Genomic DNA, 71460 nt, shown 5'->3' on the forward strand with positions numbered 1-71460 from the left:
TCTACTTGTTCAGGCTCTAGATTAAAGCATACCTAGAGTGCTTCTCCAGTAATGTTTTAATTAGGATGGGGATTGTGCCTTCAAAGCGGTTTGTCCTTTTAGTATGTTTTCATTCTCATCATAGGAAACCCACATGGAGCACATGGTCTGTATTCCCCTCAGAAGAGACTAAATCAGAAGATGTGCTTCGATCTCTAATGGGTGTTTAGTTCATTACACAGGTCTAGGGGCACTCAGAAGGAAAAGAACCCAAGCTCTGGGCACTAATTGTCTTGCTTTGCCAGTGAAATGTGCTGTTTGATATAAACATAGCATCAAAGCTTTAAAGTACAGAACTCTATGTACCCATTGTGATTTTCACTCTCCACCCCAAATCCTTTAATTTTTGATGTATCTGAGCGACTCTCAAGTTCAGGAGTTCTCACTGGGTCAGTAAAGACACATTTACAGAGTACCATTCACCAAGCACTTGCATCCTTTGCCAAAGTTTGGTGGTGATATTGTCCTTCACAATGCATTCCTGAAACAGAGGAAAGTATTCCTCATGCAAAGATTCTCCTTCTTAAGCAATAAAAATATATATAAGGAATATTTCACCTGGGATTTTAAATCCTTCCTTTCACCTCAGCCCTGAAATGTGTAGCTGACATAAAAGCTTTCAGTCTTTGCAGAAGATTATTTGAGAAGTTTAAAAGCCAACTCAAGTCAGACAGTCTTAGTTGTGTGCAACCAATTTTCTCCATAGGAAACACTCCAAGAAACTCTGACAGGGAGAAATGGTTGTACCACCTGAACCCAGCTACCAGAAACCCTGTGGTAGCAGCATGTGTGGAAGATACCCAGAGATTTCTATTACCTTCACTTCAGACCTGACTAAAAGAATTTTCTTCCATGGCCAGAAATGTTTCCCTAGGCGGATAGCGCTACACAGCTATTTTGATGTTTTCATGAACATGATGAACTTGAGTTTCCCTCAACTTCTTCTCCCTCCCCTCCCTTTCCTATTCTTGAGCCTTGAAAAATACTGTCTCTAACCCATTCATTTTTCTTTGCTTGTCATGTAAAATTATATTAGTGTTTAACATTGGATTATTTCTTGCTCCAAGATACTTTATGTTCCTCCCTTTCTTTACATGGGCATGAGAAGTGAAATAATGTTTAAAATCTCTGTATTTGTTGCCAAACAGGCCAGTTACTCTAAAAGTGTTTTTGGAGCTGACTCTTCAGCTAAGCATTCCAAGCAGATGTTAGAATTCTTTTTTTTTTTTTTTAATCAGTAAGTGAAAAGCTGCAGCTGTAATGCTGTGGAAACAATATATACTCATTAATATTAAAGACAATAATATTGCCAACAATAAGTGTTGGCAACACTTTCCATTTTAGCTGGAAATGTTAAAAAATGGAATTTAGCTTTAAATGGAAAAAAACCCAAGCTGGGTTTTTTCCTCCCACATTCCCACATAGTAAACTGTAAATCTGGATAACATAACACAGCTGATGTGAACTTTGCAAATTCTGTATAACACATTTTACCTAGCCTGAAGTTGTCCTAGGTGATCCTAAAATTTGACCTCACCTTTCAGAGGGTCAGCACAGATAATGAGTGCTTGATGCAGGTCTTGCATCTGGTGGCTCAGACTGCCTTGGATACACTGGTGTCATAGCAGGGCACAAAAGATGGATGCTCCATGAAATTACCTAGGAGCAAGTTTCCCACTTAACATGGACTCTGTGAATGTCCATTTCAAATGCCTATGTGGATAGCTAAAATTGCCAGCTAAAATATGCAGGCTTCCTTCCTTTCCTGAAAACAGTCGTGTTCATGTATTGATTCTTTTGAGACATATTCTGGAACTGAAGGTTCAAGGCAGAATGGGAGGAAAGGAATATATGAGCCACTGACAGACTTCTAAAACATTTACTGTGGCTTGAGAGTATTATCCTGTGTTGGAAAATGCTGTCCTAAGGCTCTTCTGCCATTAAACAGTCAAGGGTTAATAACCAAAATAAACAGAAAGCCAGACAGCAATGCTAATTATTACCTTATTGGGTGCCAGAACCCAAATAAAGTTGGTGGATGCATCTCACAGAACTTCACTACATGAATGTTCATTGGTTTTACATCCCAAAACCACAGCCCACTGCCTCATGCACCTACCTGGTGGGACATGGCAGTGATGAGAGGCAGCAGCTGTGAATGTGGAAGTGTGCCAAGAGCACCAAAACAGGAGAAAGAGTCTGTTGGGGAAAGTCCTTGCCTGAGTCCTCTCCAAATGCCTCTGTACCAATCTCGTGAGACACAAGCTACGCCAGAGCTTCCTGGAAATGTTTCTGAAGAAGTATTGTTTGAGATGTGCAAGAGCACCAAGGCATTTCATTGACCTCCTGCTATTGCTGTTCTTACTGAAGAGCATTGCTGGGCACCCTGTTTGATTTGTGAGTAACCCCAGGTCTCCCTGAGGCTGTCTGGAATGCCAGCTGCTGGTCTCTCACAAATGAGAATATCTCATGTTCATATCCCCTGGGAAATCTCTGGGATAGCAAGGTGTGGTGGGAGCTGAGCAGAGCTGAGAGATCAGCAATTTGTTGCTGAGCAGCAAAGCAATTGGAAGATGCTGGTGGATAAAGCATGAAGTGAAAAGGATTAGAAGATGAGTGCAAGTGAAAAGTGCAGAGCAGCTAAAGCCCTGGGAAGAAAACAAGCCAGAAAGTTTCTTGGCAGGGGGAGAATGGCCAAAAGTAACTTTAGGCACTGTGAACAAAGAGATGTTCTGCTTGCTGTGTGTAGGGACAAAGCTCTTGGTATTGCAGACATGCCCACCCACTGTAGTGCTTGTCCTGGAGGAAGTTGCCTCCAGGAGCCAAATGTTGGTGAACAGACATTTTAGCCCGTTCCTCTCCTGCTCCTGGGGCTTCAGGATGGAGCTTGTGTCAGGGGAGCCCAGGGTGCCTCTGTCTTGAGCACCATTTTGGGGTCTGTGTTCAGAGCTGCTGCCTGCTGGGGACAGGGAAACACCCAGAGCAGGGAGGGGAGCAGAGGATGAGGAGGCTCTACACGGCAGAGGCTGTCCTGAGCTTCATGTGCTGGACCGCAGCAGAGCAGCAGGCTCAGGGTGAGGGGAGCACAGGAACAGGTGAGCTGGGAGAAGATTTGAAAAAGTGAGGCCAAGGTCTTGTTTTATGCATCGGGGATGCTTTAAGTGACTGATGCACAGAAACGCTTTGCTATTCAAAATGAAATTTACAGGCACTACCAGGAATAGCAATTGTTTTGCTAAAGGAAGCAGCTTCCTGCTTTTGGAACAAGGACTAAGACATGCTTTTTGGTTTTTTCCCATATTTCTCCCTTCTGCCAGCCTAAGACCTTTTATTGTACCTGTTTATTTCCAAGATGAGTCTGTGGGATCCCTCTGTTTAGACATAAGCAGTAAACCAAAACCTCCCGCTGTCTCAACACTGCTTCTCTAAGGTTTTGGGTGGGTTATGGGTGAAATATATCAAATTTGTATGCTCATGGAGCACCAGAATGTGCAGTTGTGAATAATTTATTTTATTGACATTTTATTTTTGCAGAATACATTCACATCTAGAGAGCCTAGATTAAAAGTGGAAAGCATAAAAATTCATTAAAGTGTATGTGTGATTACATGAGATTCAATCATTCTAATATACAGCTTAAATGTATTGACATGAAAGAAATTATTAAAAACTGGACATAATACATGAGAAGACTTAATGAGTGTCACAGAGATCCAGTGAGGAAAGCAGGGCATTCACTTTATTGATAAGAGATAAAGAGATTGGCCTTTTGGCTTGGTAGTTATTTACTTCATGCCAGTTTCCTACATTTGAAGTTCCTGCTCTCTGGGCTGCTAGAGAGCAGGGGGTGTGAGATTCAAGTGAATGCACAGGATGGGGAGATACACCAGCACCACTCCACTTCAGCCCTCTCCCTTCTTACTCATGGAGCAGCACTGAGTGCCATCAGGAATGAGACTTTCTCAGTCAGGGGAATCATAAGTGCATAATTAAACAGCAGCCAAAGAGACAGGAGAGTGATAGGGGCTGTTGGCCTGATATGGTTTTGCTGCTCACAGCTTCGCCTGCTGAAGGAACTCCTACTGCAGTAATAATGAAGAAGGTCTTGAGCAAAACTTTCTGCTCCTGAAACTCTTCCTTTCAAATCTGAGACTGCAAGTACTGCAATATTGGAAATTTATACCAGTGCTGTGTGGGGAAAAAACTCCATATTCTCCTTCCAAGGAGATTTCCCCTTCCTCTCTGGAGGTTTCTATTATCCCTTTGAAATGCTGTAGCTGGTAGTTGGTAGCTGGATTTCTGTCCAGGTCATATGAGTTAGGTGGAAAAATGGTTTTTGCAAAAAAGTGATGAGTCATCTCAAAAAAACAAGAAATATTTGCCTTAAAAGAAGTAGGCTTATAAAACTCCTCTGGATTTGGGAATAAGGCTCACCCTATATTCAGTGAAGGAGTCAATAGTAGGACTGAATCTGCTGCTGCTGCTGAGTACAGCACTGTTTGTGTTCTTGTCTTGTGCCACTGGGGTCCTGCATACAAGTCCTGTGTAACTGCTCTAAGGCATGAAAAAGCTATAGGGAAATAACTTGGAGGAGTGGATTTTTTCTGAGTTATGGTGTCCCAGAGAAAGCAACAACAGAGCAAAACTAATCTCTCCTTTTAACTCACACAGATTTTCAGAACTGAAAAGCTGTTGCAGAAGACCTCCCAGTAGATTTTCTTCATGATTTTACAATGGATCCTGGTTCAAGCTTCCTTCTTTCTTTCATATGAGAAATGTAGGTTCAATATTTTGTCCCAACTTGCTTTGGTCTTGCACATATGTTCTTTTTCTCATTTAAGATTATGTTTGGCTTGTGACGTTGCTGACTGCTGCCCATTCTGGAAAGGTGTTCAGCTGGAAGAGCCTAATTCCCCACGTGTTGATGGCCACCATGACAACAGCCAGGCCAATCAGATTTACACCCAGGCCAGCTTTCACCTGCAAAAGCAAAATGCATCAGAGCAACTTAATGAAAACAGTTAATATAAGGAAGAAAAAGAAAAAAAAAACCAGTTTGTAGAATTTATACTGACTCATATATAGTGTGATAATTTATGTATATAGATTTCTAGAGAAAAAAAAAAAGCATAAATGAGAGCATATGTGTCAAGGTGTATGTTGGAGTATCCAAGAATGAATAGGTTAGAGACTGATGCAGTTCATTGTGAATTCCTCAGTTTGTCACTTGGACTTCTGAAGATAATCAGAACGGGGAGTTAAACCACACATAACATGACTTGCTGTGAAGCTATGTGATAAATCTAATTTCTTATGCTCTCTTGTGTGTGTCTTAGTAGGTCAGTGCAAAAAGGATTGTATACTCCTAAAACTCTTTAGACCATTACATTCATTAAAAAAATACAAATAAGAAATGTGTGCATCCTACAGCAGATCTGTGTTCTTAACCTGACAGCTCTATTGTGTAAGAGCAGTTCAGCCATCGCGTATTAATATTAGCAGCAATGTGGTCATTATTATTATTATTATTATTATTATTGATATTGTTATTATTTATCAGCTGCTTGATGAGGTGTTGGAGTTGCTTGAAGCATGGGAGGATATAGCCAGTGCCAAGACTCACCATATCTTTGATCTGGCAGTGCCCATAACTGAAGACAATGGCATTTGGAGGGTTACCCACGGGCAGCATCACCGCAAATGAGATGCACATGGTGACAGGAATCAGGGTGTATAAAGGGTTGATAAGCAGGGTTTCTGACTGGAGGAACAGAGGGAGAGAGGTGTTTCACCTGATCAATAAAAGTCACAGCTGACAATGACGATGAAAGGACCTTCTCTGCTGTGAATCACACCTGCCCAATTTCTAAACTTAAGCGTGAAAGTATTTTTTGGTTGATTGGGTTTTTTTAGAGCAATGCCATAATTTTGAGCTGCTCCAGGGATCTCTCTTGAGACATTTCACACTGAGGGAGGGTAGAGTTTACTATTGTTAGGACACATTTGTTGTTTCTCCCACTTGTTCTCTGTGTCATTCTGTTTTGTGTCTTCTGGACCTTAACACTGACTGCTGCTTCAGTCTTCCTCCACGAGAAGTCACAACAGGTTAACACAAAGAACTTGCTTCTTCCAGTTGCTGAATATGCTGAGACCATTACGTGATGTGCTCCTGAATACTGGTTAAGAGAACCAGCTGTTCATGATCCAAATATGCATGGTGAGAAGGCAGAGATGATGGAATATTTTTTACAGTGGGCTAAAGAATGCATTTTCAGTGGTGATGAAATTTTCCATTTTCATTTGCATTGCTTTGGCCCAGTTTTATATGAGAGGGAAAGGGAAGGATAAACAAGGCTACAATCATATGGGGGAGGGAAGTGTCTCCAGGTTACTTTTGCAATCTGAAAAGAGTCTTAAAATGACAGTTGACACTACAAGTAGATTACTGCTCTAAATATTTTTCAGGAGAATCTCTTTCTGCATGGAGCAGAAGCAAATCTGAACTCCAAAGCCACAGAAATACAATTACATATTGTGATCTGACCACATCTTAATATTAGCCAGAACTGTTCACATAATATGTTCTGGGACAATCCCATAAAATATTTATAATAGGAAAAGATGACTAACAATCTCCATTCTTGGACAGAAAAGTTTCACATTACATTAAAAAAAAAAAAAAAAGGAAATTTTCTCTAACTGCTATTCCAATACGAAGTTAAATTACTCTCTCTTTCTTCTACCTTTATCAATAGCATCTGGATTTTTTCTGCTCCTTACAAACATCTCTGCTTTCCATGGTAGAAGACGGTATGCTTTACCAGATCAACCCCCTGAACACTTCTAAATCTGCAATAAAATTCAGCACTCCAGTCTTTTCTCACAAATAGGGAGTAGGTGACTACTAAGTAATGAACAACACATTTAAAATAACATTGACAAAAGCATCTCAAGCTTACTGTGAAATTCAACTAATTTGTTAATTCCGTAGTCACCTTTTTTTATACCTGGCTTATGAATTCCTCAGCGCACTTTGAGATGTATTATAAATTCCATGATGCTAAAATATGCTTTTTGCTGCCCAATTGTGTTTTTGTTCCTAGTTTCAAGACCACAGAACTGTAGCTTGGGAACTGAGGCTGGGTTTAATGTGAACAGAGTGCCAAGACCCTGACATCCTGAAAAATTCCCACAAGCCTGTGAGGAAACAACAGACTAAAAATGTCACTGTTTTAACTCACCATGCTGCATAAAATAGGCAGAAAGATGGTTATGGTTGCTGGATTACTAACAAATTCTGTTACCATGGACACCAAAATGCAAGCCAGCAGAGTTACAGCCCAGGAGGGAAGGCTGCTCAGGGAGAGCATTTGACGTCCAATCCATGTAGAGAGGCCAGAGGTCTGGGGAAAGGACAGAAGCACAAGAATTAATAAACATTTTGTATGTTTGTCAAACAGATTCTTCTTTCTGTGGCAGTTTACATCAGAGAATCCCACCAGCAAATAAACAAAGTTCAGGTCAATGCTTGCTGCATTTCCTTTTGCTCAGTAAACTAGATTTCACTGCAGTGTTTAATGAATAGCAGGAAAGACATATATTGAGTGCAGGGAGTGCTGCCTACTGCATTATGTACAAACTTTAAAGTATTCACATCATAAAACCAAATTGGGGAGCATGCAAAGGAATAAAAGAGCGGGTTGATAACATGTTTAGGAAGGAGGATTAAAAAATCTACACCAGTACCTTGCATCCAGCTGCTAAGGCATAACCTCCACCAACCAACACTACAATCTCCCAAGGCATGGTCTTCTGAAAGTCCTTCCAGGTAATGATGGGCTGCAGTGTGTTAATTTCTGTTGACTTTTCACCATCTCCTATATGAAATAAAGTGTGTGACCAGTATTTACTGCTTCACATTTTTCACAAGAATAGAAATGATTGAAGATGCATGGGACTACCTGAGAGAGAGGCAAAGAGGCAGTGCATAGCCTTTTTCTCTGCATAGCCTGGCCTCACAAAATGCAGCATATTAATTCCAAACATCATGATTTTCCCTTGGCTGCTCTGTTAATGCAAATAGTTGTAAACCCCTGTGGTCTCATGTTACAACTTCTTGAGGGACCGTGTGCTGTGTTGTATATGCATGTGCATATATCTATAGACCACAGAGATGGTGTTACAATGGATTATATTATCAAAGAAGGGCTATGAAGTAGGCCATGATGCTTGATAAATTGCTTTTAGGTCCCTAGGTTTTATCTGAGGACATTAGGGGTTTTTTTAGTGCCTGAGTATTTTCTTAAAAGAGGAGTTAGAGTGTCATCTTTTCCTAAAACCTGTACAATATATGACAACATAAAAATATATGTTTCTATACATTTATAATCTTTATATAAGACTGTGCAGGCAATTTTACCTTCATACAGCACTGCTGAAAGACTGGTGCAGCAAACTGATCAAACCTCTGAGTGCTACCCAAACACAAATATGAAATAATCTGATTATCAAGGAGACTGTGTGAGAAGCCTTGCACAAAATTGGAACATTGTCTGGCACTCTATGACCTCTTTTATGTTTATCTTAGGACACTACAGTGATTTCCACTGAATAGGTGATGATTAATTTTTTTGCTGGGGTTTATCTTGAGCTGATTTTGCATTATAGTTTTTTAATATGGAACTCCATCTAAACCTTTGCTAAAGCTTAGTCCTCAGTCCTGAAGTCTAATTACTCTGCTAGCACAGAAGAGGTGGCAGTCTCAGATTCAAGACCTGTTTGTCATCCTCTGGATGAGACAATTTGAATTACAGCAAAGGAAGAAGGTGTTTGATTTAGGATGGGCTGGTATCCTTGACTTACCAACATAAAAGTATCTTATTGGAATTTTTACAGGCAAAAATAACAAAAAATCTTTAGACATTGAAAAATGTACCAGTTCTCTTTCTTACTGCATTCTCCTCACCTTTTCTCCTTTTTCCAAAACGTGGCTTTTTTGCTGGAATCAGGAAAAGGAGAAACCCAAGAAATACAGAGACAGTGGCATCAGTCCGGTAACCTTTCCTAGGGAAAAAATAGCAACATTTTCATAAAAACACATTAACAGAAACATTTCCAAACCAGGTACATAGCTCCAAGCACATTTCTGCAGGTGCAGTTGTATTCCCACATCTGAAGTCATACTAACAGCCTACTAGAAAAATATGCCTGCATATCAAGGGTACAAATTGGATTTTTTCCTATTTATTAAACTGACTCTGGTAGGCAACTTCAATCACAGCTCAACAATTTTTAATATTCTGGTTGAAAAACAAATAATCCCTTTTGGTTTACAAATCTATTAACTTGGAGGTACAAAAAACCAGTGTGTTTACTGTAGTGTAAGAAACAGTAAACACATTCTGGGGAAAAGCCAAACCCAGGTGAGCCTTTAGAAATGAACTGTAGATTGATTTTAAATTAAATGTTTAAAACGCTTTCTGTAAAAGTGTTCTGAGGAGTACCAGACTCCAGTGATCATCAGAAAATCACAGTATTAGAAATTGGTTTTCTGTCAAAATTGGAATGAAAAATTAAAGTAATTTTATACAGTAGAAATATAGAGAATACTTACATTCAAATCACTTATTCTTTGATGTGCAAAGTGTGTTATAGAAAGCTTTAATATAATTTGTTTTAATATTACTTAAAATAAACGAAAAATTATTTGCTTTAGTCACCATTTCTCAGCAATATTTAATTGTATAGACATTTTCTTGATAAAACACTTTTTTTCAAAAACTTTAATTTTAACTATAGTTGCAATATATTCTAGTGAAAACTCCTTTATGAATGCACTAAAATGTTTTAACCTCAAAATCTGACCCTCCTATTCTTTTACATTTGAAATGGTTTCATTTACTTTCTCTAGTTAATTCACTTTGATTACTTAGAAAGAATGGAATTTTTCACTATACGAAAAAAATATAATTTAAGAAAAAAATCCTAATTTTTGAATAAAGACTCCATTTTTCACTGCTTCGTTAAATGTGTCCGATGATGTCTTAGGGGGAAAAAGTTATTGTAGAAAGTCATAAGAAGCAAAGTTGTATTCCTGTGCAGTAGTTATGGGGATTTTACTCACTTCTCAAAAAAAGATGACCACCCTGGTACAAAGCCAGGCTCACGAGTGAACCAAAGCAAGGTCATCAGGATGAAGAAGAATCCAGTCACCATCTCGGGGTAGCTAGAAATAAAAACCAGAGCAAGCAAGGAAGTAATTCCAAGGTCTGTCTGAAAACTCAAGAGCAACTTCCAGAAGAAGTAAGAAAGTGGCCTCAAATAAGGATAAAAAACCTATGAAAAATAGCAAGGGAGATTAGTTTGAATTAAAGAATTCTAGATTTGGCTCCCAGCTGGGAACCATTTAAACCCTGTAAGAAATAGGCTAAAAATATCCATCTGTATTTGCAATGCTATCATTTGTGGGCAAGACCTGAAGGAAAATATTTCTAAATGCTTGTTTTGTATTTGCATTATTATCTGATTAAATGTGTTAACAAGGTGAAGTTCATATTAGCATTCCACTGTAAACACATTCTCCTGCATTTTTTAGAGGGATAGAAAGCCTAAGAGCAAATGACAATGTAAATTAGCACAGATGGTGCACACAAGGTGACTTGAGGATACTTGAGGTGGCTTGAGGATTTTTAGTTTAGCATAGATTTAAATTAGGAGTGATTTCATATTTAGCCACAGCCTGAAAACAGTTTAGTTTCAGAGTTTCTCGTGTTCAGGAAGTTGATCTGTCAATATTTCAGTTAAACGGCACAAAAATGTTTTGTGAAGAAGGAATTCTGTGCCATATCAGCCCTTTTGAAAATGAAAATGTTCCTAAATAATCTTTTCAAGAGACATTTCTTGCCATCATGCATAAATATTATGGGCAACTGGGAAAGCTGGAAAGCCCATGGCATGGGAAAAAGCCTTTTTTGGACTTCTATCCACTAAAATAAGTATGTGCCTGAATTAGGAGAAGGGGTCCTTTAGGGTTCAAAGACAAACCTGGACTCAGATGACCTTTGAACCCTGGAATGAACTCAAATTTTTCCTTTCTTTTCTCTTTTTCCTGAGAAATAAATAGGTTGCATGTTAGCACGCATGCTTGTAACAAAGTCTTTGATTTTAGTTCCTTTTTGCATTTTGTTCTATTTCTATACTGGAGGGGAGGAAAAAGAGCTAAGGATTTTAGAATAAGCTACATGAGCCAAGGCAACATGGAGGGCAGTAGGAGACAATGAGAGACAAATTCCCAAGGAAGGCAGGTCTGGTTTACCTAACATTTCCCAGTTTTTTGTATTCTTCTTGAATTCTTCTCTCTGACATTTCTTCCCGTTTGGTCTTCTTCTTCTTGCTCACGGAACAAGTCTCTTTAAAACTGAGGTAGCATGATAAAATTAGGAAAGAGCATGAAGAGGAGGGAAAAAACAATTAAAAAACCCCCCAGCAGTTGGGTAGACTGAAAAATCAGGGACTGTTGGGAGAAGATGTGACTGAGGCAAGGCCTGATGGCAACGGGAAAGGAAATTATTTTTGCATGCCATTTGATTAATCTGATTTCAAGTTCTTTTAAGATTCAACTCTAGACATAGTTGGAATGCTCCCAGGGTACTCTGACTAGTACTGATTGGTATCACTGAGCCATCTTGAGCCATGGCTGGGCTCCCTCTGCGTAGGCTTTCTCAAAGAGCTGCCAGAAACCTCCCAAAGCTACAGCTAGTGTCTATCATCACGTGGAAAGATTGTGACAGAGGTCAGCTATCAATAGAAATTTTTCATGGGCTAACTATGCTTTCCTGGATCAGGGTTATTCAACATATTTGGGGTTTGCTCTGGCTTTTGAGACCATATTTGCCTTGAATATTCAGGATTGGGAATGAGGGAAAGCTGTGCTAGGGATCCCATTAGCTGCCACGACCTGTCTGCTTCTGCTTATACTGTCATAGTAACATTTGTTTATAAATCAGGCACAGCCAGAAAAGCACCACAGAGGCCAAGGATGTCACCCTGGTGTTTTGCCCAGGTGAAAAATGCCTGTACTTCTGCCAGGGACATGAAAACATATTTCCTAGCTGGATATATTGAGCCTCCTATACACTTGTATGGATGTTAAGTGAATCCCTTAGTTTGTTCAGTTTTCCTTCATTCTGTAAGAAAGCATGGACATTCTTAATTGAAATTAAGATGCTTTCAAGCTCACTTTAACCCTCTCCTTTTCTTCTTTCCAGACATGTTACCTAGCTGTGCTTTGAGCCACAGATCCCTCCTTTTTCACTCCAGCTGTATCCTCTGTCACACAGAGGTGTAACAGGACCTAAGCCAGTCTAAAAGAGGCAGCAGCACTGACTCAGGTACCATGGCAGCACAACTTCTATAGATCTTTAAGGTGACAATAGGTGCTTTTATGGTTCCTGCTATTTTAATATCTCATTGGGTACCTCACTAGGCACCCAAGCTGTAGCCCTGGCCAAACCATGGACTGCAAGGTCCCCAGTGTATCTGCTTAAGGCCAGACTCTGAAATTCCTTTGCATTGCTCAAGATCCAGACAGGCCCTGTCTGGTCAACAGAAGGGCTTAACCAGGGCTTGCAATTCACATGGGCAAATATGTAACACATTTTTCAAACTCACTTAGCATTGCTCTTCATCTATAGGTATTTTAAATTTCCTTGCAAATCTTGCTGTTAGACTTTAGTAAAATCTACCAGCAGGGAGAGGTGAGGCTGGAAGAGCCCTCCAGACTGGAAGAGAAGAGCTCTATAGTTTATAAAGGACAGTTCTGTAGTAACTTCCACCCTTAGCTCTTCTTTGCTGGCAATGATCCTTTGATGAGTCCATTCTCTTTCACCCTTGACCTGTTCTAGGCCTAAAAGTCTGAAATGCTGCTCCAGCTAAGCCAAGCAATAACAGATTGATGGCACAGGGCTTCCTAGGAAAATAACACTGTGGGAATTCATTAAACCTTTATGCAAAAGCATTAGGCAGCTGTTTCAACAGGTTCCAAGTGTTTCCAGGCTCAGGAGGATGTAAAGGCAAAGAATTGAAGCCCAGCTCCCAGCATAATATATTTTTTAATGAAGTGCAGTGAATAAAGTCAGAGATTAAGGAGCCTTGGAATCAACTACTTCTCAAGAAGTCAATAATGCTTCAGTCTCTGGTATTATTTAGAACAACATTAATCAGCATGAAGTCTTGGATGCGATGTGGAATTTCAATTTTTTTTTTCAAACCAAATTAATTGAGGGTCTTGTTAGGACCTGTTTCTTCTCAAGATTAAAAAAAAAAAAGTGGCAGAGGGAATTTATATTAGCCTTTTAATTTGGAGCTATAAGACTCAGAGACTGACTGAGAGGGGCATGGAGCCATTCACCTCTAAATTACTTCTTCAAATCTAGTCAAGGTCAGCAGCAAGCAGAACTCATTATCAATTTATTCATTGTCCTGGGTGAAATAGTGATGTCAATTCAGTTTACTTTTAAGAGTGAACTAAATCAAATTAAGGCAAATTTAATTCAGAGTAAATGTGTCTGCATCACAATTCAATGCAGATTAACAAATCCATTCTAAATGCACACATTTGGCAGTTCTCATTAACTTTATAAAGACAATATGTGGTACAAATGACCTAGAAGACTGAAACTTTTTCTTATTTTGGGGCTTAGGGACTGGCATTAAATGTATTTGTCTCTTAGGCTGTGAGTCCCACTTTAAAGAGAAATATATATGGAGTCTATTTACCTTTAATTTTAATTGGTTTTATGCTAATTTCATTGAACTGGAGGCAGATCTGAAAAGTAACTTGTTCACTTGCAGGTTTTTTTCTATTAATCTTTTAAACTGTGCTTTTCTAAAAGGACTTAAAACAAGATATTTGGTCCACAAGTGAATCCTAATTGTCATAAGAGTGAAAAAAACCCCAACCAGTAGAATGCTTAGTATGGATTTCTATCAGCAATACCTGTGCACTTCAATCTCAAGCAGCAACACTCTACACTGCTGTCTCTGCAGGGTAGCTAAGCAGGGAGATTTCCTCTGGTAATTGTTCTGGCAAGAAGAAGGAAATTGTGCCTTAAATTCTGTCATTTGCCAGTCAAAACTTCTTTATGAGACACGTTTGAGAGGAGCTGCAGATGCCCTGCTTTTGTAATCTGTATATCTTGAACAAGTTTCACTCACTTGCAGCCCAAGAACAGCCAGTGCAGCCAGAACCAAGTCAGCACCAACATGATGAGGGAGATGGGGAAACTGAACAGAAACCAGGTTCCAAAATTCACCACTTCAGCTTTTGGGTACTGGCTGTAAATTAAAAAAGAGGATGCATGAGAAGTTGGAACAGTACAGGGACAGAGACCTCCAACAGACATAGCTGCAAACACATCTATGGACATATTTATCTGTCATGGGGTGAGAGAAGAATTACATCAGTTTGCATTTGCAAACAGCTGCATGACCTATGCAGAGTGAAACCAACAGACAAACAGGGTGGCTCTCCAAACCTTTAACAACAGATGGTCTGGATTGTCTGGCCAGCTTCAAAAACACTTGGAGATACCTGAAGTGAAATTCCATCCCTCCCTGTGGTTTATATGACAGATTCTTTTAGGGTTGGCAGTCTTCAGAATGATTTCACCCAGAACCTCTTTCTATGTTTTCTCACAGGCCACACAAATATTGACTACATTCTGCTGTGCTCTGACAAAGATGTTGGATGTGTGCATTTGATGCAACTGTCATAAAAGCAACATCTTGGAAAATTCTGTAAAATCCAAATCCTTGGATTAAGCATGACTTCTGAACTTAGTCTTCCGTGCTACCACCATTTAAGAAAGAGAAATGAGAGATGTCAAGGCAGTATTGGTAGCAGTAGGTGGTCAAAATGAGATCTGAGCTTGGATGTGTTTCTGTGCATGAGAAGTGGCACCTGTCTCCTGACAGAAAAACATTCATGTTTCTGACATTGAAACATTCATGTCTTTGAGAGCCCTGGGCCTATGATAAAGGAAATACTTAGGTGATCAGACAGTTGCTTCTCATCTTCTCTGAAGCAAATGCGTAAGGCCACATATCTAAGTTGGTTGGTTGGGGTTTTTTGCACTACATGTTGATGAGCAGCTGGTTTTATGACATTTCTTCTTTTGTGAGTATTTCTTTGTCTTTGCTCTATCTTCATAGCTTTAGTGTTTACTTTTCTAGAGTGCCTGCTGCCTTTCATGATAATCACTATGTCAAATCAAAAGAAGTTGCTGGAGAAACTTCAATGTCACCACACTGAGGAGTTTTTACTTTGCATGAGAGAAAGACATGGGTATGTAACAACCTTCAATCATTAATAACATTAGAGTAGAGGAAGAAGCCAATTTTCCTTCAGGAAGACTGTTCTTCCTAGGGTTTCTTCAGGTAGGAAATGACCCACAAGGATGATAATGATTCGCACCAAATCCCAGTGCCACTTACTTGTTGAAGTGCTCGAGGAAGATGAGGCTGGTGGAGGTGCCTATGATGGTGGTCAGCCCCCCGATGGTGGCCGCGTAGGAGATGCTCAGCGAGAGGCATTTGCACACCAGGTGGTCATGCCTGGTCTGGTACCTGCTGCTCAGCTCCGAGGGCTCGGGGGGCAGCACCAGGATCTGAGCCTGGGAGGGGACATATTCACAAGCAAAGCAGGTGATCAGAACAGCAGCCCAGCTTACTCTAATGCCAGAGTGATGCGGTGTTGCCACATTTCTCTTCACAGAGAAAAGCAAGGCACAATTCTTCCCAAGGATTTCTGAGATTCACATTCTCTGAGCCTCAGAGAAAGGGAAAACACAATTCTTAGCACTTGCTATGCCTGTGTTGTGCCAAAGTAGAACGCAATATGGAGATTTTTTGTCCAAAGTGAGGATGTTTTGTTTCCTTGGCCTGTCAGGGCCAAGAGTGTGTGTGTGTGTCGGTCTGTCCGCTGACAGTCACGAGATTCAGTGCAGTGTGAGCAGTTGTGTGCAGGGCTGAGTGCTTGGCAGATTCAGTTTAGATGAAATGTATATAGTACAGCATAACAAAGTAATTAATTAGCCTTCTGATATCCATGGAGTCAGATGCATCATTCTCTCTCCCCTTCGTCAGAGTCGCCTTTGAGTTTTGCTATAATAAGGGGCCCAGAGAAGCAACAGGTTTGTGTAAGAGAGGCCAGGTTTTTCTTTACAGGGATTAACTGGGATCAGTCCTGGAAACTTGTCCCAGGGCCTAAAATGGCCTGGTCTGTGACAAAAATGTAGGACATCAGTAATCACATTTCTGGCTAAGGTTTGGGCCAGCTCCAGGTCTGACTGGAATATCAGTGGGATACCAAAATCCTTTGAGGGCTGCAGGGATGGGATTCCAGCGCTGAGCAGAAGGAATCCATAATCCTTGAGGCTTAGGAGCAGCCACCACACAATGGCTTGGTGAACTTTTCACACTTAAACTAGCTCAGGGCCTCTAATTAGGGATGGAGTGCTGGGGATCTCAAAATGGCATGGAAAGGGCTGAGCAATGGGAATTTGGAAGGAAAAGATGCCAGAAAATTTTGCCCCAAAAGAAGCTTTCATAACAGTGTCAGGAAAATGTCTATGTTGGTAGATCAAGTCCTTATACTGGGAAAAAAGGTACAGTACCTCAAGGCACTTCTCATGCAAGCTGTAATTTAAGAATGAGGAAAAAGGTAGCAAGTGGTTCAGAAAGGTTTGTTACATTTACAAACTTTTATTTTGATTTATTTTTGAACTGTGAACGCAAAGTCGTGTGTTGATTTTAGCCTATTCTTTCATGCCCATAAACTTATGCCATTAGGACACTACAAAATCGTCATCCAAACAGCAATCTCTTCTTGGATCCACTCAAGAGAAATACTGGAATGAATTGATTTAATGGAGGATTTTGAGGCTGGATATTTTGGAAGACAAAAGGGAAGTGGAGGTGGATACTAAGTGGCTGAACAGATTAATGGTCTGCTTTTTTCATTCTGAGTAGGGTTTTGTGTGCCAGGGGTTGTTGTTTTTGAGTTGGGCTATTTTCCAAGGAGGATTTGCAGAAACAAAGTGGCTATTACAGTCAAATAATAAAGGAAACTCGTGATCACATTACTGGATGTAAAGCTAAATGAATTGTCCCAGCCATTGGGGAAGGGTCTTCTGAACATACCTGTGCTGGCTGCATCTAAATGGGAACAAGAACTGGCAAAGGGCCAAGCTGGGGCTGTGCTGAGATGGTGGAGAATGACTCCTTTCAAGGAACAAATATGAAAGAGTAGGGAGAAGGTGATATCCACATTTGCCTTTTGCCTCACCCCCAGGTCTAACATTTCCTTACCTGAGGCAGGTGCTGCCCATTGCTGGTAGAATTCATTGCTCCAATAGGGTTGGCTATCATGTGCACACCATTCATACTCTGCAAGGAGGAAAATGCCTTTGGATTAGCCTTTCTTGTATTCCATGGGGCACTTGTGAATTTGTGATGCTTTGTAAAGGTACTGGGTGGCAGGCTTTGGGGGCAAAAAAGGAAAAAGACAAAAAGGTTCCAAAACTGCAAGAAAATCCAACCCACTAAAATCAGCTGTTAATTTTACATTGGGGGGGAAAAAAGTTTAAACCCCCTGCATTTTTTTTTTATTTTAAAGTGATTTTAAAGTCAAATTATAATGAGATTAGGTCTTCCTCTGTCATGTTGTAGACTCTAACAAGTCCCTTGAACCTGTGACTTTGTGATGTGTACAAGCTGCTGCAGCAACTTGAGAATTCTCAGCTTCAGAAGCTGGCAATGCTGGAACAACAAAAGATCATATCTGAATTTGCTAGAAACAGTATGGAATTGTTAGTTCTCTGACTGGATCTCAGGACCTCCAGCAAGGAGTACAACAGGCTTCTATTGTTTTGAACTTCTGTTTTTGCTGTTTCAGAGCTAATGTTCCCCAAATGATTTGTGCAAGCAGGCTGACAGGTTAAATACAAAGCAGGACGCTCTGCAATACCTAATTTCTGCCAACAACCACCACACATTCAATATAAAGGGACCAGCAGTTCTTTTTCAGAGCTGTGTGCATTTTGCTCTGCTGGTTCCTGCACTAGAAGACAGCATAGCACAGAAGATACCACCTTTGACAATACCTTTGAATGCATCAAGGAGCTGAAGTCAGCAGTAGTAGCACTAAAAACAAAGAAAGGAAAATGTGCTTTAAAAATGCCTGCTCATCCAGCTCCTGCAAGAGGCACACATCATGGGTAGGAGGGGCAACATCTGCAGGAGAGCTAGTGCCTACTGAAATGCTGAGTACCATTTATCAGAACCTCTTATGTGGCCTCTTGGCCAAAAAAAAAATAAGTTATTTTTGTGTTTCATAGCTCAATCTCTAGCTGTGTAACAGCGGAGTACCACCTCCATGCAAGAAAAATTTGTTTCTTGGTAGTATTTACCCCATTGTAGGAGAGGAGTCCATTCTCTGTGCAGTGGATCACCAGGGAATCCAGCACCATTGCTGCCTGCTCTAGTCAAGTTCTTCCTCTGCCAACTCTTCCAATGCTGTTTCTGAGTACCTGCCTGTACCACATTAAAGCCTTCCCTAACACCTGCCCTGTGTGGCATGTGGATCAGGCAAACAATCCACTGAACTTATTTCCAGAAGATGTGCTACTTTTCCTGCCAAATTCAAAGTAATCTTTTTCAAGTAATCCTATTTTAATAATAGTTCTGTTTGAAATATTCCACATATGCTTTTCAATAGGGGTTAAAGGGATTAATGGCACAATGCCAATCTGAAGATTTGATTCTATATTGCATAGAAAATATGGCTGGGATAAAAAGAGATAACAAAGGGAATATTGGAGAACTCAAATAGTCTCTAGACTAATGAGGAAACTATTTAGATCTTGCCAGTTAACTTAAAGTCATCAACCTGTACTGTTTGAATTATTTGTTTTAAAGCAAATTAAAATTTAAAGTAAAAGAATCTCGTCTCTCTTTTATTTTGAGCAGTTGCAAACAATACAGAAGGAGCTCAAAAAGGGACTGTGCAATTTTGTTCTCACACTTCATAAGATGCTCCTCAGAATTGGCCTATCATAAATTTTTAGAGCATTAGCTTTGTATCCTGTCTTGTACAGCTTGAATTGATGCTTAATTAGATAATTTGACAAAGAACTTATTCCCTTACTTGATTTACCCTTTCCCCTTACTAGATTCTTCTCCAAATAGGAAGTACTGGTATTTCAAATCTCTGAAGAAATTCATCTATGTTTAAAGAAATCTTTACAAATTTTGTAGTGGAGGAGGGGTGGTTTTTTGTGGGTTCTCCCTCCCACCATGTCCCCCTGCCCTCCACTCTCATCTCTCTTGAATGCAGGCAGTTCAGACTTTCGTCAGGAATGCTCTGTAAGTGATGTCCCTGTGGACATGTCCTGTGGGCAGTCTGAGCTGTACTTGGATCCTCTTCCTCACTGTTCCTTCAGGGGAACAGAATAAAAACGTGTGGACAGCACTTTCTTGCACAGCACAAACTCAGATTTCAAAAAAGCTTTCAAAATCCTAGAAATATTTTCCTTCTCCCTAAAATATCCATAGTGTGGAAAAAAAAAATGAATACTACAAAGTTTTAGTGAGATCCAGACCATTGCATTAATCCCATTTATCGTGTAAGCCTTCCTTGTCAGTCACATGTGACACATTCCCTTGTAAGGTTTTGCTTGCCCTTCCTGGCTCTACTCCTGGGTTCATCTCATTGCAACCTGTGTAGGGCTCAAATGTCCAGTCCTGGTGTACAGGGTTCATTCTTACTCCTCATTGATGAAGATAAGCTCCAGTGAAGGCTGGCCGTGCTTTTCCCCGAGACCTGCAACAGAGGAACAGAGAGCAGCCCTTGGGGGAAGAACTGAGCTGAGCCCCTGGCTCACACCCCTGCACCCGGAGGAGCTGCTGCAAACAAAAGCTTGTCCAAACTCTCTCGGGGTGCTCTCTTGTTGTGGCATCTGGTTATTTTGTATTCTACTGATCATGTGCATGTGGCAATTAAAAGATTATTATACCTACATGTAATAGACAAGGTTGGATGAAATAATTTTCAGCCTGGAAACTGTGAAGTGAAAGAAAAGAGAGATTCTTTTCTTCCTGAGCCCTCTTCTTCTGGGAAGGAATGAACAAAATGAACCTTAGGGCTCTTATCAATTTTTCATTATGGGATTGTCAAGAGAAAACTTCTGAGCCTCTTCTAAATTTCCCAGACTGCATTCCCAAAGGTTTCCTTCCAACCCTGTAAAATCCTACGACCAAGAGTTTATGACACACAGCTACAGCAGATGCCCTGATTCAGTACAAAAAGTTTCCCAGGTCCTATTCTTCCATCACTTCTAAAATTTCCTTTCATCTTTTGAAAGGAATATCAGAGTACAAAAAGGAAGAGTACATATCAGTGGTTTTGGCAGTATAAATCAGACAGAGCTGACCTCTATAGAATTTCAATAATATGTAACAACAAGTGTGGTCACTGACAAACAAATGAGGAAAGAGTGAATGCCAGTACTGACAAATACCTATTGGCTTGTTTTCTTCAGCAATGGTGCTGCCTGCAGCTGTGATGACCTCGCACTCCTCCTCAGCATTCACCAGCTCCTGGAGCACTGCCTCCACAATTGGCATCACCATGGCTGTGGTGGAGGTGTTGGAGAGCCACATGGAGAGCACCGAGGTGCAGCACATAAAGCAAAGGAGCAACCTGGAGTGCAGCGTGGGGAAACACGGGGAGTCGGAGGCGGCAGAAAAAGGAGGGGAAGATTTGTAAGCTGTCAAACTCTGACAGGAAAGATGGGTATGAAAAATGCCCCAAACCAAGGAACTTCTGCCCATGGATGGGAAGATCAGAGTGGATTCAAGCTGCTGCTCTCAGACCCAGACTACCCCAAACCCAAAGGTTCACTCACATGCCTGGCTTGGCTCCAGCCATCATCACCATGCGCAGGGCAATTCGCTTGTGGAGATTCCACTTTTCTACAGAAGCTGCCACACAAATCACACCCATGAGGAGCAAAGTTGTGTTCTTGAAATATTCAGCAGCCACCTGCATTAAGGGCCAGGGGAAGCAGCCAGTTAAAAAAGCAGTAAATATCCTACACAGAAAGCATGCTGAATGAGAAGAAATATAGCATAGTGCATTTTTGCTCCCTCAAGTAAGAATGACAAGGAGCTGGAGAAAATGAAGAATCCATAAATCAAAATATTCTCTTTAATCTCTCTCTACCTGTGTTTACAAATAAGGCTCTATCCCCTGTTGTTTATAGGCTTCTGAGATTTGAAGAGATCAAGAGAAATGTTACATTAGCAAGCAGGATGTTCAGTGCTTGCAGTGAGTCAGTCATACTCAGCTAGGCTCAGATGGAAACAAGCACAGACAAAAGTGCACTGAAGGCAGCTTATTCATGTGCTTCATCTGCTTTTTTCCTTCTGGAGGTATTGTTTATCTTGCCTATCTTTATTCTGTCTTGTTCAGCTTTTTGGGAAAAATGTGGCATCCCTAGAATTTACTGCATCAGAATAAAAATCCTTTGGGACTTGCTCTTTAAATGCAATAAAAAAAGGGTTGGTATATTGCTGCAGTGATCCACAAATCCTGTGTCAAAACTTGTCACATTTGAAATCCATTTCCATTTTATCAGGAAAAGAGGGAAAATTTCAAGAATAAGAACTTTAATTTAAAGACAATGAGCAAAAACCACACTGGCTCAGGAAAATATTCAGACACCACCTCCAAAGCAGGAATTGTGGATGTGGGTCTTGCTAAAATATGAGAAGATATTCTGTGATGCAACTGCAAAAACGACAAATTAAGCAAACCATAAAATTCTTACTCAAACATACACACATAATTCTGTAAAAACAAACAAAATGGGAGAAAATAAGAGTTACATAGAGATGCTTGGGGTCTAGCAAAATTTTTCATTTCCTTTTGATACAATCCTTCCTAGGCTGTTGCTGGAATATTTTTCAAGAAATTTAATTTCTTCAGTTTAAAACTAGTTCTCTAATGAAATGTAGGTGCCAGCATTTTAAAACAATTAAAATCAGAGGAAGAAAAAATTTTTTCCATTGTCCTCAGTTACACTGATGCTCCTCCATAAAATGCAAGAATTACAATAATGGTTTTTTTTGTGAAATTATGACGAGTTATATATTTAATGACATTTATTTAATAAATCCCTATGGTGACTAAATAGACTTGGCCATCATAACTGTGTGCCAGAACTTTTAAATATCACCTTTTTTACTTTCTTCCACTGATTTCTTTCTCATTAATTTTCTTTATTTTCCTGCTACCTTTTAAAAAAAATAATGAGGTGAATGAAGTAAATCCATCAATCCAGCAGAATGAAGAATCTGGTTTTTTTTTCTCCTTTATTCCTTTCACAGCCATTTTGGAGAAATAAGTGAATGCTAATAGTCTCATTAATACCAGCATACATATATATGACAAACTGGTTCATGCTCTTAAGGCCTTGTGAGTAATTTGTAGCTTAAATAGCAGTAATTTTCTAGGCAAGAGTCAGTCCAGAACAGCAGATTGGAAATTATGCTTCAGAGTTGTTTATGTTTGAATGCAGGGATTTATTTCAGTTCCTAAAGCAAATAATACATTCATTACAGTAGTCTTACTGTCACTTTATTTTCTATTGTTGAATTTCTCTCAGGCTGACATTAAATTTCCTTTTCCGATGTGCTGCCAAATGTTTAATGAAAATGCCCAACTACTTTACCTTTATGTTAGGAAAAAAAGATTGTGAAAATACTGAATTGTGTGGGTATGAAAATGTATCTCATTTTGTTACAAAACTTGGGGCATCAAGCAGTCATTAAACTCCTGGCTCATGCTTGTTCTATCCATTTATGGGTATTCCCAGTGCTTGATTGTGAGAGAAATCCAACAATTTTATGTTTGCTACGTATTCCTCTGCATTCTTATCTGTATTACTCATCCTTAAATCCAATGTGCTGTCCCCTCACTCTCCCAAAAAGAGATAGAAAAAGGCAGGGGACAAACAGTTGCAGAGAAAGTAAAAGAAATTCTTGGCATATAATGAAAGAAATTAACATTCAAAAAAACCTCAAGCGAGCAAATTCAGGACTGATCATAGAGACTTTTCCTTACAGCTGCTCTTTTGCCTGAGAACTTATGGCTTACAGCTTTGAAAAAAGGATAGACACTCATCTGGGTAACAAAATTATCTAGTCTTTTTCAGTAAATGGTAACTTATTTTGGCATATGTAGCCTCTTGCCTTTTATGACATCCACAATAAATAAAACTGGAAGGAAACTTGACAGTGAATCCTATGGCTGCTGTCCATATGGATTTGAGGAGGGCAGAGGTGGGATCCTGTGGTGCAATAGGTAGTTGTTGGTGATGGAGGAGCTGAAAGGATGGACACCTCTCCTGGCTATTGTAGCCTATCTCACATCCTATTTCTATCTTCAGATGAAGAAAGGGTTGGTGGGACCCAGTTGCACCTTACAGGATGTACACTTCTGCCTCCCATACCTCTCTCTAAGTCTTGCTGCTGCACTAAGACCAGCCTCGTTCAGATAATCAGCTGAGAGCAAGAACATTGAGGGATTAAAAACACACAACGGTCTGACCTCGCTGGACTTCATGACCCCAAAGAGAGGGTACAGGAAGGCAGGAACCAAGGCTGCTGCCCCCAGGGGCACTGCTTCAGAGACCCAGTACACAGCTGTCACCATCAGCACGTAGGCACACGAGGCTTCCTGCAGGGACAAGCACAGAGGATGAGTGTTACTGCCCCACCACATGCTCTGGGGAGCCCTGGGAACTCACCCATAGGATTCTTCAGGCTGTGGGTGCCTGGGTTGAAATAAAACCAAAAAGGATGGCATTGGGACCCCCAAAGGTGCAGCTGTTTGGGTGTGGAATCTTGGCTGCCTTCTGAAAGGAGAGTGTCAGGAGATGAGGCTGATGAAAGTTTTCACATACAATCCAAAGCAGAGCATTGGGATAAGCCTATTTATCAGCAAAATAATGGCTTCAAGTGCATTTGCATATTTATTTGATTTCCATAATCCAATATTTACCAGGCACTCAATCATGACTCCTCAGATTAGACCTGTTGACCTGTTATCTCAGCATATTTGTCTCTCCAGTCCTGGACAAAGACAAGAACTGGTAGTTTTCAGGACCAGATGAGAGCATTCATATTTGCCATATAACTGCCTTGTAGTTATTTTGGGAAATACTCTGGAAACTTAGTTGTGGGGTTTTTGTTGTTTTTTTAGTTTTTTGGGGTTTTTTAAGCAATGTGCAAACACTTTTGGTAGCTGATTTTATTTGCTCAGGTAATTTCTACAGACCTTTGGAAGAAGACCACAGGCCTGCCGGGTTGGAGTCAATGGGTGAATGGAACTAATCAAACAAATTTGCTGCTGTCCAAGGTTCTGGTTGAAAAAGGCATTAGAGCATCATGGTGAGCAGTCATGGGGAGCTGGGACATGACAGAGAAAAGTGCTATCTGCTGAATATTCTTACAGGAAAACACAGCTAGTGAATGGAAGTCTTCTGGTCCATTTCTTTGGAAATGTCTTTATTTATGGCTCTCATTGGAGTTCTCCTTAAGCTCAGTTTCTCATACTTAGCAGTAGTTTCTGTAGTTAGAGAGCTGGGGATGTCTGCTGGTAATAATTACAGAAACTATCCTCAAGAAAAGGTTTTTCCTTTTCTTTCCCTTTCTCAAATTTGAAGCCAAGTCCTGTACTTGCTTTAACCTGCTGTTCTATGGCAGTTGATAGGTTTGCACTGATTTACTCCAGCTATAAATTTATCTGTTCTTCAGTTTGCACCAGATGCTCCACAGGAACTTATTGAGCCATATGGAGTCACAGCTCACAAATGGCTATTGTTCAGAAAATTCACCATTCACAAATGCTATTTGAGTCTCTTAAAATATAATTTTATATATTGTACATCCATTCTGGCTGGATGACTTCTAAATAAAGCAGCTTATTCATGAGGTCTCACAAGCAATTCTCACAGATCCTTGTGCAAATCAAAGAGCACGTTTTACATGTCATTGTTTTCAATCAGCTTTGTGAACAAGGTGGTAAAGCCTAGTGAAATTATACAGGGATGTGGGTTCAATGGAATGAATCAATAGCTTGTATTTAAATTCATCTTCATAGATGTCATTTTTACATTACCTCTAAAAAAGAGCCACAATCAGATGTTAATAGTTTTTTTTTTTTTGAAGTACAGCTTATAGTAACAACAGGCATATCACAGCCCAGACAGGAAGTTAAGATAGATTGATATGTACAACTTCCTATACTTGTGCAAGAATTGTAGCCAAAGTTACTCAGAAGCTTGGATTTAAATTAGCTGCCAGATCTTGCTCTGACTCCTGTTTCAGAAAAGTGTAACTAAACAATTATAATTCAACAAAGCTAGGGTAGGTTTATATTGGATATTGGGGAAAATGTCTTCAGTTGTAGGGTGAAATTTAGCTCTGGATAAGCCTACTTGCTGCTCAGTCACGTTTAACTACATTGTACCTCAAGGTTAATATTCCACAGAGAGCAGAGCATGGGGCCTTTTTTTGTGACCTAGTGACTCCAACACATTTTTAATTTTTAACTCATTAGCCTCTGCTGTTTGCATGGGCCCTGTATCAGATTCAGCAGCTGTCTGAGGAGAATAGTAACTTCTAATTAAAGAAGAATCAATGATTTTTTTTATTTTAGAGCAGTCCAGATGTAAGATCCAAGGGGTAACCAAACCATTTTCTCACTCCAAAAATGTACTTCTCTCTAATTTCTTGGAGCAATTATCTAATTTTCTATTATTCCTCTGCGTGTGGCAAAAAAAGTAGGCTGGTAGTGAAAATGGAATAGGACGCATGGAATTTGCATCTCCACCAAAACCTTACTGGGGTAGGCACTAAATCTTTGTGTTTCCTATACACTAGGCTGTAATCATTTTACAAAAGAAAAAACCCAAATAAATTGCATTTTTAAATGGTACAAGACTGTAAGAAAGTAGTGGGAAAGCCAAGCTTGCTAATCTCCACTAAAAACTTAATCGGCTTGTCTGGAAACTTTATTTATTTTCTCAGTTGGTTTCCAAGAGAAGCCGTATTAATCTCTTCTATTTAATTGAACAGAGTTTATATATTTAATTAATGTTTACCAAAGCTACTAAGTATTACACTGAAGCAGTGGCAGTGCAATTTTAACTGTTTCACCCTTCTCACTTGCTGTTTTACAGCTGAAAAATTCTGTTAAACCCATCTCAGAGCTTGAAGCAGGGAATAGGAAAACATGTGGTGGTTGGAGGGACTGTCATCTAATTATCTCTCTTCAGTCAGTCCCTTGGCTTAAAAGAAGAGCTGAAAGGAAGCCATGGCTAAAAACTCCACACTGAGGGTCATGAATAAAACTTCTGTAACTAAAATATCCAAGGATCTCAGAATGATTAAAAGGAAGAATAAATTCTATATGTTGGAAGTTTGCCCACTTATTTGCCCCCTGTATATCTTGCATGCAGACATGTGGTTAAGCTCTGCAAAGAGATAGTCCAGCCTATGGAATAACATCCTTGATTTTATGGGATCATGCTGAAATTCCATCCTTCAGCTTGTGCAAATAAAACCAAAGGTGAAAGAAAATGAGTCAACTGTGGCTCTTCAGAGCATGTTCTGTGCTTTAGGGTCCATCCTGCTGATTTGGCCTATCAAGATGCCAACATCCCCTGACGTCACAGTGTCACAGCTCTGCCAGCAGGTGACTTTCAGAAGTCATCCAAATGCTCTTGACTGGGTGCAGTGTGGCCACAGCAACACTGGTCACAGAAAGCCTGTCCCCAACTCACTGAAATCACATGGCATGCCTTGTGGTATCTCTGACTTTATGAGCAAAAGGGAAAAAAATGTGGATAAAGATTAGGAAAAAAAAAGCAAAAATGCTCACATGTCACAGTAAACAATGAAGGAAATAGGAACAGAATGAAAAAGATCCTCAGTTTGTAAAGCACACACTTATTTTTGACCTGAAATGCATTCATGTATGTCCAAACACTGGTACAAGCTCAGTCAAAACTCCAGAAGGGGAAAAATAATTCAAGCAAATTTTCTCAAATTTATTCTTCACCCAACCATTTCTTTTCACAAAATAATATAAAAGAAGCTGTGGACTTTATTCCCATTAGCAGCATCTACCAACAATTCTGAGTCCTCGTGCTCTCTCTGATCACTCTTGCCACTACACATGTAATGTTCCTTTGACATTTCCAGAGATGTGCTGGTATCAAAGAAACTGCAAGCTGATTCCCTGCAGAAATGCAGATATAAATGACCTGGTAATTTCAATCCCTATTAAAAAGACAAAAAAATCTAATATAATTGTAAAAATACAAGCATGTGAGCAGGCATCAAATTTAATCATCATATTTAAAAAGTAATCATAGTTTTACTTTGTAACAAAGTAAAATATGCACAAAAGCACTTGAATAGTGTACTGTTGGCTGAGTTTAAATGGTGCAGATGTTTTCTTAATAGCACTGTAAACATGTGTCCAGCTCTTGGTCAGATTGTCAGCTGTACTTTACCCTCTGTGGTCACTCACATATACACAAAGTGGATGTAAGTCTCCACTGGATGGATTTTCACATCACTTTGCAGCAAAGCAGCACCACGAGGTGCAGAGTAACAGTGCAGAGGAGCTTGTACTGCACAATAGCAATTCTTGCAGCAATCCTGTCAGTGAACTCCTGCTTCAGCTGCCATAAGGTGCTTTACAATCCCCTGGCTGAGCATGCCAGGGAGCATCTCTTTTCATGTCACCCTTCCAGTGGCATCAAGGGAGATTAAACCCCTCTGTAGAACAAGCCTCTGTGAAAGAGTGAGCCTTTCTGTTCCCTGAAGAGCACAATTGTCTGTTATTCATTCCCTCTCTTGAGATAAAAGAGATGAAAAAGCACTGCAAGAGAACAGCCAAGATACATGGAAGTTCAAAGCAGGAAAACTCAAAGTGGAACACACAGTTCAGTGGTGCAGGAATATTTCCTTTTTATGAATTCTGGTTTATTTTCCAAACAAAATGTTACTGTTTTGTTTTTGAAATCAGCTATGCAATTTCTATTGGGTAAAGTACCAGCATTCATAAATCCCCTGATACTACAGGGAAGAATGACTCTTTAGCAGGGTAGAGGATGGAATGGATATTGCTGCAGTTTTTGGGCAGATTTATGTCTAGGTCTGTGGAGAAGGACAAGCTGCAGGTTTTTAATACATTGCAGATTTTGGTAAGTTAAACATTGCTATTTTATGGGTTACAACTGCAGAGAGGTGCAAAGAGAGGACTTTGCCATGTGGCCAAGGCATTCAGTATCTCCAAAGCAGGGCCAGGAGCACAGCTGCACTCACTCCTTTCCCTGGCCTGTGTGTTAAGCACAGGCTATTCCTCCTTTGCACTGCTGTGTGTGCCAATGCCAGAGCTGCAATGTTCCAGCAGAGGCACCCACACCTGCTCTGGAGCACTCAGTGCCATGCATTGTCACCCAGTGCCAGCTCCTGCCACACCTGAGCTGCTGTCTTCATAAACCCACACTAAATTGAAAGTCCCTCCATACATACTTATAACTAAAAAACTAAAGACTCTATAAGCATTCATTTTAATGATCTCCCCTTAAAAAAAATGCCATGGATGTGTTTGTTCTGTTCCCCCTGCCACACAATATTATTTTAGAAAGAGATCCAACATTTGTGCTTTAAAGCAGTGCTTCTCTACCTTCATCTAGCTCTTCAGCTCTGCTTGTGACACAAACTCAAGGTAGCTCTAGCTCTTAGTGATGATTTCTCAGTAACCCTCACAGTCCTTCAAATATGAGTCTTTAATTTTTCTAAGATCTGTGCTTCTTGACATCTTTGTCTTTCTTTATGCACGCTGCAAACATGATCAGCAGGACTGCCTGCTGCACTCAGAGGCTTTGTTAAAAAGAAAATGAAAATGTACTTACACTGCTGGGGTATGTGAGTGGCAGAGGAAGCAGCAGGAGTGGAATGAGAACGACGAGCAGGAGATTTCTGGATCGGAGAATCTCCTTCATCACTGCCATACTCCTTCTGGTGGCTTGCTTCTCCTTCAGGTTCTTCTCTGGTTCTTCAGATATTCCAATTTTCATGCCACGTTTTCCTTCACCTCTGCCTGAATTTCCCCCCAAAAAATTCTCACAACCTCATCTCCTATCCCCACAGCCACCTAAAATATCTTTCGTACTTTATTTATTCTTCAATCTGTTGTCTTGAAAAGGTTTTTTGATTAAAAATATATTCAGTTTAGGTAGGGCTCACCAGCACACCCAAATTATGATCACACCATAACATGCAGAGGTCTGCAAGCTGTAGCATAGTGATCTTTTGACAAATTTTCTTTTTCATTCAGACTCACAGTTGTAGATGTGTTGTGTCCTTATTCCCATGTCTTATAAAGTTTTTTTCTTCCATCATCTAGTGGTGTTCTTTCCGTTTTCATAAACCAGGCAAGATATGTTTTGAGCTGCTGCTTTTCCTCCTGTTTGATAGCCTGAAAGTCTCAAATACAGTTTCTTTGTTGCTGGAAGATTACTAAACCAAACTATTTATTTTCCAATGCATAGAAGTAAATTTTCAGGTACTTCTTCTTTAAAGAAAAGACCAAATTCCCCCTCCATTTGCAGGTCCTTCAGATTTGATTTCTTTGCTTCTATTTTGTATCTACCTTTACCCTACTTTGCCCTGAGCTTGGAATTCACAGGGCAGTAATTCCAACATGGATTATACTTGATCTCAAGACAAAAATTTGTTAAAAAGCTACAGGCAACTCTAATTCACCAATGAGGACTGCAGAAGGTAGAAGTTGCTCCACCCATTGTCCCAAACCCAGTCAGAACATTTGAGAAAATCAACAGCCTTCTGGCATTCCCACAAATATATAAAAAGACCTTTTTTAGCCTGCTGAACAGTTTGTTATTGTTGCAAGGTCCCTGTACTGATGCTAAATAAATAATTGTTGTTTTCTGAACAGTACCTTTTGTCTTTGTGTTTCTTCCATCACAGCCCTTGAATGTCACTAATTCAGAAGGCATGGGCTGATCTCTGTACTGACTCCTGTGCCTTGAGCAACCACTGGGCTCCAAATCAAATCGAGAATTTTTAGACTTTCTACTCTTGTCTTCTAGGGGAAAAAACATTTCTCCAACTCTCCTGTTATTAATGCTTTTTTTTGTGGGGCAGAAAGCACTGGAGATTTAGGACTGAACCCACTGGCTGGTTACATTCACCATCTGTAGACAGACAAATGTATATTTGCCCTGTATCTCATGGGAAGAACACATCCAGGATTTTCCATGCCCCCCAAACTTGCTTGCCTGTCTTCTGCCAGAAATCTAAGACACAATTATTAATTTCAGGGAGAATTCACCCTGCACATCAAACTCCTCTGCAAGGCTGCATTTGCCAGGTTTCCAGTGAAAAACTGAGCTCCCCAGACTGGACTGTGATACCTCTGTGACCCTGAGTCCTGGAAACCTGGCAAATGCAGCCTTGCAGAAGAGGTTGATGTGCAGGGTGAATTCTTCCTGAAATTAATAATTGTACCTTAGATTGCTATACCTCAAAACTTCCATCAGGCAACAGAACCTTGAGACCTTTCAGGTAAATTTAACAACTAGATCTGGAAGAAAAGCTGTAGTTAATGCGAAGATCTTGCGTTGGCCAATACAGCTCAGGATCTCTTTTTTCCAATAGTTTCAGAGAAACTAAGTAAATTAAAAAAAAAAAAGTCTAAAATGTTCATAAAATGAAAACTTTTTTTATTTTAAATGGAAAAATATAATCTTATTTCATATTTTTATGATCCATGAGGTCAAAGGTGGATAAAATGTGCCATTTAGGGTCAACAGTTTTCTAACCTGTGAGATAAGAACTGCCCATAAAGAAGATTCAGTCCAAAGTGATAAGTCAAAAACTGAGATAGGGAGAAGAAAATCTACACCTGCATCTTAAGTAATACTGAGGCAGGGAAGTGCCCCAAGCCCAGGGAACTTCCCTGAAGGCAGAGTGCTCCTTCCCACCTGAGCCCTGGAAAAAGGAGGCACCCTCATTTCTGTTTATTTTCTCCTTCAGAGGGAAGGGCTGTTCCCTCTTCTCTCCAGTACCATAGTTCCCTGTAGAGTTTCACAGTCTGAGATAAGCAATTACTCAAGCTGAAGTTGCAAAATAGTAAAACTACTGCTGAAATCAATACAATGCAAAGGCAAGGACTTTTATGTAGAATGTTTTTATTATTACATTGAGAGTCTCTGTTAAATTAACCTGGGCAGTCCAAGAACTTTCCCAAGGAATAAACCTCTTTCTTACATTACACAGTAAAAGAAGGAGGGAAACAAAGTAATAAAACCTTTATTTTCTGTTGGGGACACAAATGTTTCAGTTACCAATTTGTAAGTATGGTAAGGTATGTATGCCATAGGGAATTATAAGATATTAAAAATTATCTGTAATTCTTTTTTATGGGATATGTTATGATTAGTAAACTCTGCTGGGCAGTCCTGTTATGGGGCAAGGACCACGGCTGGGAGGTATTTCTCTGATTGGTGAGACAGCAATTACTATTTGCTCTAGTCCTCTGATAGCAATTAATATTTGCTCGAGTTCTCTTTCTTGTGATTTTTGCAGACTTGAGTAGCTGGCTGTGAGGCATTCATGAATTGCCCTATTCCAGGCCCTTCCAGCAAGTGATGTTTCAGGGAACCAAGAAGCAGAGCTGGAAAGGCAGAGCTGCACTTTGTGGCATTTCCCCTTCAAGTGTTCATAAAGCATGGAGGGTGGAAGGGGGAAGAAATCACAAGCAGATCATCAGTGTTAAAGCTGAGGCTCAAAGGGCACATGGGCAGGAAAGCAAGGCTGCTCTGGGGGTGCTGAGCTCTGTGTGTGCAAGCAGAGGAGACAGAGATATTTGTGGCCCACAGCTTTGTGCCTGAAGTTTGCAGCTTCCTTTGCCATCTGCCAGACAGGCTTTGAAGATGGCCAACAAAATTTTCCAGGTATAAAAGCGCACTTACACATTTGTGTGTCTAAATGAACGTGCAAACTTGTACACACAAAAATCCAGAAACTCCTGAGGGAAACAAGACTGAGTCTGTCTTTTATAAGCCCTTTGTCCAGCTACTAATGCCATGGCCAGACTGCCCCAAGGCTGCTGTGCTTCCCCAAACCCACAAACTGGGCTTGTTTGCCAAACCCAGCGCTCTGACTGCTTGCACTGTGCTCTTTGCTGTGCTTCTGGGTGGATTCTTTTCAGCTCCAATCCTTGCAGTACCCCTGTTAAGGGACAGAGAAGAATTAATTCCTTTTGCTCAAGTGATGCAATAGCAGTTAAACGTGGTTCAGAACTTGGGCTGGAATCCTTAGGTCTGTTTTAGTCTCGGGGGTTTGTGATTTGGACCTGCATCCTGAATATATTATGCAGTAGAAAAACAGAGAATGATGCTATGAAAGCATGAAATAAATGTTCAGCTCTTTTCCCATGGCCTGGAAGCAGAAGCACCTCTAATATCAATAGAAAAACAGAGTTTGTATCTCCTGTGCATAAACATTAGGGGGTTTGATTTAGAAGAGTTTGGATTTTTGATAGCTAGTCATCCTTCTGACAAAATAGATCTCCTTTTTCTGTCTATTTTTCGTTCATGACTTGTTTGGGAGTTCATTATAATTGGTTGCAGTATTTCTACAGTTTTTCCTTTGCTGGTCCCAAACTCATAATTTGCACCACTGAATTGGTAAATAGCCTTTTCTGCCAAGTGGTCAGATGCAATTGTTCACTGACTGAACAATTTGGGATTCTTCTACGTACTCAGCACTCATGTGCACACACATGCATGAACACGGACACACACACACACAAACACAAGGATACTGAAATGAATATACAATTTACTGTTAAAAAAAGAGAGCCACAGTGCCAAATTCAGCACCAGGTATGTTTTAATGCACCTTCCTCCCTTGCCTCAGGGGGATTCTGGAGCATAGGTTTAGATGGCCTATGTTCAAGTGATAGAACCAGGAAAAATGTGTCATTTTTAAATTAAATAGGGCTTTTGTCTTGCCTTGGATTCCACTGAGGACAAATACATGTTCCTTTAAACAAAAAACCCAAGCAGCAGAAGCAAAGTCATGTGCAAACAATGAAAGAATGATTGCAGAGTGTTTGGGAGGACAGCTTCAAGGAGCGGGGAATACGTTCACAGGCATTGTGTGCTGCTGGTCTTCACAATACCCTTTGTCTTCTGAAAATGTTATTGCAATTAAACACTGGCTCGGCCAAATAAAGTGAATCAGAGGGTGCTTATTTATGAGAACATTTGGAACAGATAATATGTGGCATGATTTCTGAAGGCTGACAGTTATGAAACCTCTTCCTTTTTACAGCAGGCCTTCATCCCTGTGTAATATTCTCTTACTGGTCAGCCAGAACACGAGCTTGTTTCCCCAGCTAGGAAAGCAGCACTCTGCAGCACCTACACAGCAGCATGTGAGCACAAGCACAGTATATTTATGCATTGCTTATAGGAAACCCAGAGGATGAATCGAGGGTTTGCCTGAAACAAGGGTCTGTCTGGGTGTGCACCAAACTGCCTTCTTTTCCTGTCACAGAAGGTGCCTCCAAGCCAGCACAAAAATCGAATTCTCAGGACTGAAGATGTTTTTCACCATTTAGCACGGAACTAGAAAGCAGACTCCACAAGAGGGAGCCAGAAAACGAACAATCTCTCACGAAGCAGGCTATGAAACTCTTGACAGAATAAAGTGGTGGGCGTGCTACAAGGTGTCCTTCACCAGCCAGAGCAGCTGGCCGAGCTGCTGCTCCCCTTCCACTATGAGGGCTGTTTGTTGTATGGGAGCATCAAGTCGTTCTTCAGGGCTTTGTAGAGATTGACAAAGGATTCAGCCCAAGTGTCTTTCTGGTGCCCCTGGGACTGGGCAGCTCTGTAGGCCGTGTAGACCATGGTCAGCACTGTCCTTTCAAAGTCTTCCTTCTTGAGGACCCTCGGGTAGGAAGACAGCCTGCTGCTCAGCCTGCGGATCTCTGTGATGCTCTTGGGGATAATCTCGTTGCAGATGGTGTCAAACTCAGCAGCCTTCCTCAGGGAAGCCAGCTCCTCATCTTTGATGGAGATCCTCTGACCTTTGTCAATGTCAAGCTCAGCTAAAAGAAACTGGTACAAAATCAGAACACAGAAAGCTATTTATTTTCTCCAAGAGACTCTAGACAGAGTGCATGTGAATTAACAACATGTCCTTGGGTCTTTAATTTTTTGTCAAATGGAGACAGTTGCACTGTCTGGAGGTGGGGAAAGACCAGAAAGTTGCTATGTGCTCCCACCTTTCTGGTGAGCTATCACACAGCCAGGGGTTTACTGCTGGGATGAATAAAAGTGACACAAAGCCAGGTAACGGATAACCCCAGTGTGGGCAGTACCCCCAGTCTTGGTTAAGGCTTAAGGAACCATATACTGAACCTCATAAAGCAGGACCACATCTTCCAGCGAGTTCTGTAACACTGGGTTGAGGAAGGCAGCTGAGGACCTCTTGAACCTCTGAGCAGCTGGGAAAAGCACAGCTGGAAAACAGCAATGGGAAAAGAGAGGCTCCATAAGGTGCCAAAAGTAGCATTTTTCAGCAGTAGAATCAAGTAAAACAAAATGCCTCTTGCAAAATCTTACTGTACAGTATGGCCTTTGACTGTAAATGAAATGTCTGGCAGGGATTGCTCCGACCTTGATTGACCAAGGATGGAGGTGAGCTGGATCCATAGGGTGCCTAACACAGGGTGCTTTGTTATCCAAGCCTGGGACTCTGAGTTGCACCATCAGAGGGGAAAAGAATAATGATAATTGCAGCATTAACATTGTCTGAAATACAGGCCCGTTTCCTGGATCTGAAAGGGGAAATCAGTACTGATGCTCAACAAAACCTACTTTACTTGGTCCATTCTTCTACTGTCATGCTTCTGAGAGTCTACATTTCTCCTGGTTTCAATTGCCTAAAAGTTGATCTCTCCTTATTTATTAGAGACGGATCCACCAGAGAGTAACCAGCTCATCTGTCCTGGGCATTTACACTTGGAAGGAGTGACTCACCCAGATGTCTGTGTCACTTCACTGAGCCTGTTACCAGCTTAGACAAGGCAGCTACAACCAGGCAGTGAGGTGAATCCCAGCTTAGTGGGACTTTAATATTTTTTCCAGTTACTTTAGTAAGTGGAAAAAACAGAGCCTGCTGCCATCAGGTATCTGTTCACCACAGTGAAGTGCACTATACTGTCACAGGGAAATGAGACAGGAAACATATGTACAGTCCCTGAACTCAGCACCCCAGTGAGGTAGAGCATGTGTGGAATCAGCGACCTGGACAGTCCAGGGTATAGAAAACATCTGATGCTGCTTTAGAGAAGACCTAAATGCTTTGAGTTATTAACCAGGTTACAAACCATACATGTACTTTCAGAGCAGAAGGGAAAAAAACTCTGTTTAATGTTTTATTTGTATATTACTATTTGTATATTATTTCTATTTTGATGTTTGGGTAATCATAATTTGAATTTGTTGGATTTTTTTCTAATATTCAGGAATAGGAAGGGTTTCTTTTTTTAACTTGTGCTTATGTGACTGTTGGCACGTTTCCCATAAACTTCACTTCTCAACTTGAACTCTATTTGCCAACAGATAAATTTGGAAACCAGCCTAAGAAAAAAAGGAAACAAATTCCCCAAATTTTGATAGGCATTATGATTCCTCTGTCAAAATTAAGATTTTTTTAGAGTTATGAGTAACATGGAATAGAACATGCATCTTACTTTGAATTTTTGGAAAGTTTCAACCCACCCTTCTTCTACCAGATTTTTTTCCATGAAACGTTTTTACTAAATCAATTTTGCCTGGTTTTGCCAAAGTTCTTGTGATGGATTTTGCATGCTGCCTGTAAAAAAACCTGAACATCATGTAAAGTTCTCTCTCTTCTGGGCATTAAAAAAAAAAAAAAAACAACAACAAAAAAAAAAACAACAAAAAAAAAACCAAAACAAAAAAAAAGGCCGGAGCAACTGTAATTATTTTATGGCAAAGCTGTCCCAACTGTCTGTCTACATGGTGCATCAGACAATCTGCCTCTTTGAGTTTACCCAAGCAGGCCATATATATGCAGTTTCTTCCAGACTCTGTAGCCTAAATGCAGCCCTGCTTCCTGCACCATTGCCAACTGCTGACTTTGTTACAGTTTGGCTTGTTAATGATACTTAAATTCTGGTAAAGCACGGAGAAACCAGAGCCTCAGGACCTTTATTATCCTGCATATGGAAAATGAATCCCGATAATGCTAGGTATGAAGTGAACTTGATGATGCAAAGGGTATTTTGGCCTTAAATTAGCTAGGGAAAAAGTGTTTTGTTGAATTGCAACAAACACACTGTAGTTAGAATAGTTAGAAAGGGTTTCAGGCATAGCTGCTCCATCCCTGATGTTCCCCTCTCTTGCTCAGAGCTTTGCTGAGGCACACTGGAGCCACTCCACTTTTTGCTCTTGACAATTTAAGGATGCAACTGAGTGCGTGTGAAGCACTTGAAACTTCAAGCACTAATTGCTGAGTAATTAAAACTTTTATTACTGGGCAATTAAAACTCTAATTACTTAGCAGCTGGCAGAAATCCAGTCCATAATGGCAACTATTCATTTTTATCCCTTTTAGCTTTTAGATGCCCTTTTGGTGAAAACAGCCTCAGAGCATGGAGTACCTCTATATCTGCAGATGGTTTACATCTCAAATATCCCCTGAGCCACGGAAAAAGTGTCTGTGGCACCTTGCTTCAGAGCTGTCATGCTTCTTGTCATCACACTGATTGCTTTTAAGCTTCCATCCAAGCAGAGATTCCCACCATGGAGCTGAGCTGGGAGCCACCAGCTTCAGCCCATCACCACTCACCCAGAAAAGCCTCAGCAAAGGACTCCCACAAAAATGAATGCCACACTATTGACTCAGTACTTGCTGAGTCACAAGTAACACCTCAGGAAGAAGGGTTTGTTAGAAGATTCAAAGGGACAAGGGTTTGGGCTGCTCTGTGGCGGGAAGGGATTTTTATGTGTATCAGAAGCACACCAGCCTCTGTAGCACTGACTCCGTGATCTCATTATCTGGTTCCCAAAACATATTAAAGTTTGTTACAGTTCTGAGAGACTCTACTCAGAGTGTCTTTCAGAGCTCGTTTGTATTTGTCATGGTTATCTGATTTTCCTGATCTGCATTTTATTCAGTTCTTCCTTTCTCTTCCTTCCTGCTCAGTAGTGAAATCCTTCCACCCTCACTCCCTCCACAGTCCTCTCCATGAATTCATGAGTTCCTCCAAGTCTGTATGAACACTTGGAGCAAGCACTCTGATTTTCACTGTACTGACTTAACACACGTGTCAGCTAAGTACAACAGCCGAGATACAGAAAGGTTTTCAGTCAGTTTCTGCATTTAATGATTGCAAATTCCACTTGAAGCTTTTTGCTGACTTTTACTTCTTCCTGCATTTACTTCCATCTCTGTCATGAGTTGTCCAGGGACATCAAAGAACAGTAGAAGAGTTTATAACTCTTTTCTAATTTCTTTCCCAAGGGACTTCTCTATAAATCTCTCAAGCAACTGGAGATGCAGAGTGATGTGCATGATTTTATGTTCATAATGCAGCCAGTTCATTTCAATGGCAGTAGCCAAGAAGCAGCAGACATCTCCAATTAGCATTGACAGAGAAGGCCCACCCAAGTGATCTCTGAGGTCTGTGGAGAGTCTCCAATTATTTATTGTTTTTATTTCTCTTATGAATGTGTTAAGATATCTCCAATGTAGATGGGGTTGCTTCTGTCCTAAGGGCTGGTCAGTCATATAACAAAAACCTTATGATTTGCAGAGACAAGTTAGGAAAATAAGCTTTTCATTGTCCTTACTGAAAACATTTTCTACTATATATCTATATATAACTGCTCATCCTCTTCCAAATCCCTTCTGCAAAGAGGCCTTGGGAGTTCTGCCTTGCTGCCTGCTTGGGGCTGGAGGTGGGTCAGAGAGAGCAGCATATCTGAGCACAGCCACTCTCTCCAGTCCCCCCTGCCTGGCCCTGCCTGGCCTGGAGTGCACCACTGCCTCTGCCTGGAGACTGCAGGCAGCCCACACTTCTCCTGCTAAGGCTGGTTAAAAGTGCCCTTCAAAACTGGCACAGAAATCTCCATTTCTTCTTGCTGCAGGAGCCCATCCAGCCTCCTACTGCTCTGTTGACTCAATTCCACTCTCCTTCAAGACTACCCAGGCTCTTAAAAAAAAAAAAAAGCTGCGTTTGCCACCTCATTGACCTGCTTCTAACCACTTAGCTAAAGCATCTTTATGGCTTAAACAAAACATCACATTTGAGGCTGACAATAGCCTCATTTTAAAGATGCTTTCATCTCTCTTAAGAGATTCTGCCAGAATCTTCTGCACTTCATTAGCTGTGTGGTAAATATTTGTGATCCTCTCCCAGGTTTTCCCTGCAGTTTGATTGGTGAGGGTACAGATGTTTAGTTTTGCTTTCCAGTTCATGCATCTGTTCATTATTTCCCAGTTGTTTCCTGCGCTGTGTTTGCTCAATAAGCACAGAACATAGCTGCAGGAGTTCTCAGTTATTTGTGCATCATCCATGCCCTTTTCTTCCCCTATGAAAAGGTGTGAAGCACAATTTGGGCCCGGTGCAGACCATTGCTCCAAAGCAAGTGCAGCTCCCCGGGGCTCCAGGGCATGAACAGTTTAATTGGGGTTATGACTCAGAAGGAATGATTTTGATTGCCATCAGAGGCATGGAGAAGAGTTATCTCATTGCTTCAGAAGGACACCTTTGGTGAAGGACACCTTTCATAAAGGACAGGAGGAGCAGAGGAACAAGAAGGATTTGATTCTTCAAGATGGATTCAAGTTTTTGCCAAAGAAAAAAAAAAAACTTAGCACTGCCCATAAAGTGATTGCATAGGCAGATGCATTAGCCTTTATAATTAATGCCATGCAAAAAATGATGAGTGGTCCAGGCTGAGTGAATCTATTCTGTTGCAGAGACTGCTGGGCAGTTCCCAGAAGCTGTTGTTTTGGATTTTAGGGCAAATGCCTGAAATGCTCACAAGAGGATTCTTTACTGTGTGGGTGACTGCACACTGGAGCAGATTGTCCAGAGGGGTTGTGGAATCTCCTGCACTGGAGACATTTAAAATTGTCTGAACACAATCCCATGCCATGTGCTCTGGGATGACCCTGCTTGAGCAGAGAGGTGGCACCAGGTGATCCACTGTGCTCCCTCCCAGCCTGGCCCATTCTTCCTGGATGATTCTGTAACTGTGTGGGAAGCAAAGGTTTGAACTCTCCTTGACCAGGCTGTGCAGAAGAGAAGAGGACATGAGTGTCAAAGTTTGCATACACTTGAAAAAGCTTTTTTTTCATGTTTCTCTTTGATAACCTTACTTCTGAGGGCTTGCACACAGACCAGAAGTATCTTTTATACATAAAGAATTTTGTTTCTGTCTAATGAAACTTCAGTGGGTCCATGCTGAGTTTCTTTATTGCTGGAGTAACAATTCACTATTCCCTATTTGCTGCCTCAGGCTAACAGGGAAATATCCTTGAAAGTACCTTGAAAATGTTTACCTTGACCATTCTGCAGTGGTGTCAAAACTTCACTTACACCAGGGTGGGGGGATGTTAACCTGTGACAGGTGTGTCAGGCAGTGAAAGTGGCAATGTAAATCACAAAAAGGGCAGGATTATTAAAGGGTTAATGTGTTTCATGCTTTTTATTCCTTGTCCTGTGCTTGGCTCATCCCCAGAAGGATGCAGATTCACCATCTGCAAGGTGTTTGCCCTGTCCTGGGCCTGCAGCTGTTGCCAGGGCAGAACATGAGTGTTGGCTACACTCCCTCTTTTTTTTGCTTCTCTGTATCAAAACTGCTATATTAGAAATCACTGAACACTTTGTCCCAGTGCAGGAGTAATTGACAGGCTGGGGATTTGGAGGAAGAATAACGGGGATAAAATAGGGGGAAACACACACAAAATCCTAGAAAGACAAGATAAAAATGCTGCAGTGCTACAGTTTAGCATCTGAAACTTGTGTCTGGATTTGCAGTTACTGACATAAGTAGCTCCTATGACAACAAGTGCAATGCAAGGACTTGTATTCAACTTTGATACATTTAAATCTCCATCATTGGGGAATTAAATCCCAACGCCATTAGGAGAACACAGCAGTGAGATGGAGAGAACATTTTAACTACAAACCAGCATGAATTAGCACATGTTTAAAAGCAGCTACCAAGACAATGTGCCTCTTTTTGCCCTCAGTTCACATCCTTGCTATCTTAGCTCCTAAGGCTAAACTTAATTCATAACTGTTGACTAAAAGTGAGAATAAACATAACCATCATATTTAGTTATTAAGGAAAAAAATGGTTAAAGGAAAAGCTTCGTCTTGAAAAGTTCTGTTAATAAAGATGTAGGAAGTAGATCTCCCTACAAAAGTTGGCAACAGGCAAAACTGTTCTTAGGAAAAAAAAACCCAGCTTTAAAACACTTAAAATTAATAGCATATTGTATTTAATTCCATAGTGCAACATATTATCAGTTTTTTTCAAAGTAAGTTAGATTTTACTAATTTACCTCCTTTTAAGAAACAAACACATTCTGAAAGGGTGTCTCAGTTGCATAAAAGAAAACCCATTCCTACCATAAAACTTCTGCCCTTCATAAATGACCTGAGATGTGTGAGATTAGATTAATGTGCAACAGAATTCCCATCCAAAAATAGAGTGGTAATAGCCTGTCTAGCTACTTGGCACAAGTAAGAAATGCAAAGGTGTATTAGAAAGACCAAAAAACCATCAAGCTTGCAGAAATGGATATTGCTAGAGAAGAAAATGGTTTGCCTGGGCTTGTGTTTGTGAGAGGTGGAGAATATTTACATTCATGACTTAAGTGAAATGGTTTCAAAGATATCATGAGCACCAACCAACTAAAACAGTCTGAGAATTTATTCCCTCATATGGAATTTCCATTAGGCAGCATTTTCACCTGTTCCCAGGCTGAAACAATGCATAGTGTGTTATTTATTCTTCCCTTGGTGTGATAAGGAGGGGTACTCACCTGGAATTATTTATGCTCATAAGAAAACATTCCAGTCAGCCAGGAGAGGCCTTTAATATGCTACAGTAAAGTCACTGCAGAAGGTGTGAAGAGAAAAAAATGCATCCAGAGAAACTGAAGGAAAGAAGAAGTGAAATATATTGTTTTCTTATCCTTCAGTTTGCTGCTTTATTAGCACAAACTGGGAGTAGACAATGGCAAAAACTGTGTAAGTGAAGGGCAGCAATAAAGGAAAGAAATATCAACCCTGCTCCACAGGTTTAACTCATAGGCAATAAAAAATTGTGGTAACACAGGTAATTTCAGGAAATGGACCTGTACTTTATATTCCTGTCTTCATTGCAGAGCCACCTCTCCTTCCCTGTCTGAGTTGCTCACAATGGTTCTGATCCAAGGGAAAGACACCAAGAAGTCTTAATTAAACACATTTGAAATACTTTCCAAGTCACATCTCCTAGTTTCCTACAAATGAACAGGCAAAGGGATAAAACGATGCTCCAATCTACTGCCATTTCTCCCAGGAGGCAGCAGGGGAGGGAGGGAGGGAAGGAAGGAAGGAATACAGCAGGGTGTTTGGTGCTGAGCTGTGCAGAAACACCCAAGGAGCAGAATGAAGCAGCTGCCTCAGCTGTTGAGCAATGGAGAGAGAACAAATGAAGCCAGAGCTCTACTTCATTGGAAAAGACAGAACTGCAGCAGCTCCAAGAGATGAATAATGAGATGACTGGCTCTCACAATTGAAAGATAACTATTGTGTGAATATTAAGAAAAACTTTAGTGATGTACAGTTATGTTATTGTAATTTAGATGTCCTCTGTTCTCCCCACGGTTCCCTTTCCACCCTGTATTGTTGCCATCAGACAGCCAGGGCTGTCTAGGCCAGGTAGAAAGGAGGCTGCACATGTGTCCCTTGCATGGGGCAGCTGGGAATGGAAAAGCTCAGGGGGTGCTTAGGGGGTGCAACATGGCAGCACCTGACCTCCAATCCAGTGACAAGCAAGCAGTCTCCACTGATAAATGGCAAAGAAGAGCTGACTGACAGACTTTGGGAGGGATAAGGGCTGGCTGATGCAACCCCCAGGCATATAAAAGACTGAGCATCCAGGTTGAAGATGAACGGGCTGTGTGATGCCCATGAGGGCAGGTCCCAGAGCTGTGAATTTTTCCTTATATAGTCCTTTTGTTGTATTTTTGTTAAGGTTTAATAAACCTCTATAAATTTTCAAAGTGAGCAGTTGTTTCTCACAACACCAAAGGGGCACCAGTTCTCTGCCCCTTTTATATCAACATTGCAGAGCCCAAAGGGTTGGGCTCAAGCCTTGCACCACCTCCCAGGTATGCATTTCCTCGGAGCTGAGTCACTGGGCACGAAGAAAAGGTATTCACTCCGTAGTTGAGAATGGCTGGGTTTCCTTTGTGTCTTGGCAGGCAGAGGTGACAGCCTGGCAAGGGCTTTGCTGAGCCTGACCTAATGGAGCTGCAGCTGCAAGGGGCAGCTCCTGCCCGGCCCTCCCTCCTCCCCTCGGTGCTGACACCTCTTTGTGTGGCCACACAGGCAGCTAAGCCAGGAATCTGCCTGGTCGTGAATGAAGGGAAAAAGCAAACAAAAAAACCAGTGCTGGTTTTTAGCTGTCTCACTTCACAACACATCTGCTACGCCAGCAGCATTTCTACGTGTGAGAAACTCCCAGTGCAGACGTGCTCTGTTCCTGGTGTAGCTGGTGATGATTCAAGTCCTCAGATGACCTAAGGAAATCAGCCCTGGGAGGAAAAGCAGAAGCTCTTCCTCATGCCTGCACACCCTTGATCTAACCACCAGATGGATAAGATCCTTTTTGTTGTTGTTGATGGCCACCTCAACAAGGGTAGTCAGTGCTGCTGCTAGAGGAGAGGGTTGGCTGCAGGACCATCAGCTCCAAACACTTCTTCCCCTTCTATGCTTACACCCACTGAGCCTTTAACAGAGGAAATTCAACTGGCAGGAAGAATATGTAAAATTTTTTCCCAGACTGGATGAAGAGAAAAGAATGAAAGGTCCAGTTTGAACCACAGACCTAGCAGGGAGTAGTATGAATATTTTTTCAAGATCACATGACAGCTCAGAAATGCCAGGGACCCTGGAATTATTTGCTTAAGCCATCTGTGAATGGTTTCAACTGGAAAACAAATTCAAGGTTCTGACAGTGGGTCTAGGAGCAGTCTCTGATCTGATTGCCAACTATCATTATTTTATCCATGTACAAACAGCTCATACACGTGAAACAACAAGGTACTCCTCATCCTCACTAAGTATGAATATCACAGCTCAGAACTGAGGAGAAATAAACATTAGATTGACCGTATCTTCTCACTCCAACTGGAAACAACCAGAAATGTCTTCTCCTTTTCTTCAGATCCCCATCCAAATTGAAATAAATTGTTAGGAAGTTGAATACATAAATACCAGTTTTCTGCTTCCTCAGCTCTGGGATTTCACTTGCTCTTCAAAAGCAGGGAAACCCCAGCTGCCTTTCCAGCTGCTCATTGAGCTGCAAATGTCAATGCACCTGCTGGGGTTTTCTTAATGACATGAATATGTGCTGGATGAGAAAGAGGATAAATCAGCCTTGCCCAGAAAACAAAAAGAATAGGGGTACTGGGTCCTTTTTGTAAAAAAAAATGTGTTATTCTTTGGAGGCCATGCCTTTTCAAATCATTGTATGATTTCTAGTAGTGTCAATAAAAGTAAGAAGTCTGAGAAAGGGACTCAAGACCTGAAGATGGATTTAGGTTTGTCTCTGAACTGGACTGCTACAGCTGCTTTGTTACATAAGCAGAGCATGAAGGATGGAAAGCTGGGCTATATCCCTAGTGAGAGTCAGGGCAAACACATGTTTCTCCTGAAGAGATGAGTGAGGATCAGCATGGGAAGACATCTATTCTGTCAAGTACCCACCTGTGTGCATGTCTGGGCCCCCTTATGTTAATGTCTGCTTCTCTGTGGATATAATATTGAAATATTAGTGAAGCTCAAATATAATCCTCCACTAAACCTGATCAGTGGATTTCAATGTGTGCAGATGTGATGTTGGGCCAAGACAATCTCTGTGATATTGCCATAAACATAGCATAGAAATGTAAAGGATGAATGTAAAATGGGTTGGGTTTATAGCTGCATCCCCCATTTCACAAACACACATATGGGATTTCCATTTTACAAAACTGACATTTTTCCAATCTTCTAAAACCTTTCTATTTCAAGATCTTTCAGGTTTCAAGATCTGCTGAAATAAAGCTGAGACTGATGTACAACTGGATTCACCATTAAATACAGAAAGCCTTGCTAAAACTTGGAATGTTGCAAATTGTTAAAGGCTGCTGGACACTGTGGGTGAGATCCTCAGATGACCTGAGCTGGCACCACCAGCCCTGGGATGCTGCTCTGCTGGCAGCCAGGTCACAGAGAGCCCTGTGCTGTGAAAGACACGCCTGGGATCACAGAGGAGACAGAAACGGCAGAGTCGGGGTTACAGAAATCTTACAGCCAACAGAATAACCAAATATCCTGTTTCCTGAGGAGAGAGACCTGAAAGGCAAAAAATGCTGACAGCTGTGCCTGAAGTTGATGGAAATTCAAAACCTCTCTCAACCTCTTTCACTGTTGCAGTCCCTGCCCCTCCAGGTGCCATCTCCCAGTGGCTTCCTGCCAATTTGTATTTGTATTTGATGTATTTGATTCAGTGCTCTTCTTCCTTAATGTACACTCTCTTCTGGAGCCATCTGATCTGAACTTATAAAATAGATTTTGGCTTATGGGAAAATAATGTAAGTAAATGTTTAAGGAAAAAACGACCTCATCTTCTAAATTTAGGACGAATAAATTTAGAGAAAGGGAGGAAGGCCTGATTTCCACGAAACTCTTTAGCATGCTGCTGACTGAAACCAGCTGGGAGTCAGTTCCTTGGTTTAACTCCTCTGTGTGTGAAGACATTGTTACTGTGGAGAAGCATTTTAATTAAGATGCTGTGACACTCATTATAAATCTCATCCTGTTGTTTCCTACATTTGGGCTTTCCCCTTGCTACCTCTGAGACTCTGAAGCTTGCATAAAGAAATGAGCTTGCTTAGCAAGGTTTTGCTTGTGTGTGGGTTACATCCTGCTAGGGAAAAGTCTTTTGGTTCGTCCGATGTCTATTGCTTTGGCCTACAGATTCACTCCATGCCAAAGCTGGACTTCAGCATGTGATATATCTGCAGGACAGATCTTCCTCAGCTTTTTAGTGATGGTGACCTCCCACGTAAGCTTACAGACACCACCTGGTTATGAATATGTGATTGATATTCCCCTTACATCATCTTCAGATGATTTCCTTTTGTCAAGTTAGGGTAATCATTGTCTGAGATGCTGGAACATGGAGGTCCTTTGTAGGGGTAGACTGACATTAAGTATGGCCACAAAATAAGGCAGGGACAGCTTATCTCCTTATTTATAATTCCAAATGCTAGCCCCATTAATCTTTAAGTTCTGCTTTGACCTCTGAGTGCCAAGGATTAAGGATGGATGAAGGAGAATGAAAACTAGCTTGTCATGGCTGAGCTCCTTGGATTAGTAGTTGTTAACCACTGAGGTGGGTTACAGAGACAGGCTGCCTTGAGCACACTGGTTTGTTGTGAAAGGAATGCTCAGAAGGTGATTTATAACTTTGCCTGAATAATACATGTGTTAATTTGTCAGCAAAAGCACCCAGAGGGAAAGGCACTGGGCTTTGGAAACAGCTCAGAAAGGCACAGTTTGCTCCCAGCTGGAACTGCAGTGGGAAGGACTGGCACTCTTTTCCACCTCAGCGGGCAGACATCCAGGAGGTGATGAGCTCCAGCCTCAGGTCCAGCAGAGGATATATCATATCATGGTTGGTAGCATGAATTCAGCCAGGAGGGAAAAGCTCCTGGGGGAACATCACAAGTGGGTGTGAAAAGCCAGCTGGGCATGACACACATTTCCATCTTTGATCATGAAAATAGAAAGGGAGTATTTAAGAGATGTGACAAGTTAGTTACACTGCTGAATTTGTGCATGCAGAAACTGAGCTCTTTGTCTTGATGGTGATAGTTTACTTCAGAGTCCCTCTGTGTTCCTTTGGAGGATTTGGCATCCAGCTCTGGCATTCCCTTTGGCTGGAGCACACTGGCTGTGAGCAGCACACACAGGGAGCGGGGCTGACAGAACTGGGTGTGTGATGGATTGATGGGCTATGGCACATGCAGTTAGTCATTCAGGGCATCCAGAAATTCCCAGCAAGTGTCCAGCAGCCTGCTCCCAAAATATAGCTTCTGGCTAGAAAAGGAGCATCTTTCTAGGGAAATACAATTGGTTATGGTATCCCTAACACTTAGGTATTTACCAGGCAGATTCTTCAAAACCAGACTTCATCAGCTGATGCCCACAGCACTTCCCTGCTGTGAACATGGAAAATGCAGCACCATGGCAACACTACTGCCCAGCCTGTGTGACTGCCCCATCTCTCAGTCCCTCTGCTAAACATCTCCACCCTGCTCTCTGCCTTCCTGCAGGATTCTACATCCCTACAATGCAGCAGTGCCCAGGCCTGAGCCAAGAGGCTGCTGTCTTCCCTCAGAACAGCAGGATGGTTTTAGGCAGAGATCAGATGCTGTGATGCCCATTCATTTCACCCTGGCTTTTGCCAGATGTTCTGTGTGTCAACAGGGCCACATCATCATCATCATCATCATCATCATCATCATCATCATCATCATCATCATCATCATCATCATCCTCTCCTGCTGGAGAGCCCAACAGGGCAGACACACGGTGTCCCCTGCCACTTGGGCCTAACTGGGGCTGGTAGATCTGATTTTTGCTGATTGCATCTGATTCCTGCTATGGGATAGCCTAGTGTGGAAAAATCTTTGGATGCTTTTCTATCCTCATTCCTTTGTGAGGACCCAACTGAGCTTTATGTTTGCTAAGTACAGGACAGCCCCTTTGAGTTCTGTTTATTAAAAACCTGGCAGTAGAAAGCAGCAGAACAAGTAGTGTATACATTTTTATCATTGACTATTACCTTCCAAAACTTTCTGCCAAATTGGCATGGTAATCTAGGAAAACAGAAGTTGCTGCAACTATGAAAAATAGATGGTTTCACTCAACACATGCTGTACTATATTAGGAGGTCCACAAGTAGTGTTTAACTGGAAATGGAGTTTGTTCAGTGCCAAGCCATGAATAATTACATAAATAAAAAATGAAGCATATTTTAAATGTCTTTTATTTTAAAAGAGGGCTTTAAACATGAACACTTCTCTGAGACATAAAATCTGTGCTTAATAAATAAATTCAATAAACACTTTGTGTTTCTTCAGAGCCAAGCATAAACAAAAATGTAATGTCATGGCTGTGAGCATTATGAAAACCAGGGAGGAAACTGAGGGCTTTCAAAACTTGATCCATCCCTCCAGGGACTGACAGGGACCTACAAGGACTTGTGCAGTTGTGGTGCTGTTTCTTATGACTGATGTTAATGGGAAATGCTGTACTCCACAGTCCTGTAAAACTGCAAGGTTCCTGCAGCTTCTGTGGAACAAAAAACAGGCTGTTTCTTGGGCAGTGGCAAGAGTCTTTTTGCCTACATAGTGTAGAAGATCAAAGGCAGGGGTTAAAAAAGTGAAGAAATCCTGCCACACTGATGATTCAGTAGCAGTAACTTTAATTTTTATACTGTGACTAGAGGTCAATTGCCCAGACTGGAAGGCTCAGCATCCCGAGCCTGTTGGGGACTAGAAGTAAACTTGAGTCCTGCTTACATGAGAAAAAGGCAGAGCCAGCTCCAAAGGAAAGCAGCCATTCCAAGAGCCTGAGAGGCAGATGGGTAAGGATGGAGACCAGCTGTGACAGATGGGCATCTGCTGAAGTGTGGGTTCAAGTGAGGATGCATACCATGCTGACAAAGGAGACAATGCTACTCTGATCTTGATGTGGTGCACTTTAATATTTCCCATCCATATTTATACATTTTCTCTCTCTTTGCACCTTTCCTTTATCTTCATTTTTCCCCTCCTTTACACCATTTTCATTTTTACCTCCACCCTTTTCTTTCTCAGTATATCTGTCCTTTGCCTTTGTCTCTGTTTCCCTCTCTGTGGCTCAAACAATCCCTGCCAGATTGGAAAGTCTCTGCTCTTCCCAAGACAGAGAAGAGATCAGAAGCATCAAGGTCATTTTTGTGGCACACCAACACCTGCCAAATGGATGGAGATTATTAAATCCCAATGCTCTGGCTTGCAGCAGATATCCACATCCAGTCCTTGCTCTCTTTACAATTGAGCCTATCTGAATTGTTCTGCTTCCCCTGTGCCCTGCCAGGGGCCAAGGGGGCCAGGCAGGTGTCACAGAAGACCCTGTGAGTTTGGTCACCAACATGAGACTGAAGCATTGTCCTTCCACTGTCCCATTTCCTCCCAAATCACTTCTGAGCACTCAACAACTTATTTTTCCCTTTCTCAGCATCTTTTTTCACCTGGCTCCTCCTGAGCAGAGGGAGACTCAGTGGTTTGGAGCCTGGCTCCTGGCTCCTGACCTGCTTCCCTGTGGCCAGGGAGGAATTTCCAGAGGCCCAGTGGTATGCAGGCTGCTCTCAGGGGAACTGGGGGGCTGCCAAACCTAACCAGCAAACTGGGCCAGGAAAGGCCTCACATATGCTTTCACCAGAGGAAAGGAATGTTTGTGGAAACTGGGAGTAGTGGAGCTTTTTTGACTTTGCTTCTCTCCTCCTCCCACTCTCAGCCTCCAGCCCGACTCTGAGCCTGTGCTGCAGCAAGCACGGGGACAGGAGAGAAGTGCAGACAGGTTACTGCAGCAGCCTGGAGCACTCAGGGAGGGTGAGCTGGCTGAGGACTGGTCATGGGAACACCACAGCCTGTGCTGCAGATCTGGACTGGCCTAATGTATCTGAATGAGCAAGCATGCTGTAGGGGATAGACCATAAAGCTGCCATTGCGGCTCCCAAATTGAACAGGATTTGGGTGTACTGAGAGACAGGCTCAACAGAGACATACAGGGTCCCTGCACTGACTTTCTTCCCTTCCAGTCAGAGGGAAAACCCAAGAGATGATCGTCGCCTTGGGGTTTTTGGTTTGTGTTAAATAACAAGTGTCATTTGCAGCTTATTCTCAAGTTGCTTTTTTTTTTTTTTTTTTCCCTTTTAATGATACTTTGTGGCATTCACATTCTCTGAAAAATCCCTTTCACCCAGGATTTTTCCCCTGGGAAGCTGAGAAGCCTCAGAGAAAAACAAAAAGAATAATTATCTCATTTGCTTCTCCTCTGTTTTGTTCATGTGGAATGTGGTTGGAGATTTTTTACCACAGGTGATTGTTCCATTGGATTCTCCTGTGAGTTGTTTTCACTCATTGGCCAGTCAGGGCCAAGCTGTGTCAGGACTCTGGAGAGTCACCAGTTTTCATTATTAACTTTTTAGCCTTCTGTAAGTATCCTTTCTGTATTCTTTAGCATAGTATAGTATAGTATTATTTAATATAATACAGTATCATAAAATAATGAATTAGCCTTCTGAGAACATGGGGTCAGGTTCATCATTCCTGCCTTCATCAGGGCACCCGCAAATACAATAATGCTTTGATACATTTCCACTTCTGCTTCCCAGCATCTGTTCTCTGTACAGCTGGCCCTCCATCACCTTCACCCATGCCAGTGCCATTTTGCTGAAAAACCCTTTAAATAACAAATACCTGATTTGGGCTGGAAGATTTTTAAAAAGCGAGGCAACAAAATTTCAGATAATGAACTATGGTCTCACTCCTGAGAGCAGAAAAACTACTGCTGACTTTTGTCATGCAGGCTTGCACACTGAAGTGCTTTTAAAGTTAAAGCAAGGGCCAGGTTTGTGCCCTTCAAACCAAGACACTCCCACAGCTCCCTGTTTTGCTGCAGCCAGGTCCATGTATCCAGTTGGCTTCTCTGCATCCTGGATGGACTCAGCTCCCCTGAGCAGAGCCCTGGGCTGCAGGGACATTCACAGAGCCCTGGCTGTGCCTGTGAGCAGTCCCCAGCTCCTCTCCTGGGCTTGCCCTGTGGGTCCTGCCCTGCCTTGAACCCGGGCACAGGCACTGCTGCAGAGCTAATTGCTGCCCCGCTCAGTTCTTTACCTCAGCAATTTACATCTTGCCTGTCACCAGCTGAATAATCAGAGCCCTGCAGCCTGGTGATGTTCATTAAGGCCTGCTGGCTTCCCTTCCAATTAGACTGTACCATTCAGGGCTTCTGACAGGATTCCTTTCTGCGTGAGAAGTCTTTACTCTCCTGCTGGATTTGGCATGATCCACCCCAGGAAAACAAGAAAAAGCACTTTATGCTCCAGAAACAGAATTGAAAAATAAAATAACCACAGCTATTAACAATACACAGGACCAAATACACACACAGCCATCCTGAAGGGATCTGGGACAAGTCATTTAATGACTCTGTGTCTCACAACTAAAAAGGATGCTAATATTTCCTCTCCTTAATTACACTGACAGTTCTCTGGAGAAGGACAGGTTCTTTTTTATTCTGTGTGTTTGCATAATGCCAGGTGTAGGAATGTGTTTTTTGTTGACAGAGTGATAAAACTATTCTTTGTCTCCTTAAAAGGAAAGAAGCCTAAAAGTTTCCTCGATTAAGTGAAAAGACACTTTACAAGACTCAGAAGACTTCACCTCAAACTTAAGGATAGCTAATTCGACAAAAGCCAAAACGTATCACCTAGGCAATTTAATAGAAAAAGAAGAGAACAAAGATACTAATTGCTTTTGTAAAGTGTTTTACCAGAACCAAAAACCTCTTACACCTAACTCAGTTATTCTGTTTGTTATTTTCCCTTTTATTAAACCTCTTTGTTTCCAACTCTGCAACAGAAGCCATCCTGTTAATTTTTATGCCTCCCAAAGTAGCTAAGCTATCTTAGGTGTGTTATAGGCCTCCAAAAGCTAATTAAGCTCAAAGAAGTTCCTATAACAGCCAGGTGCCATTGAGGTGTCTGGGCCAGCAGTTAAGGTAAGCAGGAGGGTCTCAGAGTGGTTTACAGTCTTTGCATGAGCTGCTTCATTCACCACAGTGCTGCCTCACCCCTGGAAGAGAACACTGCCTGGTCCACAGGCACTGAGAGCAGTGGGATGGTTGTTAGGGGAGAGGACCAGGGAGATGTTTCCAGGGGAAAGTGGAAGCAGGGGCTTCAAGGGCAGGAGGTGCTTCCCCGCTGGGCTTTGCTGGGGCAGGAGGAACTTTGTGCAAACAGATTCAGATCCCAGGACAGCTCCACCCCTGGAACGGGGGCAAACAGGTGTGACACTACAGCATGCAGGAATTCTGAGAAAGATGACCAAAGTGGCAGCAAACTGATTTGGCAGTCCTCAGTCCTGGGGTGGAACTGGGACCACCAGGAAGATTCTACAGGTGCCACTTTCAGCAAATTGATCTCATTTGGTCTAAGACATACCAAAGAGAAAACAGCTTTACTTCTTGTGTCATCCTCTTGTTGTTTACTCAGGCTTCCTCAAAACTGTCTAGTTCCTGTCTCTCTTTAACTTTTACTGTGTGAGCAGTAAGCTTTAGCCATTTTTTGGCTGCTTCCTGTGGTGAATAAAGTCTCAGAATCACTTAGATCCTTCCTTCCTAACAGCATGACTGCTTTTAAAGAGTACAAAATCCATCTGTGATCTAAACTAAAATGTGCAAACTGCCATAATCTATCTTCCCTCTGATCTCATCAGAGTTTAGCATCTTTGCCCTAGTAGAAATTGGAAACTTTGATTTTTTATTTTTTTTTTTAAGCAGCCTTTGCATGTCTTTCAGGTTCAGGTATCCACTGTGAATTTTGATTCAGGGATCATCCTCCATGCAGGTTAAATTAATTAAGTCTGGTCCTAAAGGAGCATTTGGGGAATCAGGACATGTTAGAATGGATTTTGATTACAGTCACAGCCCTGCCTAAATGGATATTCATCCTACCATGGTTAAATCCATTCAGAGACTGTGATATTCCAGCTACCTTTGAAACACCAAGCAGCTTTACTAATAACTATTAAAAAAAAAAAAAACCTAGTAAAAAAAAGTAAAAACTAAAGTAAAAGGTAAAAACTAAAAGTAAAAAATAGTAAAAACTAAAAAACTAAAAACTAGTAAAATCCCTCTCCAGACATTCTTTAGGAGATGCCTTCATCTCCTCCCAGACAGAGCTGCAATATTTGGTGCAGAAATAATTTGCATCAGGGCACTCCAGCCCACAAACATGCATTCCCAGAAACTGGTCAGACTCATGGAACAGACTTTGGATAGGTGGGAAAAACCCTTCAGGAGATCAATCACCTTTTGCAGCTCCTGTGAGGTTGTTGGGATGGGCCCAACAAGCAGGGAAGTTGGGGCAATTGAGGCAGTTTTCCAAGTGATCACATGAGAGCCAGAGGAAAGGGAAATATTGCATTTTGCTCATAAGAAGTAACATTCTTTTCACAGCCAGGCTTAGACAGAGTTGGTGCTGTTCCTTAGCATTTAGTCTCCTTCATTTGCTCTGCACATTTAAAGAATTGCAGAACAAAGTCTTTACAGAAATTAGAAGTTGGATAGACATTACAATTTAAAAAATTCTGGTAGCTGGACCAGCTGATGTAACTTCTTTTCAAACTTGGACCAGATCTTTGAAAACCTTGCTACATATCAAATAACACAGACCATAACCTGATTTACTGAAGAACCCCTTGGTACCTCAATGTGTTTGGCCATTTTTCTTGCAATTACAGGCTGTGTTCAGGCCTCATTCCTTTTGCTCATGCTCTCCAAGCTAAAAAAGTCCCCCAGGAGTTACTGTTGGTGGTGGGATCCCAGAAGCTGCTCAAGCAGGGGGTGCCTGGCTATAGGGATGCAACATGAGATGCAGCAGGGAAGAGAGGGAAATAAGAAGAAAAGGAGTGGGGATAAAGGGCATGCTCTAATTTCTGAGGCACTCAATCTTTGCACACACAGCAGAGATCACCAGCAACCAAATGACCAGAGAGATTAGAACATATTAAAAGTGCTTCCTTACAAAAGTACTGGCTGGCTTTCTAGCAATTGTGGCATTCACATTCTCTGAAAAATCCCTTTCACCCAGGATTTTTCTCCTGGAAAGCTGAGAGGCCTCAGAGAAAAGGAAAACAAATCCTTATCTCATTTGCTTCTCCTCTGTTTTGCTCATGTGGAATGTGGTTGGAGATTGTTTACCCACAGGTGATTGTTCCATTGGATTCTGCTGTGAGTTGTTTTCACTCATTGGCCAATCAGGGCCAAGCTGTGTCAGGACTCTGAAGAGAGTCACCAGTTTTCATTATTAACTTTTTAGTCTTCTGTGAGTATCCTTTCTGTATTCTTTAGTATAGTTTAGTATAATATTATTTAATATAATACAGTATCATAAAATAATAAATTAGCCTTCTGAGAACATGGAGTCAGATTCATCATTCCTTCCTTTGGGGGCAACATAAATACAATAAGCAACAACCAGTCTCTCTTTCTCTTCTACACTTTCTCTTCTACACTTCTACACAGTCTTCCCTCTCCTGGCCCTGCAGAGCTGCCAGCCTGCTCAGGCTAAGCCCACAAGCAGGAGTAGCAGGCCAAAGTTGCTCAGGCAGCAGCTGCTCCACCAAACCCACAAACTGAGCTCCCACCACACCAGAGCAAATACTAAGAGTCTCCAATATTGTGGGGAAAATAAAGAGGATGGACCTTCTGTTCTTTCAAGCAATTCCTCCTGCAGAAAACCTTTAAGGAGAGCAGACTGTTCCCCTGGTGCTCTCAAACAGCCATTTCACTCTCACCAGCCACTAGAGACTGGGTAGAAAATAGTGCACATGGACCAGACAGATCTTTTGGGACAGTGATGCTTTTGAGATCTGGAAGGAACAGCACAAAACCTCCCCAAAAGCATGACACCTCTGTGGTGCTGAAATATCCTTCTGACACTGATGGGTGAAAAGCATTCTACCTTCTTATTTTGTGTTTTTTAACATTTCCTTTTCCAGCCTCCACTGAGGGGTGAACTCACTCTTGCAGCTGCTCCTGCACTGTCCAAAAGCCACAACCATAAGAAATCTGCATCTTCCCACCCTGAGAGAACACACAGCAAGAATGCTACTGTTTGTGTGTCCCATTTATTAGAATCAGGCAGCCTTTACAGCAAATAAACTCCACCAGCTGAGATGTGCCAGTAAGGATTGCCTTAGGGTTTCTCCTCAGGGAGCAGACAACTCTTGTAATGCTCATAAGGCTGGCTTCTGCTCTCCAGTGGATTGGTACTACTCAAAGTTTGATGGAAGCAGCCAGCAAGCAGTGACACTGGTTGCCACGGCTGCATGGAAGGGGATTTTTTGCTTTTTTTGTTGTTAAAACCCAGGATTTGTTCCTTGGTTTCTTCAGAAGAAACATCTCTTAGGATGTGTAATTCTTATTTGGAACTTGAAGAATTTATATAACCTCACCTCTGCCATTGCATAGGGAATAATACTTAGTCAGTAGAGACTTTTAATTACCTTTTTTCTTTGCCTTTTTTCCCTAGACAGGAGGTTCACAAAATCTGAGAGGATACTTCCACACAGCTAAGACTACAAAAGGCTCAAGGAAACTTAAGGTGATGACAAGAAAATTATTTCATCATCATTCAGGATCTTTTCTTTGTTATTTTAAGCACACCCATCCCAGGGAATAAGTCTTGCCTGTGACTTCTGGACCTGTGTCCACAGCTCCATCAAGGCAGGCTGAGAAGTGTGTGTGAGATTTTTAATGCAAAAGGCTGAGGCAGTTTAAAAAGAAAAAGGAATGAATAAAGCCCTCTGTTTTCCTGCCAGAAATGCTTTTTCTTCTCTTTTTTTTTTTTTTTCCCCCCACTCATTGATGCTAACAAGCAAAGGGAAAAGGGAATTGGGAGTTCCCAGTCAGCACAAGTGTGTTCATCTTTTCTCATGCCTGAGTTCTTCTTGAGCCAAAGCTTGAATGATTGGTTACAAGGGTTGGGGATCCCAGGCTGCCCCAGTGCTTCCCCTGGAAAAATGGTCACAGCCAGACATTGCTGTATACAATACTGACTGCTCATTTCTACTGCAAACAACAGCTGCAACAATTAAAGCAAGACCTTTGCCCTACTGTTTGTAAACAATCTGGATGACAAATCAACATGGAGATGATACACAGATCTGTCTTTCATTTCCCTCAGACCAGATGCTGATCTGTCTTTGCTTTTCACTGCAAAACTCAAATCAGGACTTGGATAAGACTTAAATGACTGAAGTTTAACCTAAACAAGACTCACTTGTCATTTGTGGAGGGAGGGAAGAGCTCTGAGTGTGCAGAAGAATGTGTCATTGCTCAGTACTCAAATTTTATCCTAGGTTTGTAAGCAATTCAAAAATGAAGACAGTGCTTGGACCCTCTCAAGGTACTGCAGGTTTGGTTGGGCTGACACACAGTTCAAGGGAGTGGATGTTCACTGAAGTAGTTATTGCTGAAGGACCCATGCCTCTAAAACATCTTTAGAGCAGAACAGTCCCAGAAGATGTGGAAAAGAAATCTGGCTTCCTCCTCAGAAAATGCCTGCACACTCTATTTGTGACAGCTGAACTCCTTATCACAGCAGGGAATGAATCTTCTCTTCCCTCTGAACCCTCCAAAAATAAGTGCTAGAGCTTCCAGCTTGAAAAAAAAATCTACTTTCCCAAAAGGCACAATAGAGTTCTCATGTTTTTCTTTAAATATTCATGGTGATTAAAATTGAACTTTAATAGTTGCATGAATTCCTTTTAGGGTTGTGATGTTGTTTAATTAAAATAAGTGTGTTAGCAAAAGTGAAGGACATCCTTAAATTGAATAGTGATCATTACATAAAATTGAACTCCTTTTTCTTAATTTTTTTTTCCATTTCTTAGACAATGTGACATCATTCCTCCAAAGGGTGGGGCTGTGGGTTTTTTTAATTAATATATACAGATCTAGTTCTGATTTTCTCACATTTTTGTGTCACCCCTGGAACAACAAATTCTTACCTACAGAATTACAGGATCTTATGGCAAATATTGGTGCTATTTCCAGTCTTATAGCAGAAGAGACAAGTAAGGTACATGCAGGTACAATGACTCATGCAATATCAGCCAAGAGTCTGATGAAAAAGTTGTAGAAAGAACCTGCCATGGGGAGCCCCAGGTCAAAGCCCTGCCAGTAAGCTCCTACTACCAGGGATTTTTGAAAGGAATAATTAAGCATTGTAAGGAAAAATTAAGCAGCCTGAGCTGGACTGTGTAGCTCTTCATTAATTCCCTCAACAATTCCCTCTCCTACAAAATCAAAACCCAAATGTCAGACTGGAATGGTACCAGCTCTGATGAGGAGACTGGAGTAGGGAGAGAGGCATTTAAATGCTCTATATTTTTTTTTTAGCAGACTCTGGTTCCTTTAAATGTCTGTGCATCTCAATATCAGAACCAAAGAAATCTATTGGGAGGTGTTTCTTTTCGCCACTTCCAGCAGCTCCTGAACCAGTGCCAAATACCAGAGGAGAGAATAAAACCAAAAAAAGGAAAGGACATCATCACTAGCTTTGAAGCAAGCATCTCCTGTGCCATCCAATAGTCCCCAAACATTCCATATGCTGCTGTCACACTTTAAAAAAATTACAAATATGTCACAACTGTGTATTGTCACACTGGCAGCTGAAGCCTGATAAGACACCAGGTCACTTCCCCTGTGTTATCTGAGCTTCCCTGCCAGGGTAGGGTAGCAGCATTCCCAGGCACCTTGCACAATCCAGGCATTCTTTGCTTTACCACTGCCAGGTATTTTCCTGCTAGAGCAGATTATGCCACCTGGGACTGCACAGGCTTTCACTTTAAGGTTTCATGAGCTATATATATATATATATATATATATATATATATATATATATATTTGGTTAATGTAGGAGAAAAATTAGAAAGAAGAAGGGAAAAGTGCAAGAATGTAATTTTGGTTCTTGGGATATTTTATATATTTTTGTTCTAATAGAATATGTATATCATTTTACCTTTTTGCCCTTATTCATGTGATTTTTTTTAAATTTATCTATATATTTTTAGCTGACCTGTTTAACGGAGAAAAAATATTCCAGAGTTGGAGGGAAAAAATTATAATTGTGTATATATATATATACACACACACACATGTATAATGCAACATAATTTGAGACCAAATCTACAACTCAAATTTTTCTCTTAAATAGTTTTTCAGGTTGAAATCTTACCTCTGCTCCATCTGTGGGTCACAGTGGCATAAGCACTGTAATAGAACAGCAGCAGCACCAGAGTCTTCCAAAGCATCCTTCTCTTTAAAATACGTATGTCTAGCTGTTCAGTAGCTTTTTTTATTTTCCCAGCTCCTTTCTTTTCAGGAATAAATGATGGCTTTTCCTCTCCCCCTCCCCCTTTGCAGAAGAACCTGCCTGTTCTTCTGAGCAGAGCTGAAGTCAGCGCACAGCTCCTCTCCCAAACCAAGTCTCCTCGGGACCAGGAAACTTTCTTTCACAGACAGACTTTGTTTTTATCCACATCTGGAATGACTCATAGTGCATGTGAGTTTGCTGGCAGCTGGGTGAATAAATATCATTACATTTTTGCAGTTGAGTTTCATTTGTTATATGGGCCAGTTGGAATTTATTTTCGTCCAATAAACAGCCACAAGTATCTTCATTAAAAGAGACTCTGGAATTGCAGCTACTCCTCAGTAACACAGGGGGCTACACACTAACTAACCCCTGTCCAAGGCCAATCCCTCCCCTGGAATGATGGACAGCTGCCCTCAGACACTGCAGCCAGGGAGTGGGGCATGTGCTCTGCAAGAACATTTTGCTACTGTGATTCATATAATCCCTCCTTTATTAATAACATACCATGCTGCCTTTAGATTTCAGTCCTAGGCAAGACAAGTCCTGGCCTTTTCCTCCATTTGGCCACCATGGATGACAGGAAGGTCCAAATCTTTAACTGGCTCTCCTCAATGGAACTTTGAGGAACACTGAACAATCCTAAGGACAGTCTACATTAGCCAGGCTGAATGTCTCCACATTCAGCTGAGAAACACAAAGGCTAAAGCTGAGAAAAACAAAAGGCTACTGACAGACATCTCCTGGCTGATGCTGGGGCCAAGGAACAGAACCCTGGGAGAGTCTATCCCAGGCTGACTCAGCATGGAGGAAGCTGCAGGTATCTACTGTCCCTGACACAGCTTCAGCAGCAGCACCGTGGGGTGCATTTGGGAGTACAGCACCAAAGTAACAGCAGGCTGGTGTGTGCTGGAACAAACTGATGAAAAATAGGGATACAAGGAGTATTTACAAAACCAAGGGATAGGGGGTACTCCATTTGGTACCTGAAGTGATGAGTCTAATTCTCTTTTTTTATGGGTGAGAGTAAGCCAGTAACAAATCCACAGACACCCATGAATTTATACTGGTGTAAAACTGGCACGTAAGAAAGGAGACTGCAGCTCAGAAGGTATAAATAGAAGGATTAAGGAAAAGGATCAAGAGCTGGAATGACAGAGGGCACTGTGGCTCAGGATTAATGTGCACTGGCAGGAAGGCATGGAGAAAACCTGTTAAACTCCTGTGTGCCTGATGCCAACATATGGCCTTAGCCTCAGTCCCCTCATTCCTCTCTGTCCCAGCTGGAACACCAACTGTAAAGGAAGGAGGAGGGTCAAATAAGGTTGTCTTGCTCAAGGCAATTCCACTTCTTTTCCTACATGCACAGATTTTCCTATGCTCAGACTGCCCCAGGTTACTCCCACATGAGCAGCACATGAATGCAAGACAGTATTTTACATGCCAGGGAGATGACAAAAGGTGCAATTCAAGTGGAGGGTGGCGCAGCAGCTCTCCATATACACTCCTGTTACCATGGCATATGAGGGGTGGGTCTGAATGCAGGGTTAAATTTAGGTGTGGGCTCACTCCTGTGTCTGTCCAGAAATTACAGAGCTGGAGGAAACTGAGCTCTATCTTCCCTAGAGAGGGGGAGAGAGAAAGAGAGAGGATTATTTGTACTATTTGTACTTTGTTCAGGTCACTTAGGATAGGATGAGCTGTTCTTAAAGGAGGTGGATTCAGTCATCAGCTTGCCCAGTTCTGAAGTGATGTACATCAAGAAGGATGATCTTAATGTCAGCAGGGTCTGGGAACAAGGTGCTTCAAATTCAGGTAACCAAGGGAGAAGCATTACTTGGGAGGCACATTGCAGGCTTGAGAAAAGGAAGAAAATTATGAGAGAACCTAAAATCCTGTGGGGTGACAAAGGAACATCATTACAGCATTATTTGCAGAGTGTGGATGGAAACTTCTGAGGGGCTGTATCATGTAATTTCTTACATTTAAGGTACTAAAAGCTGATAAGAGAGGATTAAGGAGGTCACACAGGCTGTTTCCCTCCCTAAGCCAGAATCAGAGCCATGTTCTAGAGAGAGCCCTTTGGAATGGCTCTCTCTTCTGGCTGGCAGCAATGGGACACTTCCTTTTTTTAATTGTCACTGATTTATATATACAGCCTAGAAAGGCTGAGGAGAAGAGTCCTTGCCTGAATTTCAGGAATTTCCTTGCCTGATTTGCCCCCTACACCCAGCCTCTGGAGCCAGGATCCTAGGAGCCATGGAGGAGTTGCAGCTGTGTGGTAAGGCAGGCATACAGATCAAAGGGACATGAGAGTATGAAATTATTGCTGAGCTCTCCTTTTCCAGGCTCTGGAGATGTTGCTCTGAAGTTACATAATACATTTTTTAAGTTGTTATTTATTTTTCCTTAATCTGAGTCTGGCTGCAGAATCCTCTCCAGCAGCCTCTTCCTCATCTGAGTTCAGAAAATCTGTACCCACATCCCACATAGCAGTGCAGTCTTCCGGCACTACAGCTTTGAGTGTCTCCCTGCATGTACCACAACTCTGTGGCAAATTTGCCTGAAAGACTGTGAGTGATGCACTCACATCTGTTTTCTAACAGGAAATTCAGCAGCTGTAAATACAGCAGGTCCACAGAAAAGAAAGAATGCTTTCTCTGTAGCACCTCCTCAAGAAGGGTAAATGTCCCTTCCCCCCTTCCTTAAAACTTTAAAATATTTTTCTCTCTTATATGGATATATATACACACACAGAGTCCAAGCCTCCCTCCTAAAAAGCCCTCCAGAGGAAGCCAGGAAATAAATCTTTCAAGCATCCTCAAGGCACTTCAACTGCATAACTCCTATTCATCTCAGGACTATATTTTATTAGATACTTGCTCAATTTCAGCTCAAGGCAGTTCCTGTCTATGCTGGAGGTTTGAATCACTGCAACTATAATGAATGCTGAAGTAGGGTAGAAATTCTCACTATTTATAAACATTAACTATGGCTACATTGCTTTGGAAGTATAGAGCAGGGGAGCTTTGGAGTGAAGAATTCATCCTGAAGATGCACCCAGAAGGAGAAGGTGCCATGCTGCTGCAGCCAGGGGGCTCAGAGCTGCTGGCTGGTCAATATTCAGGTCTTAAATCAGTGTAGTGCTAGGCTAAAGTGTCACAGTTATGTCAAGGTGAATATTTGTGTTTTACCAAGTCTCACAAATTTAGGTGTTGGAGCTGCAAGTCCTCTGGTGCTCCCGGTACCTGTGAGACCTCTCAGGCCCAGGGAAAGTGTGACTGCTGCCTCTGGCAGGCTTTTTGAGGTGAAAATGGACATTTATGTAGCTCCAATGACCAGATACTGACTAGCAACTATTCCATTTGAGTCCCCCATCCTGATGCTGTCAGTGACTGTCTGTCAGTGCTGTTCCCACACAGCCCTTTTGAAAAACCTGGCAATAGGGCAGGGTGGAAAGGAGTGCAGAAGACCCAAGAGGGAAGCTGTCAGCTGGCACTTTGCAGCACAGGAAGGGGGAGAGCAGGGCTTGTAGTGGTACTCCAAAGCTTTCTTCCCATCACAGATGCTGTCATGGTGGAAGATACAACTTCAGCCAGCTGGATACAGAAATCCTGAATTTCCCAGGAGATGCTCTGGAGTGACCAGTGTACCAAGTGGGGTGTCCCTTGTGGGGTTTTTAGTAGCTAACAGTGTGAAATAACATAATCTCAAAAGTGACTGGAAGGGGAAGCAAGGCAATGGGTTATCAGGAGCCTGTGGGTCTCCCAAGGAAAATAATCTCTGTTTCACTGGAGAATACCAACTGATGATAGCAGCTCTGGCTCTGATGAGCTTCTCCCAAACCCAAGGCAGGATTGCAGTCTGCCCTGACACCCCAGTCACTGTGAGTGTCCCTTGCAAATCTTCTGTCAAACAGACAGATTATTCTTTTTTTAAGATGCACCCTGTTTCAGCAGGAAAACAGAGTGCATGTGGAAAGTTCCTCTGAGCAAGAATCTCTGCTCTGCAGCCAGAGCCCTGCCCTGTGCATGGGCACTGCAGATCTGCCTGCCAGCCTCCAGCAGGGTGGACCAAGGTGCCTGACACAGACACTGCTGTCCTGCCCACCACAGGGATGGAGAAATGGAGACAGGCACACAGAGTGACTCACACACTGAAGGAACTGATGATGGAGCTGGGGCAGACACTGAGAGCAGATCCATTCACCTGCCCAGAATGTAAAGGGCTGCTCTGACGCTGCAGGAGCTCACACAGCACCACTGCCATCTACCAAAAAGAGAAAGTGGCTTCTGCAAGAGCAAAAGAAATACCCTCTTAACAAGGAGAACAAAGGGAGGGGAAAAAATAGCTGTGCACAAGCTCCTAGGAAAATAAAAGACCTTTTTAAACTAGGCTACTGGCATTTGAGCCCCACAGTCCATAATGACTATTGCTGGCCCCTCAGCTGAGCTTGCAGCTTCAATTTGGATGTCAGAATCTCACCAAACCTAAGAGAAGCCACAGCCAGGATGGACCTTGTATGACCTCACAGTGCCAGGAGCTGGAAGCTGGAAGGAACTTTAGGGCACCTTTCAGTTGTCCTTGTGGCCCAGAGCTCCCTTGTTGTCTTCATCCAGCTGCCTGAGCTCCCATTCACAGGAGCACTTCGATGCTGAGCTGATACTTTACAGATTTACATTTAAATAACTGAAATTTAAATTCTGCACATGCAGCTTTGCAGATATCTGAATTCCTTGTGTGCCTGAGCTTCCCTTGTGAGGCTTCCTAAATGCTTGTATCACTGTATCTACCTTAAAAAACAGAGCTTCTTACTTCCTAGTTCATATCTCAAACAAAATGTTGAGACTTGTCTTACTACTCACAAAAACACATGACTGCAAAGGCCCCTCTCAAGACCCATGTTGCACATTTCAGTTTTTTCCACATATTCAGGAAGCAGATGGGGAACATATTTTGCTCTGTGACTTGTGTGTTTGAGAAGCTGTCTGCTTTATAAGGTGTCCTGGCTCAGCCCATCCTCTGCCCGAGGAGATGTGGATACACACCACAAGAAACATCCCTGAGACCCAAATTACAGGATCTTCTGGGCTGGAGCTTTTCAGCTCTGCTGCTGAATCTCTTACTGTCTGTGGGAGGTAATGAAATATTTATTGTGGCAGAGAGAAGGAAAAGGAGGGTGGTACTTTTTGCCATCATCACAGCTCTCACAAGTAAGATGCAGGTTTTACTGCCTAGCCATCTTTTTTATTTGGAAGCAGGATACATTCCATCAGCATTGCATTACTCACCAAGCTCATATAAAAGATGAAAGTTTAAGTTGCCTCAAGGAGAAGAGATATTTGAATCCAGGTTCTTGGTTCTTACTTGAATATGTTAAGTAACTAAGAAAAGCTCTACTGCTTTAGACAAAAAATAGGGAGAGGACTCATGTTTGCAATGAAAACTTGAGCAGAGACAAATAACTTCCACTAACTTTAAGCTCCAAAGAGACACAAAATTTAATACTCCCCTTTCTTCTTGGTATTTCCTCTTGACTAGCTTAGAGAGTCTCTGTGTTTCAGCCCGGATTATGTGAAACATTCTCAGAAATCAGGCTTTCTCCCCAGGCACTGTACAGATAGCCCAGATACTGAAACTGGAGCTGTGAATACAGCTCAGAGTGATGCTCACAGTTTCAGCCCAGCAACAGTGAGCCAGAGTCTTCCCTAAACCAAAACTTCATTAAAAAATGATGTTTCAGTAAAGCAGCTCTGGTCAAATGTGTGTTAGACTAAGTAGAAATTACTGATGCCACCTCATGATGCAGATGCAAGGGCTTTTTTTGTTCAGTCCCTCAAGCATCAGTCAGGGAGCTGCTGCTGGCAGCAATCTGCAGTGGCAGGAGCATGGAGACAGGAGAAGGAGTCAGCAGGATCCAGCACAGAAGTCCCTGATGGGAGGCTGATTTCCTTCTCTTGCTGCACCTTATGAAGAGCAGACTGTTAACTCTCCTTGTGGCTGCTTGGGCATTGCTGCTGTAAATCACTACAGCCACCCCTCCCTGAGAGACCCTCTGAGGATTAATACCAGCCTACAAGCATGCAGACCTTGCTGGCTAATGCAGAATGAGCCTTTGGGATTGTTTAACTTTCCAAAGATCCCATCAGTTCTGCTTTGTTGCAACCTGTTGGCTGCCAGTGTAAGCTCCAGTGGCACAAAGCCAATGGAAACTCCAGGGCTGGGACTTACAGTTCAGAAAGAGAAAATGCTGTTAGCAGTGCTACTGTAAAACGGGGTCTGAAATGCAGCAGACAAGAAATATCTGCCACAAATCACTGCTAATATCATAAAGGAAGGTCAGCTATGCAGAGCATTTCCTGCTTTTCAGCCTGCAAAGCCAGTAATGACAGCAGTGAATGTTCACAGGGGGAGTTTCATGATCAAGTCCTCAGAACGGCAGGGGAAAGAAGTGTCCTCAGTAAATGTTATGAAATGCTAAATCCAAAGCAAACTAAAAGCAGAGCTTTACAATGCAAACTCAGGAATAACTGGTGCTATCTCAGGAGCAGAGTGAAACACCAAATGCTGAACACAAGCTCATTTCCACTCATTGTCAATAGCCAGACCAGAGCATTCTAGAGATTTTACATTTTAGTTCAGCATCTATGATTCATCAGCTTATTGAAATTGTGTATAAAACTGTTCTGGGGTAAGGAGAGAGACAAAGACTCTGGCTAATAACTATAAAATTGAGAGATGAGAGACACAAAAAAGATGGATTATGTGGTGATAGTATTACAGGTGGGGTGCAATGAAGTAGCATTGCATGAAGGCTCAGACTGAAGTGGGATGAGATTGGATCATGCAAAGAGGATGACAGAAGAGGGGAAGGGTGAGGAGTGGAAGTTCAATGAAGTTCAGTTAAAAGAGGTGGCAGGGAACTGTATGCCAGATGCAGGTGAGGTTATGGCATCAGCAAAAAGACAGAGGAGCTGGACAGACTCAAAAGGGAAGTGCAAAGTGAAAGTTTGGTTCATGATCCAAAAACTTTCATCTGCTGCTTCTGCCTTTTAACACACTGATAGTGCCACTTGTTTACTCCAGGGGAAGACTGGTGGGGTATTGTATTTGTGTTCCCCCCAGACCAAGGAAGGGATGATGAATCTGACTCCATGTTCTCAGAAGGCTAATTTATTATTTTATGGTACTATAATGTATTAAAGAATACTAAACTAAACTATACTAAAGAATGCAGAAAGGATACTTTCAGAAGATTAAAAATTAATAATGAAAACTGGTGACTCTCTCCAGAGTCCTGACACAGCTTGGCCCCAACTGGCCAATGAGTGAAAACAACTCACACCAGAAGCAATGGAACAATCACCTGTGGGTAAACAATCTCCACACACATTCCACATGAGTAAAACAGAGGAGAAGCAAATGAGACAATTATTGCTTTCATTTTTCTCTGAGGCGTCTCAGCTTCCCAGGAGAAAAATCCTGGGTGAAGGGATTTTTCAGAAAATGTGAATGTGACAGTGGGGCTCTTCAGGGAAGGGTGGGGGACTGATGACAGGAGAGATGAGAGGACAACTCAAACTACTCCCTTCAGGCAGAACCAGAAGGGTGGTTCAGCTCTTCCCTTCTTCCTGGGCAGCCATGTGAACAAAGCAAGGAGAGATGCACCAGGTGGTCTGCAAAGCAGTGCCTGACCCTCCAGATACCAAACACCTCCCTCTGGAAAATGAGCATTTCCTACCACACCAAGCCTTTTTATACTGAGAAATCCCAAACCAATTACATTTTTCCCTACAGAACGAAAATTGAAAGCTCCTAGGCTCCCAAATAAGACCCTTAAAGCAGTTTGCTGTTAGGTGGGATTCAGGAAGTCAAAACATCCTCAAAAAAATGGGAGGTCTGATGTGTGTGTGACACCTCAGATCCACTGAGAATGTGCAGATCTTTAGAGAGGCAAGAGTTACTTTTCTTTGCTACCTGTACACTTGGCTCTCACACCTCCAGGGAACCCATTCATCTTTTCCTGAAGCAGCAAGTTTTCAAATATAAGAAGAACTTTGTGGCAAAGGTCTTCAAGAGTAATTCAGGGACACTTCCATTTCTTTCTTTGTGTGATGCAGGCAAACATTTTCTTCAGGTAAAAGGCAAACTTTGAGTAAAACACTGACATTTTTTCTGCCTTGTTTACCTGTGAGCAGTAAAGGAAGGACAATGCTGCCCCTGTATCTTGTCTGTTTATCTCTTTAGACTCTAAAATCCTTCAGCCACAGCCTGTCTGTGCCACCATAAGCACACAAAGCCCTCACCTCTGCTGATGCCCTGGGGTGCTTTAGGTGTCTGACCAATCCCCCATTCTGTGCCTATGACTGCAAGGAGCCACCAAGATGAGAGAAGGAAGAAAGGAATTTTCACTTTATTTTATTCAAACAGGTTCCACCCCAAAGGATTCCCAGCTGACATAACCAACCGCAATATTTAGCACACAGATTTGTTGAGAAGCCTTAGGAGATGAAAATGTGACAAAATTCTTCAGATTAAAAATGAAGACACCTGTTTCACATGTAGAGAGGTCTGAGGACACATGAGACTGCAGATCTACTCACTTCTCCAGGACTTTCTTTGGCTGCATTTAGTGAAACAGCAACTACATCATAGTGATAAGAGTTGAGACACAGCTTTACTGACAGCACAGAAAATAACATATAGGTTGGAGAGGAAAAGGAGGTCAGAACCAATTAAATCTAGGCTGCACAAACTCAAGTAAAAATCAATAACCTGAACCCATTAAGTGCTGGATTTTTGTTCAAAACACATTTTTCAGACATGTGAACCACGATTTTTCTTGATAAACAACTGTAAAGTGAATAGCTTCTAAAGCCCTAGACTGTACCTTGGGCTTCAGGAGAGGACTGAACTCATTGATTTAATAACTCAGGCTTTTACTTAAAATCTGTCCAGGATGCAAGATTTGATCAAGGATAAAGAAGCAGAGGTGAGTGGAAAGCACAGGTAATGTCCTGGCTTTAGAAGAGCTCCCACAACTGCTTTAAATCGCTACAACTTTCAAGAGACTCTTCCCAGCTGTGATGCCTGGCTCTCTGCTTGGGCTCTCAGGGCATCCTCCCAGCCTCTGTGCACACAAGTTGGGGGACAGAGGTGGATGCAGCCCTCCAGCCATCCCCCCAGGCTCCTGGAGCTGCCTCTGCCTGTCCTCGGGCACGTCTTCATCCCCAGCAGCTGCAGCCACCCAGTGCCACGTTGCATGACAGCATAAAATACTACACTGTGGTGACAAAACTGCCTCAGGGCCCTTGTAAAACTGTTTCTAACAGTGCCAGCTTCCTAAAAAATCCCAGAATAAACCAAAACAAACAGATTGTGGGAGTGAATAACAGGCACGAAACAGAGTTCTTTCTCTTCCAGAAAAATAATGGATGCATACAGCAGGCAATTCCCTTGCTGGAGAGGTCTGAAACCTCTGAAGTTAATGTATATTCCAGCTAATGGGAATTGTAATCATTGGCAGCAGGCCCACATTTAGCTCAGTACCAGCCCCAGCACAAGGGAGGCATTCAGAGGCAGCTCACATCCCAGGGCAGGAGAAATGAGCTGCCAATTGTGTCAGACTGCTGCCTCAGGAGAGGGGGAGTTGAGCTTTTGCTGCTGCTGCCTGCTGAGTTTCTCTGATCCCTCCCAGAATAGGCTGCCCCTGCTGTGCTAGCACCCACAAAACACCCACATTTATAGCACAGCATTCTTATTATCTGCAAGGATTTCTGGATCATGTCACAGGGAAGGGGTGACAACACAACCAAATTCTCTTGTTGCTGAGAAGGGTGTGGGCTGGTTCCTCTCTGAGGTGCTCTCACTTTCTTCTTCAGCTTGGCACAAAAGCTTGAAGGCAAATGTAATGGAAAAACCAGGAAATTCTCACCTCTTCTGTTTTCCTTGAAGAGCTATGGATGGAGGCATGTACACAAATCTGTGTGTGATCATACAGCAGGACAGAGCTCACTGCTGACAGCAGCTTCCTCAGCCAGGGGACAAGTGATGCAGCCTGTGCATCCCAGCAGAACAGAATCTACTGCAACCTTCCCTCCCTGATGGCTGTCACTCATCAGAGGTTGTATCAGCTGCTCCTTTGCATCCTGGGCTGTATCAAGTGCCAAGACACCAGGGCTTGACTTGCACCAAACCTCCGGTGAATGGAGGATCCACTCAGCACTGAGACCTCCATCCTGTCTGTGAGCTGAACAATTCCCTATTGCTGAGTTACTTGAGTTCAGTGGGACTTGAAGCATTACTTTTGTTCCCAACTCTTTCTGTCATACACAATAACAAAAACTGTCATGGAGGCCAGACTGACCCTGGTCTTCCTGTCTTCCTTCCTTCCTTCCTTCCTTCCTTCCTTCCTTCCTTCCTTCCTTCCTTCCTTCCTTCCTTCCTTCCTTCCTTCCTTCCTTCCTTCCTTCCTCCCTTCCTCCCTTCCTCCCTTCCTCCCTCCCTTCCCTCCTTCCTTCCCTCCTTCCCTTCCTTCCTCCCTTCCTTCCTCCCTTCCTCCCTTCCTCCCTCCCTTCCCTCCTTCCCTCCTTCCTTCCCTCCTTCCTTCCCTCCCTTCCTTCCTCCCCTCCCTCCCTCCCTGTTGCAGAAGAGACAGAAAGCCCTATCTCCCTTTTCTAAAGAGTAAAATCAATGAAGTTCAGTTAAAAGAGGTGTAAGGGAACTGTATGGTTAATATGTTTCTGCTTGGAAAACATCAACTAAATGAAACCAAAATTTTCTGAGTTGGGGAAATATGTGTACCATTGCTGGCAGGAAATGTTTCTAAACCCCAGAGGGAATTGTTGGTCCAATTTAAGAGAGCATTCAGTCCTCAGTGAATGAAGGAATCTTTCAGTGTATTGCTACAAAACATGGAAAACTTGAACTCCCACATTTGAGACAGGAACCCTCCCTACCTGTCACTTGCCTACGTGTGGAGAGAATCCTCCAGGCTCCTCCACTGTAAGAACTCCATTTCCTTCAAGGAAATCAGTATTAATGGAGACAGGGATTCTTGTCTCCTTCACATCCCATCAGCATTTTATAAACCTAATGAGCACCTTCCTCACTCTTCTTAATGAGTATTTACTTATACAAAGTGAAACCTCTTTAACAAAAGGAGTGAAGTCCAGCCTCTCTTTCTCTGAAAGGTGTTGGATTTGTCTCAACATTTTCTGACAATGGAAAATCTTTTGCAGGGCAGAAAACCTGGTTTCCACTCAGCATTAATTATGCCCCTTTAACAGAACATATGATAAGCTGAACTAGGTTTAATACACCTCATTAAGTGAGGTTTGGGCACCAAAATTCAAACCAGTTGGATTGGATTTAGTACTTTTAATTGAGCTTGCAAAGCTCAAAACGATTATATAAACAGTTGAAGAAATTAAGAAGTTTGTCCAGAGAAAGCAGTGGTAGGTTTTTATCTATAGACACAGGTTTTATGGCTATCCTCTTTGTAGGAACATGAAAATGCCTACTGCAAAACAAGATGCTTGTCTGTGTCCTTTCATACATCTGTGTTCACATGACTGAGACATCTTCTCTTTTAACCAAGCTCCAGAGATGAGGTTTCCTCAAGCAGAATTAAAATCTCTAATAATTAAAGATCTTAAAGAGCTCAGCATCAAGAGGGGGTGCATCAGTATCACTGTTCAGAGTGATGGAAACACCAAAGCATCAGCAGAGTCAGAGGGAGGTGTGATGGGAGCTGGGCAGAGCCACACCAGACACATCCTCCTGTTTGTAAAACCTCCCCACTCCATGGGGGGACAGCTCTGCAGCACCACTGGCACGGTGGGATTGTCTGAGGCAGCTGACACTGAAGAGCTCTCACAGTGGTCAAGGGCATGCAGATAAGGAAGATATGGAATGGGAGTGAATGATATGGATATCACGATATGGAATGAATCTCCAGTAATGGGAGATAAGGAATGATCCCATGGGGGCCATGCTGCAGGGCAGGCAGTAAAAGGAGGAGAAGTGTGGAAGAGGTGACCTCCTGTCTAATGCATGTGCAATTTTAGCATGGAAGAAAAGGTTTGAGTTGAACTGCAGAGCATGGCTGGAGATGAAGAAAAAAGTACAGAAAATCCATTTTAGCACAATGCTCTGAGGGTTTAGCCACCACAACATGACTCTGGAGCTTTATAGCCTCAGGATACTGGGCATTTCCAGCTTGCTTTTTCCACAAAAGCTCATTCACCAAGGTGCTTACTGCACCCCTACTCCTCCTGGACACCAGGAGAAGCCTGTGCTTTGTGCTGGGGGATGAGGACAGGCTCCCTGGCCAGCAGGGCTTCATTCAGCTCTGGGGCCCTCTTGGCCAATTTGCTGGTCAGGATGGGGCAGCTGGGAACTGCTTGGCCTCACTGGCCTGGAGCTGCTCCTCCAGGTCACATCTTGTGCCTTGTGTTAGCAAGGGGGTGCCAGGCTGGCTTGGCACAGAAAACACAGGTGGCAAATTTTATCTGAACACATGCAGGCTCAAGTACAGTGACAAAACCAGCTCTGTGCACAGTGTGTGCTAGCAGGCTGTTAAGGAACCAGAGAAAACTTCAAAACAGAGTAGGAAAAGTTGCTCAGATAACAGTTCTCTTGGGACCACTCCTACACCCCAGTGATCTCCAAATGTAGATCTATGCCACTATTAAGGTCAGTGTCAGATAACCTCCTTCTGTGACCTGAGAAATTTCTTGATCATCAAATTCAAACAAAGTGTCCATATGAATAGAGGATTTCAAAATGATGTACATTTCACTTCCAACAGGTCCCTCTGTGTCCTCACATGATGCTGGCTGTTGACAGCAGAAATGAGGGGAAGCAAAATTAACCCTGTACTCTTAAGAGCTGGATCTAATGGTTATGCCACATTTGAGTTAAAATAGGAGAATAAGGGAAGGAGACAGATTAGGCAGAAACAGATTCTGGGAAGTAACAAAGACAGATTAAATGTAAATATTAATAAATTGGGGAAGCAGGAAAAAAATTAACATAATCCTTTATGAAATTATAAAAAGATGGCTGATCCCTTCTCTTTTCCCTCTCTCTCTCTTTCAGCCAGTGTCTTTTTTATTTTTATTTTGACAGTAAGCCTAATAGAAAACCAACATCTGAGCTAAGTTGTTGAAACATTGGACAGCAAAGGGAAAAAATGAAGGCAGCTTTGCAGATTTTACAGGTTACTGCCTCTGTGACAATAACCTCTTCTATTCCCTCCTCCCCCTCCCTCTGGGGATGTGCATGGCCTGCTGTCTTTAGCTGGAGAGCAGAAAGACACTGAGCAGATAACTGGTTTCCAGCATGTGTCCCAGGGAGATAATAGTGCTGACGTTATTTGAATTTTTCCTAATAAACTAGGGCTTGGTCCTGAGACACTCTCTTGGGCAAGGGGCCCAAACACATTTCAGGAGCCCTATTTTAATCCCAAAATATTATTTGCAACAGAGCTGTTAGGTCTTCATGCATTGCTGAATGGGGCAGAACTTAATGTTTGGTGCTTGCCAGGCAGAAAGGAGAAAGGACATTCAGTGGTGGAGCAGAGACTGTGCCTCCCACTATAACCCAGAGCTGCAAATTAGGGAGGATTCACATTCTGTCCTGCAGCTGTCCTTACCTCTGCCTGCCCCCGTGTCCCACAGTCTTCCCCAGCAATGACCCAGTGCTTTGCTTTTTCCCGGGATCCAGC

The 71460-nt window shown here is 42.1% G+C and overlaps 2 protein-coding genes across 2 annotated transcripts; both read right to left on the reverse strand.

The window, feature by feature from the left end:
• Positions 1 to 3859: 3859 nt before the first annotated feature.
• SLC13A4 (solute carrier family 13 member 4) lies at positions 3860 to 30177 on the reverse strand. Its single transcript, XM_059845926.1, has 16 exons — positions 29091 to 30177; positions 23708 to 23836; positions 21003 to 21139; positions 20616 to 20797; positions 19864 to 19918; positions 18201 to 18240; positions 17407 to 17484; positions 15532 to 15710; positions 14254 to 14373; positions 11354 to 11455; positions 10163 to 10264; positions 9005 to 9102; positions 7786 to 7916; positions 7281 to 7442; positions 5663 to 5800; positions 3860 to 5019 (listed from the first exon to the last, which is right to left on the reverse strand). Exons 1-16 carry the CDS (start codon positions 29253 to 29255, stop codon positions 4882 to 4884), a joined length of 1956 nt encoding a protein of 651 aa, XP_059701909.1. The 5' UTR covers positions 29256 to 30177; the 3' UTR covers positions 3860 to 4881.
• Positions 30178 to 31374: 1197 nt separating this feature from the next.
• FAM180A (family with sequence similarity 180 member A) lies at positions 31375 to 57859 on the reverse strand. Its single transcript, XM_059845927.1, has 3 exons — positions 57594 to 57859; positions 34632 to 34732; positions 31375 to 34328 (listed from the first exon to the last, which is right to left on the reverse strand). Exons 1-3 carry the CDS (start codon positions 57667 to 57669, stop codon positions 33987 to 33989), a joined length of 519 nt encoding a protein of 172 aa, XP_059701910.1. The 5' UTR covers positions 57670 to 57859; the 3' UTR covers positions 31375 to 33986.
• Between the last annotated feature and the right edge of the window lie 13601 nt (positions 57860 to 71460).

The sequence above is a fragment of the Haemorhous mexicanus genome, chromosome 5, assembly GCF_027477595.1.
Source record: "Haemorhous mexicanus isolate bHaeMex1 chromosome 5, bHaeMex1.pri, whole genome shotgun sequence".
NCBI lineage: Eukaryota > Metazoa > Chordata > Aves > Passeriformes > Fringillidae > Haemorhous > Haemorhous mexicanus.

What these genes read in the sequence shown, in the direction of transcription:
- SLC13A4 (XM_059845926.1), bottom strand. Translation starts at nt 29,255, where the DNA reads ATGAAAATTGGAATATCTGAAGAACCAGAGAAGAACCTGAAGGAGAAG. An exon ending in AAAAAACTGGGAAATGTTAG is followed by an intron (nt 10,265 to 11,353) that starts GTAAACCAGACC and finishes TTTTATTTCTAG; the next exon opens with CTACCCCGAGATGGTGACTG. An exon ending in TGGTCATCTTTTTTTGAGAA is followed by an intron (nt 9,103 to 10,162) that starts GTGAGTAAAATC and finishes TTTTTTCCCTAG; the next exon opens with GAAAGGTTACCGGACTGATG.
- FAM180A (XM_059845927.1), bottom strand. Translation starts at nt 57,669, where the DNA reads ATGCTTTGGAAGACTCTGGTGCTGCTGCTGTTCTATTACAGTGCTTAT. An exon ending in GACCCACAGATGGAGCAGAG is followed by an intron (nt 34,733 to 57,593) that starts GTAAGATTTCAA and finishes GCTGTTTTCCAG; the next exon opens with CTGTGCTTTTCCCAGCTGCT. An exon ending in ATGTGGTCCTGCTTTATGAG is followed by an intron (nt 34,329 to 34,631) that starts GTTCAGTATATG and finishes ATTTTGTACCAG; the next exon opens with TTTCTTTTAGCTGAGCTTGA.